Source organism: Bufo gargarizans, chromosome 3 (genome assembly GCF_014858855.1).
Source record: "Bufo gargarizans isolate SCDJY-AF-19 chromosome 3, ASM1485885v1, whole genome shotgun sequence".
Classification (NCBI taxonomy): Eukaryota; Metazoa; Chordata; class Amphibia; order Anura; family Bufonidae; genus Bufo; species Bufo gargarizans.
The window spans coordinates 381,439,024-381,511,112 of record NC_058082.1 but is presented as its reverse complement, the minus strand read 5'-3'; the positions used below and the strand labels follow the sequence as shown (position 1 = coordinate 381,511,112).

General features: G+C 43.8%; 1 protein-coding gene across 1 annotated transcript; it reads left to right on the top strand.

The window, feature by feature from the left end:
* The first annotated feature begins 45,235 nt into the window (after nt 1-45,235).
* On the top strand, nt 45,236-60,137 carry RPL10A (ribosomal protein L10a). Its single transcript, XM_044288168.1, has 6 exons — nt 45,236-45,319; nt 50,657-50,731; nt 51,907-51,987; nt 52,495-52,643; nt 52,866-53,038; nt 59,932-60,137. Exons 1-6 carry the CDS (start codon nt 45,315-45,317, stop codon nt 60,100-60,102), a joined length of 654 nt encoding a protein of 217 aa, XP_044144103.1. The 5' UTR covers nt 45,236-45,314; the 3' UTR covers nt 60,103-60,137.
* The last annotated feature ends 11,952 nt before the right edge of the window (nt 60,138-72,089 follow it).

Sequence of the window (72,089 nt, the reverse complement as noted above, 5' to 3'; positions counted from 1 at the left end):
CGCCCATTATCGCACACCACCAGGCCGGGCTTGAGGCTCACCGGCAGCAACCACTCGTCGGTCTGTTGTTCTATACCCCGCCACAACTCCTGTGCGGTGTGGGGCCTGTCCCCCAAACATATGAGTTTCAGAATGGCCTGCTGACGTTTACCCCGGGCTGTGCTGAAGTTGGTGGTGAAGGTGTGTGGCTGACTGGATGAGCAGGTGGAAGAAGAGGAGGAGGAAGCCGAGAAGGAGGAGGTGGCAACAGGAGGCAAAGAATGTTGCCCTGCGATCCTTGGCGGCGGAAGGACGTGCGCCAAACAGCTCTCCGCCTGGGGCCCAGCTGCCACTACATTTACCCAGTGTGCAGTTAGGGAGATATAGCGTCCCTGGCCGTGCTTACTGGTCCACGTATCTGTGGTTAGGTGGACCTTGCCACAGATGGCGTTGCGCAGTGCACACTTGATTTTATCGGATACTTGGTTGTGCAGGGAAGGCACGGCTCTCTTGGAGAAGTAGTGGCGGCTGGGAACAACATACTGTGGGACAGCAAGCGACATGAGCTGTTTGAAGCTGTCTGTGTCCACCAGCCTAAATGACAGCATTTCATAGGCCAGTAGTTTAGAAATGCTGGCATTCAGGGCCAGGGATCGAGGGTGGCTAGGTGGGAATTTACGCTTTCTCTCAAATGTTTGTGAGATGGAGAGCTGAACGCTGCCGTGTGACATGGTTGAGACGCTTGGTGAAGGAGGTGGTGGTGGTGGTGTTGGTGGTACATCCCCTGTTTGCTGGGCGGCAGGTGCCAACGTTCCTCCAGAGGCGGAGGAAGAGGCCGAGGCGGCAGCAGCAGAAGAGGCCGAGGCGGCAGCAGCAGAAGAGGTAGCAGGGGGAGCCTGAGTGACTTCCTTGGTTTCAAGGTGTTTACTCCACTGCAGTTCATGCTTTGCATGCAGGTGCCTGGTCATGCAGGTTGTGCTCAGGTTCAGAACGTTAATGCCTCGCTTAAGGCTCTGATGGCACAGCGTGCAAACCACTCGGGTCTTGTCGTCAGCACATTGTTTGAAGAAGTGCCATGCCAGGGAACTCCTTGAAGCTGCCTTTGGGGTGCTCGGTCCCAGATGGCGGCGGGCAGTAGCAGGCGGAGTCTCTTGGCGACGGGTGTTCTGCTTTTGCCCACTGCTCCCTCTTTTGCTACGCTGTTGGCTCGGTCTCACCACTGCCTCTTCCTCCGAACTGTGAAAGTCAGTGGCACGACCTTCATTCCATGTGGGGTCTAGGACCTCATCATCCCCTGCATCGTCTTCCACCCAGTCTTGATCCCTGACCTCCTGTTCAGTCTGCACACTGCAGAAAGACGCAGCAGTTGGCACCTGTGTTTCGTCATCATCAGAGACATGCTGAGGTGGTATTCCCATGTCCTCATCATCAGGAAACATAAGTGGTTGTGCGTCAGTGCATTCTATATCTTTCACCGCTGGGGAAGGGCTAGGTGGATGCCCTTGGGAAACCCTGCCAGCGGAGTCTTCAAACAGCATAAGAGACTGCTGCATAACTTGAGGCTGAGACAGTTTCCCTGGTATGCATGAGGGTGATGTGACAGACTGATGGGGTTGGTTTTCAGGCGCCATCTGTGCGCTTTCTGCAGAAGACTGGGTGGGAGATAATGTGAACGTGCTGGATCCACTGTCGGCCACCCAATTGACTAATGCCTGTACCTGCTCAGGCCTTACCATCCTTAGAACGGCATTGGGCCCCACCATATATCGCTGTAAATTCTGGCGGCTACTGGGACCTGAGGTAGTTGGTACACTAGGACGTGTGGATGTGGCAGAACGGCCACGTCCTCTCCCAGCACCAGAGGGTCCACTAACACCACCACGACCATGTCCACGTCCGCGTCCCTTACTAGATGTTTTTCTCATTGTTATGGTTCACCACAGCAACAAAAATATTATTTGGCCCAATGTATTGTATTCAAATTCAGCGGGATATAAATTTGAGGCCTAGTATTTAGGCGCTGGGTGACCGGTATGGATTTACTAACAGAATTAGACTTGGAAATGCACAGTAGCGTGTGTGTGAAGTTATTCTGAATGACCCTATGTGCACCTTGAATATTATATACCCTTTTAGGGATAGATTTCAAATAGCTCTGATATAGCAGAAACCACTAAATTATGAAATTGCTAAATTGGGAATTGTATTTCAACCCAGAACAAAAAATGTGCTTTGACGGACACTAAATAACTTTCCCAGCCACAACAGGACAGCGGTAACGAGAGATTTAGCGGGATATAAATTTGAGGCCTAGTATTTAGGCGCTGGGTGACCGGTATGGATTTAGCGACAGAATTAGACTTGGAAATGCACAGTAGCGTGTGTGTGAAGTTATTCTGAATGACCCTATGTGCACCTTGAATATTATATACCCTTTTAGGGATAGATTTCAAATAGCTCTGATATAGCAGGAACCACTAAATTATGAAATTGCTAAATTGGGAATTGTACTTCAACCCAGAACAAAAAATGTGCTTTGACGGACACTAAATAACTTTCCCAGCCACAACAGGACAGCGGTAACGAGAGATTTAGCGGGATATAAATTTGAGGCCTAGTATTTAGGCGCTGGGTGACCGGTATGGATTTAGTGACAGAATTAGACTGGGATATGGCCAAAAAATAACCACACTATTGCTGGTTAAATGCACTTGGTGACGGGCGCAGCTTGCCGCCGATGTAGTATATGGCCAAAAAATGAACAGACTATTGCTGGTTAAATGCACTTGGTGTGATAGCTTGACCAACCACACTACTGAGGGTTAAATGCACTTGGTGACGGGCGCAGCTTGCCCCTGATGTAGTATATGGCCAAAAAATGAACAGACTATTGCTGGTTAAATGCACTTGGTGTCACAGCTTGACGAACCACACTACTGAGGGTTAAATGCACTTGGTGACGGGCGCAGCTTGCCCCTGATGTAGTATATGGCCAAAAAATAAACAGACTATTGCTGGTTAAATGCACTTGGTGTGACAGCTTCACCCTGATGTAGGCTTTAGCCAAAAAACAACCACACAATTAAGGGTTAAATGCACTTGGTGACAGGCGCAGCTTGCCCCTGATGTAGTATATGGCCAAAAAATAAACAGACTATTGCTGGTTAAATGCACTTGGTGTGACAGCTTCACCCTGATGTAGGCTTTAGCCAAAAAACAACCACACCATTGAGGGTTAAATGCACTTGGTGACGGGCGCAGCTTGCCCCTGATTTAGTATATGGCCAAAAAATGAACAGACTATTGCTGGTTAAATGCACTTGGTGTGACAGCTTCACCCTGATGTAGGCTTTAGCCAAAAAACAACCACACCATTGAGGGTTAAATGCACTTGGTCGCAGCTTGGATGCACTTGGTCGCAGCACCGCACAAGACACAAAATGGCCGCCGATCACCCCAGAAAAAAGTGACTGACAAACGGTCTGGGCAGCCTAAAAACAGTGAGTGAGCATTTGAATTTCAGCAGCTCAATGATGCACAGCTGCAGATCGATCGATTAATCAAGTGAAGTCCTTTGGAGGAGTTAATCTGCCTAATCTCGCCCTACTGTCGCAGCCGCAACCTCTCCCTACGCTAATCAGAGCAGAGTGACGGGCGGCGCTATGTGACTCCAGCTTAAATAGAGGCTGGGTCACATGGTGCTCTGGCCAATCACAGCCATGCCATAGTAGGCATGGCTGTGACGGCCTCTTGGGGCAAGTAGTATGACGCTTGTTGATTGGCTGCTTTGCAGCCTTTCAAAAAGCGCCAAGAAAGCGTCACAAAAGCGCCAAGAAAGCGACGAACCCGAACCCGGACTTTTACGAAAATGTCCGGGTTCGGGTCCGTGTCACGGACACCCCAAAATTCGGTACGAACCCGAACTATACAGTTCGAGTTCGCTCATCCCTACTCTATTGTCAAACCCCTTATTGACATGACAAAAAAGGGGACAGATTTTTCCTCTTGGTCGGAGGAGGCGCTTGCAGCCTTTTCTAAGATTAAAGAGAGTTTTGCGTCTGCTCCCATCTTGGTGCATCCCGATGTTTCCTTACCTTTTATTGTTGAGGTGGATGCTTCCGAGGTGGGTGTGGGTGCAGTTTTGTCCCAGGGCCCCTCTCCTGCCAAATGGCGACCTTGTGCCTTTTTCTCTAGAAAACTCTCCCCGCCAGAGAGAAACTATGATGTGGGAGATAGGGAGTTGTTGGCCATCAAGTTGGCTTTTGAGGAATGGCGCCATTGGTTGGAGGGGGCCAGGCACCCTATCACCGTTTTTACCGACCATAAGAATCTGGCGTACTTGGAGTCAGCCAGGCGTATGAATCCGAGACAGGCCAGATGGTCTCTGTTCTTCTCCAGATTCAATTTTGTTGTTACTTTCCGCCCTGGGATCAAGAATGTGAAGGCTGATGTTCTCTCTCGCTGTTTTCCGGGAGGAGGAAACTCCGAGGACCCGGGTCCCATTTTGGCGGAGGGGGTAGTTGTTTCTGCTCTATATTCCGATTTGGAGGCCGAGGTCCAGGCTGCCCAGTCTGAGGCACCTGCCCGTTGTCCCTCCGGGAAGTTGTTCGTGCCTCCTGAGCTACGTCACAAACTCTTTAAGGAACATCATGATACGGTTCTTGCTGAACACCCCGGGAGTAGAGCCACGGTAGATCTCATTGCTCGGAGATTTTGGTGGCCGGCTCTTCGTAAGTCTGTGGAGGGTTTTGTGGCGGCTTGTGAGACGTGCACTCGCGCTAAGGTCCCTCGTTCACGACCTTCAGGTTCCCTTCTCCCGTTACCCATACCTTCCTGTCCTTGGACACACCTGTCCATGGACTTTATCACGGATCTTCCTCGGGGAAGTCGGTGATCCTGGTGGTCGTGGACCGTTTTAGCAAGATGGCTCATTTCGTCCCTTTCCCTGGTTTACCCAATGCTAAAACGTTGGCGCAAGCTTTTGTCGATCATATTGTTAAATTGCACGGCATTCCCTCTGAGATTGTTTCCGATAGAGGCACGCAGTTTGTGTCCAGGTTCTGGAAGGCTTTCTGTTCTCGCCTGGGGGTTCGGCTGTCCTTCTCTTCTGCTTTTCACCCGCAGTCGAATGGTCAGACTGAGCGCCTCAATCAGAATCTGGAGACATATTTGCGCTGTTTTGTGGCAGAGAACCAGGAGGATTGGTGTTCATTTCTCCCTCTTGCTGAGTTTGCTTTGAACAACCGTCGTCAGGAATCTTCTGATAAGTCACCATTTTTTGGTGCATATGGGTTCCATCCGCAGTTTGGGACATTCTCGGGAGGGGCTCTTTCTGGTTTACCTGAGGAGGAGAGATTTTCCTCGTCTTTGTCTACCATTTGGCAAAAGATTCAGAGTAATTTCAGAAAGATGAGTGAGAAGTATAAGCGTGTGGCTGATAAGAGACGTGTGCCTGGTCCGGACCTGAATGTGGGTGATCTGGTGTGGTTGTCTACAAGAAATATTAAACTGAAGGTTCCCTCCTGGAAATTGGGTCCCAAGTTTATTGGGCCTTATAAAATTTTGTCAGTCATCAATCCTGTTGCCTTCCGCCTTGATCTTCCACGGGTTTGGAAGATACACAATGTATTTCACAGATCTCTCTTAAAACCATATGTCCAGCCCACGGTACCCTCCTCTTTGCCTCCTCCTCCGATTTTGGTTGATGGCAATCTGGAGTTTGAGGTTTCCAGAATTGTGGACTCTCGCATGGTCCGCGGTTCTCTTCAGTACCTCGTTCATTGGAAGGGTTATGGTCCTGAGGAGAGGATGTGGGTTCCGATGTCGGACATTAAAGCCACTCGCCTTATCAGGGCATTTCATAGGGCTCATCCTGGGAAGGTGGGTCCTGGGTGTCCGGAGTCCACCCGTAGAGGGGGGGGGGGGGGGTACTGTCACTACCAGAGCTTTGAGACGTTCTCACAGCTCTGTCTCTCCACCCCTGTGATGATGTCACTTAGAGTTTGGAGGTGTTCTCACTGTTCTGTCTCTCCGCCCCTGTGATGAGGTCTTTACTCTCAGCTGTTCCTCCTGCATTTGATTACCCTGCCTTTAAATCACCCCTCCTCCTATTGCAGGGCGTGGATTATACTTCTCTTTTCAGTTGTAGCTCTGCCTTGAGCATTGTCACTTCTTAAGCTACTAGTTCTCTGGACCTGTGTTCTGCTGCTGCAAGCACTCCGGATATTGCCAGCGGCCCTTGGATCCGTCTTCTCTGCGGCTACAGCTCCATCAGCTAAGTGTGCAGACTTTGTTGTGTACCTGGTGATTTCCTGACTGGATCTGAGGTGGCCACGGTTCCCTCCATATTCTGAGCAGGGTATCGGTGGCCGTGCCCCTTCCACTAATGTAGGGGTTACAGGGCTCATCAGTCTAAGGTACGCGGGCATGCCTCGTTCCACCATTTGGATCCGGGCATGTGCTTTAGCAGCATAGGGAGAGTGTTGAGGGTCTGACAGGGGTCACCCTTCCCTAGTTTGGGTCCGGTCAGTAGCTCTTCTTACTGTGTATGCTCTGGTTACCCTTAAACAGCCGTGACAGTGTCCCAACTTTTTTGGAATCCGGTTTGTATTTTTAAAATATATTTTTGCCACATAATATGACATTGAACATTTTTATTTTGCACTTATTCCTTTTTATAGTTTTCTTTTACTTGTATTTTATTTATTTTACAAATTTTCTTTTCTTTTTTTAAAATATATTTTTGCAGCACTGTTAGAGGTCTTTAACCACTTCAGCCCCGCTAGGTGAAACCCCCTTCATGACCAGAGCACTTTTTACACTTCGGCACTACACTCCTTTAACCGTTAATCGCTCGGTCATGCAACTTACCACCCAAATGAATTTTACCTCCTTTTCTTCTCACTAATAAAGCTTTCATTTGGTGGTATTTTATTGCTGCTGACATTTTTACTTTTTTTGTTATTAATCAAAATGTAACGATTTTTTTGCAAAAAAATGACATTTTTCACTTTCAGCTGTAAAATTTTGCAAAAAAAACGACATCCATATATAAATTTTTCACCAAATTTATTGTTCTACATGTCTTTGATAAAAAAAAAAATGTTTGGGCAAAAAAAAAAAAATGGTTTGGGTAAAAGTTATAGCATTTACAAACTATGGTACAAAAATGTGAATTTCCGCTTTTTGAAACAGCTCTGACTTTCTGAGCACCTGTCATGATTCCTGAGGTTCTACAATGCCCAAACAGTAGAAAACCCCCACAAATGACCCCATTTTGGAAAGTAGACACCCTAAGGTATTCGCTGATGGGCATAGTGAGTTCATAGAACTTTTTATTTTTTGTCACAAGTTAGCGGAAAATGATGATGATTTTATATTTTTTATTTTTTCTTACAAAGTCTCATATTCCACTAACTTGCGACAAAAAATTAAAAATTCTAAAAACTTGCCATGCCCCTCACGGAATACCTTGGGGTGTTTTCTTTCCAAAATGGGGTCACTTGTGGGGTAGTTATACTGCCCTGGCAATTTAGGGGCCCAAATGTGTGAGAAGAACTTTGCAATCAAAATGTGTAAAAAATGTGCCCCTTTGCCCACCTTGGCAGCAAAAAAGTGTGACACATCTGGTATCGCCGTACTCAGGAGAAGTTGGGGAATGTGTTTTGGGGTGTCATTTTACATATACCCATGCTGGGTGAGAAAAATATCTTGGTCAAATGCCAACTTTGTATAAAAAAATGGGAAAAGTTGTCTTTTGCCAAGATATTTCTCTCACCCAGCATGGGTATATGTAAAATGACACCCCAAAACACATTCGTTAACTTCTCCTGAGTACGGCAATACCAGAAGTGTCACACTTTTTTGCTGCCAAGGTGGGCAAAGGGGCACATATTCCAAAGTGCACCTTTCAGATTTTGCAGGCCATTTTTTACACATTTTGATTGCAAGGTACTTCTCACACATTTGGGCCCCTAAATTGCCAGGGCAGTATAACTACGCCACAAGTGACCCCATTTTGGAAAGAAGACACCCCAAGGTATTCCGTGAGGGGCATGGCGAGTTCCTAGAATTTTTTATTTTTTGTCACAAGTTAGCGGAAAATTATGATTTTTTTTTTTCTCTTTTTTCCTTACAAAGTCTCATATTCCACTAACTTGCGACAAAAAATAAAAAATTCTAGGAACTCGCCATGCCCCTCACGGAATATCTTGGGGTGTCTTCTTTCCAAAATGGGGTCACTTGTGGCGTAGTTATACTGCCCTGGCAATTTAGGGGCCCAAATGTGTGAGAAGTACTTTGCAATCAAAATCTGTAAAAAATGACCGGTGAAATCCGGAAGGTGCACTTTGGAATATGTGCCCCTTTGCCCACCTTGGCTGCAAAAAAGTGTCACACATCTGGTATCGCCGTACTCAGGAGAAGTTGGGCAATGTGTTTTGGGGGTCATTTTACATATACCCATGCTGGGTGAGAGAAATATCTTGGCAAAACACAACTTTTCCCATTTTTTTTTATACAAAGTTGGCATTTGACCAAGATATTTTTCTCACCCAGCATGGGTATATGTAAAATGACACCCCAAAACACATTCCCAAACTTCTCCTGAGTACGGCGATACCACATGTGTGACACTTTTTTGCAGCCTAGATGCGCAAAGGGGACCAAATTCCTTTTAGGAGGGCATTTTTAGACATTTGGATCCCAGACTTCTTCTCACACTTTTGGGCCCCTAAAAAGCCAGGGCAGTATAAATACCCCACATGTGACCCCACTTTGGAAAGAAGACACCCCAAGGTATTCAATGAGGGGCATGGCGAGTTCCTAGAATTTTATTTTTTTTGCATAAGTTAACGGATATTGATTTTTTTTTTTTCACAAAGTCTCACTTTCAGCTAACTTAGGACAAAAATTTCAATCTTTCATGGACTCAATATGCCCCTCACGGAATACCTTGGGGTGTCTTCTTTCCGAAATGGGGTCACATGTGGGGTATTTATACTGCCCTGGCTTTTTAGGGGCCCTAAAGCGTGAGAAGAAGTCTGGAATATAAATGTCTAAAAATGTTTACGCATTTGGATTCCGTGAGGGGTATGGTGCGTCCATGTGAGATTTTATTTTTTGACACAAGTTAGTAGAATATGAGACTTTGTAAGAAAAAACAAAAACAAAAACAAACAAAATATTTCCGCTAACTTGTGCCAAAAAAAATGTCTGAATGGAGCCTTACCAGTGGAGAGGGGTGATCAATGACAGGGGGGGTGATCAATGACAGGGGGGGTGATCAATGACAGGGGGGGTGATCAATGACAGGGGGGTGATCAATGACAGGGGGGTGATCACCCATATAGACTCCCTGATCACCCCCCTGTCATTGATCACCCCCCCTGTAAGGCTCCATTCAGACATCCGCATGATTTTTTACGGATCCATAGATACATGGATCGGATCCACAAAACACATGCGGACGTCTGAATGGAGCCTTACAGGGGGGTTATCAATGACAGGGGGTGATCAGGGTGATCAGGGTGATCACCCCCCTGTCACTGATCACCCCCCCTGTAAGGCTCCATTCAGACATCCGCATGATTTTTTACGGATCCGATACATGGATCGGATCCACAAAACGCATGCGGACGTCTGAATGGAGCCTTACAGGGGGGTTATCAATGACAGCGAGGTGATCAGGGAGTGTATATGGGTGATCACCCGCCTGTCATTGATCACCCCCTGTAAGGCTCCATTCAGACGTCCGCATGTGTTTTGCGGATCCGATCCATGTATCCATGGATCCGTAAAAATCATGCGGACGTCTGAATGGAGCCTTACAGGGGGGGTGATCAGTGACAGGGGGGTGATCAGGGAGTGTATATTGGTGATCACCCGCCTGTCATTGATCACCCCCCTGTAAGGCTCCATTCAGACGTCCGTATGCTTTTTGCGGATCAAATCAATGTATCCGTGGATCCGTAAAAATCATACGGACGTCTGAACGGAGCCTGACAGGGCGGTGATCAATGACAGGGGGGTGATCAGGGAGTTTATATGGGGTGATCAGGGGTTTATAAGGGGTTAATAAGTGACGGGGGGGTGTAGTGTAGTGTAGTGTAGTGTGGTGTTTGGTGCGACTGTACTGACCTACCTGAGTCCTCTGGTGGTCGATCCTAACAAAAGGGACCACCAGAGGACCAGGTAGGAGGTATATTAGACGCTGTTATGAAAACAGCGTCTAATATACCTGTTAGGGGTTAAAAAATTCGGATCTCCAGCCTGCCAGCGAGCGATCGCCGCTGGCAGGCTGGAGATCCACTTGCTTACCTTCCGTTCCTGTGAGCGCGCGCGCCTGTGTGCGCGCGTTCACAGGAAATCCCGGCCCTCGCGAGATGACGCGTATATGCGTCATCGTGCGCAGGGCTGCCACCTCCGGACCGCACATCTGCGTTAGGCGGTCCGGAGGTGGTTAAAAGACCTCTTGGGGATACCGACTTTTTTTTATGCACTCTTTTTTTTTCTTTGTATTTGTGTTTTCATTTTTTTTTCAATTTTAATATATATATATATATATACATACAGTACAGACCAAAAGTTTGGACACACCTTCTCATTCAAAGAGTTTTCTTTCTTTTCATGACTATGAAAATTGTAGATTCACACTGAAGGCATCAAAACTATGAATTAACACGTCAAATTATATACATAACAAAAAAGTGTGAAACAACTGAAAATATGTCATATTCTAGGTTCTTCAAAGTAGCCAACTTTTGCTTTGATTACTGCTTTGCACACTGTTGGCATTCTCTTGATGAGCTTCAAGAGGTAGTCACCTGAAATGGTCTTCCAACAGTCTTGAAGGAGTTCCCAGAGATGCTTAGCACTTGTTGGCTCTTTTGCCTTCACTCTGCGGTCCAGCACACCCCAAACCATCTCGATTGGGTTCAGGTCCGGTGACTGTGGAGGCCAGGTCATCTGGCGCAGCACCCCATCACTCTCCTTCATGGTCAAATAGCCCTTACACAGCCTGGAGGTATGTTTGGGGTCATTGTCCTGTTGAAAAATAAATGATGGTCCAACTAAACACAAACCGGATGGAATAGCATGCCGCTGCAAGATGCTGTGGTAGCCATGCTGGTTCAGTATGCCTTCAATTTTGAATAAATCCCCAACAGTGTCACCAGCAAATCACCTCCACACAATCACACCTCCTCCTCCATGCTTCACGGTGGGAACCAGGCATGTAGAGTCCATCCGTTCACCTTTTCTGCGTCGCACAAAGACACGGTGGTTGGAACCAAAGATCTCAAATTTGGACTCATCAGACCAAAGCACAGATTTCCACTGGTCTAATGTCCATTTCTTGTGTTCTTTAGCCCAAACAAGTCTCTTCTGCTTGTTGCCTGTCCTTAGCAGTGGTTTCCTAGCAGATATTCTAGCATGAAGGCCTGATTCACACAGTCTCCTCTTAACCGTTGTTCTAGAGATGTGTCTGCTGCTAGAACTCTGTGTGGCATTGACCTGGTCTCTAATCTGAGCTGCTGTTAACCTGCGATTTCTGAGGCTGGTGACTCGGATGAACTTATTCTACGCAGCAGAGGTGACTCTTGGTCTTCCTTTCTTGGGGAGGTCTGCATGTGAGCCAGTTTCTTTGTAGCGCTTGATGGTTTTTGTGACTGCATTTTGGGACACTTTCAAAGTTTTCCCAATTTTTCTGACTGACTGACCTTCATTTCTTAAAGTAATGATGGCCACTCGTTTTTATTTACTTAGCTACTTTTTTCTTGCCATACCCCATTTATAAGGCAAGAAATCCCACTTATTAAACCTGACAGGGCACACCTGTGAAATGAAAACCATTTCAGGTGACTACCTCTTGAAGCTCATCAAGAGAATGCCAAGAGTGTGCAAAGCAGTAATCAAAGCAAAAGGTGGTTACTTTGAAGAATCTAGAATATGACATATTTTCCGTTGTTTCACACTTTTTTGTTATGTATATAATTCCACATGTGTTAATTCATCGTTTTGATGCCTTCAGTGTGAATCTACAATTTTCATAGTCATGAAAATAAAGAAAACTCTTTGAATGAGAAGGTGTGTCCAAACTTTTGGTCTGTACAAATATATATATATATATATATATATATTTGCCACATAATTTGCCCCCAAAAGGTCCATAAAAGACCTTTGGGGACACAGACTTTATTCTTTTTGCACTTTTTCCACTGTAACTGAAGCATCCAAAGGAGCCCCAGTTACATGGAAAACCAGCCTCCTGGCGAGACTTTGTACAGGGCAGAGCTGGTGACTCCGGGTCTACACAGGGCAGAGCTGGTGATCGCCGGGTATACACTGCACAGCGCGCTGCTCAACTGTGTGATGAGAAGGCAGAAGCGCTGATACACTGCTTCTGCCTTCTCCTCTCTTCTCGGCTCACCTGCTGTCTCTGACCCATCCTGCTCCTGCTACAGTGCAGGAGCTGTAATCCTGCAATTGTGCGGCGCTCCGGGCAGAAACACAGCTGATGGATGGCAAGCTACGCCGCATGTTGTGCACCCCTAGTCTATGGGCATTCCATTGTGTCATTCCCCTTCTCATATCATTGAAACCAATGATAATCCCATTTAATCTCAATTTTAAATTATGCCACTGAACTTGAAGAGTAAGCCTGCTACAGATTTTTTTTAAAATAATCTTTATTTTTATTTTTACAAATAGATCTTACAAAATCTTGAACAATCTTTAGTCTTAGTTTACATTATAATCAATGTACATACATGGATATCATCTACATTCCCCTTCCCTCCCTCCACCCACTACATGTTTTCCCTCTGTGTGAGAAAAAAAAGGGGAAAATCCCCCTCCTCCTCTCTCCCCACCCACCCAGGGCCTACAGAACCAGTGCCCCCACAAGTAACGGTAACCATTCCTGCCACAGTTGAGCAAATGTTGATTTTTTTTCTTAGTTACCAGGTGAAATTTCTCTCTAGCAAGCAAAATTCGGGTAAGATTTTCTCACTCCTTAACCGTAGGCGCCACACTATCTCCCCAATGCTAAACAATGCATTTCCTGGCCTGAAATAGGACTTTAGATGCTATAGCTCGATGATCATGTATCTTTATTTTATCCATTACCCCCAAAATACATATTTCAAGGCACCCAGGGATTCTGAATGAGTGATACTCCTCTATTCAATTACCTTCTCCCAGAATTCCTGAGCCCCAGTATATGAACATCGTCTACACCTACTCTCCCGCTCCTCTGACAACTAAATTCTTTAGATTTATAACATTTATTCAGAATCTTGGGAAAATAGTATAGACAATATAATATATTAAATTGAGTAATTCTATGTGAGCAGTTCTTTGATACTCCACTCTTTGCTTGTATAGCCAATCTCCAGAATTCCTCCGATTGGGTACTAAGAACATCTTGCCATTTATACATTAAAGTAGTTACTGCTTTTCCCTTAGTTTTTTTTTTTTATATAAAAGGCTTCCATATATTTTAGAAACAAATTTCCTCCCTGGCGTTAATTAAAAAATGTTATCCAAAGATTGTGGGAGGACAGCAATTTGTGTTCCTTTTCTAAACGTCATTCTTAATGCTTGTTTCAATTGTTACTCCCTAATTCATATTCATTTTTTAGGTCTTGGTATGCTCTTATATCTCCCTCTTTCCATACCTGGTCCAATTTAAAAATTCCATATTTCCACCAGATTTTCTGTTCTATAGTTTTTAATTCTATAAGATGCACATTGTTCCACAATAGGGTATCTGAATAGATTTCATTTGGAAACCAAATTGTTTTTGTTTCCTTCCAGACCTTCAGCTCATATATCGGTATTTTGCTCACTTGCTGTTGTGCCAGAATACCAGCTTCGACTACTTGGAAAATGTTGCATTTATCCAGCTTTTTATTGATCCCTATTAACATAGTTTTGTATCTTTGCGAATTACTCCATATTATCATATTTTTAATATGTCCAGAGAAAAAATTATAGTTCAAAATCCTAAACTAATAATCCACCCTCCGTCTCATAAATCTGTAATATTTGTGGTCTTATCCTTGATACTTAACGGGTTCATTTCTCATGTTTATTTCAAGTAGCCCCGGTATTAAATCCCTCAGAGGATCAATCGGAATGCAGACCGATTTAGACCAATTTATATTAAGTCCGGCATATTTGCTATAGTAATCAAAGATCTGAAAGATTCTAGTAAGTGATCCATGGGATCCCACAAACAGCATAATATCATCTGCATAGAGAGAAATTTTTTCCTCATGATCACCAAACCTGAAACCCACAATTTCTGCATCTTGCCTAATCATATCCACTAACGGTTCCATAGCAATGGCGAATAACAAAGGAGAGAGGGGACATCCCTGTCTGACCCCTCTACCCATATGTATATACCCGGAATATTCTCCATTCACTATCACCCTTGCTGATATTTCATTGTATAATAACTTAAAGGGCTGTCACCCCATTAAACCAGTTTTTTTTTTTGCTTACTTACAGACGTGGACAAAATTGTTGGTACCCTTTGGTCAATGAAAGAAAAAGTCACAATGGTCACAGAAATAACTTTAATCTGACAAAAGTAATAATAAATTAAAATTCTATAAATGTTAACCAATGAAAGTCAGACATTGTTTTTCAACCATGCTTCAACAGAATTATGTAAAAAAATAAACTCATGAAACAGGCATGGACAAAAATGATGGTACCCCTAACTTAATATTTTGTTGCGCAACCTTTTGAGGCAATCACTGCAATCAAACGCTTCCTGTAACTGTCAATGAGACATCTGCACCTCTCAGCAGGTATTTTGGCCCACTCCTCATGAGCAAACTGCTCCAGTTGTGTCCGGTTTGAAGGGTGCCTTTTCCAGACTGCATGTTTCAGCTCCTTCCAAAGATGCTCAATAGGATTGAGGTCAGGGCTCATAGAAGGCCACTTTAGAATAGTCCAATTTTTTCCTCTTAGCCATTCTTGGGTGTTTTTAGCGGTGTGTTTTGGGTCATTGTCCTGTTGCAAGACCCATGACCTGCGACTGAGACCAAGCTTTCTGACACTGGCTAGTACATTTCTCTCTAGAATTCCTTGATAGTCTTGAGATTTCATTGTACCCTGCACAGATTCAAGACACCCTGTGCCAGACGCAGCAAAGCAGCCCCAGAACATAACAGAGCCTCCTCCATGTTTCACAGTAGGGACAGTGTTCTTTTCTTGATATGCTTCATTTTTTCGTCTGTGAACATACAGCTGATGTGCCTTGGCAAAAACTTCGATTTTTGTCTCATCTGTCCACAGGACATTCTCCCAGAAGCTTTGTGGCTTGTCAACATGTAGTTTGGCATATTCCAGTCTTGCTTTTTTATGATTTGTTTTCAACAATGGTGTCCTCCTTGGTCGTCTCCCATGTAGTCCACTTTGGCTCAAACAACGACGGATGGTGCGATCTGACACTGATGTTCCTTGAGCATGAAGTTCACCTTGAATCTCTTTAGAAGTCTTTCTAGGCTCTTTTGTTACCATTCGGATTATCCGTCTCTTAGATTTGTCATCAATTTTCCTCCTGCGGCCACGTCCAGGGAGGTTGGCTACAGTCCCATGGATCTTAAACTTATGAATAATATGTGCAACTGTACTCACAGGAACATCTAGTTGCTTGGAGATGGTCTTATAGCCTTTACCTTTAACATGCTTGTCTATAATTTTCTTTCTGATCTCTTGAGACAGCTCTTTCCTTTGCTTCCTCTGGTCCATGTCGAGTGTGGTACACACCATATCACCAAACAACACAGTGATTACCTGGAGCCATATACAGACGTGGACAAAATTGTTGGTACCCTTTGGTCAATGAAAGAAAAAGTCACAATGGTCACAGAAATAACTTTAATCTGACAAAAGTAATAATAAATTAAAATTCTATAAATGTTAACCAATGAAAGTCAGACATTGTTTTTCAACCATGCTTCAACAGAATTATGTAAAAAAATAAACTCATGAAACAGGCATGGACAAAAATGATGGTACCCCTAGAAAACACAGAACATAATGTGACCAAAGGGACATGTTAATTCAAGGTGTGTCCACTAATTAGCATCACAGGTGTCTACAACCTTGTAATCAGCCATTGGGCCTATATATATGGCTCCAGGTAATCACTGTGTTGTTTGGTGATATGGTGTGTACCACACTCGACATGGACCAGAGGAAGCAAAGGAAAGAGCTGTCTCAAGAGATCAGAAAGAAAATTATAGACAAGCATGTTAAAGGTAAAGGCTATAAGACCATCTCCAAGCAACTAGATGTTCCTGTGAGTACAGTTGCACATATTATTCATAAGTTTAAGATCCATGGGACTGTAGCCAACCTCCCTGGACGTGGCCGCAGGAGGAAAATTGATGACAAATCTAAGAGACGGATAATCCGAATGGTAACAAAAGAGCCTAGAAAGACTTCTAAAGAGATTCAAGGTGAACTTCATGCTCAAGGAACATCAGTGTCAGATCGCACCATCCGTCGTTGTTTGAGCCAAAGTGGACTACATGGGAGACGACCAAGGAGGACACCATTGTTGAAAACGAATCATAAAAAAGCAAGACTGGAATATGCCAAACTACATGTTGACAAGCCACAAAGCTTCTGGGAGAATGTCCTGTGGACAGATGAGACAAAAATCGAAGTTTTTGCCAAGGCACATCAGCTGTATGTTCACAGACGAAAAAATGAAGCATATCAAGAAAAGAACACTGTCCCTACTGTGAAACATGGAGGAGGCTCTGTTATGTTCTGGGGCTGCTTTGCTGCGTCTGGCACAGGGTGTCTTGAATCTGTGCAGGGTACAATGAAATCTCAAGACTATCAAGGAATTCTAGAGAGAAATGTACTAGCCAGTGTCAGAAAGCTTGGTCTCAGTCGCAGGTCATGGGTCTTGCAACAGGACAATGACCCAAAACACACCGCTAAAAACACCCAAGAATGGCTAAGAGGAAAAAATTGGACTATTCTAAAGTGGCCTTCTATGAGCCCTGACCTCAATCCTATTGAGCATCTTTGGAAGGAGCTGAAACATGCAGTCTGGAAAAGGCACCCTTCAAACCGGACACAACTGGAGCAGTTTGCTCATGAGGAGTGGGCCAAAATACCTGCTGAGAGGTGCAGATGTCTCATTGACAGTTACAGGAAGCGTTTGATTGCAGTGATTGCCTCAAAAGGTTGCGCAACAAAATATTAAGTTAGGGGTACCATCATTTTTGTCCATGCCTGTTTCATGAGTTTATTTTTTTACATAATTCTGTTGAAGCATGGTTGAAAAACAATGTCTGACTTTCATTGGTTAACATTTATAGAATTTTAATTTATTATTACTTTTGTCAGATTAAAGTTATTTCTGTGACCATTGTGACTTTTTCTTTCATTGACCAAAGGGTACCAACAATTTTGTCCACGTCTGTATATAGGCCCAATGGCTGATTACAAGGTTGTAGACACCTGTGATGCTAATTAGTGGACACACCTTGAATTAACATGTCCCTTTGGTCACATTATGTTCTGTGTTTTCTAGGGGTACCATCATTTTTGTCCATGCCTGTTTCATGAGTTTATTTTTTTACATAATTCTGTTGAAGCATGGTTGAAAAACAATGTCTGACTTTCATTGGTTAACATTTATAGAATTTTAATTTATTATTACTTTTGTCAGATTAAAGTTATTTCTGTGACCATTGTGACTTTTTCTTTCATTGACCAAAGGGTACCAACAATTTTGTCCACGTCTGTATAATCCCTACACTGCGATTTATGGCTACATGATCAAATTAATCATTTTGGTCCTGTAGATTTAGTTTAAAACAAGCTTTTAAATATTAGCTAGTAAATTAAAGCTAGTAAATTTGCTAATTACCTTGCTACCAGCAAGTAGGGTGGCTATTTGCTGGTAGCAGCCGCATCCTCCGATCGTAAAGACGCCCCCTCCACATTGTGATTGACAGAGCCAGGGAACGGGATCGTTCTCTGCTGGCCCTGCCTGTTTGTTTTTCAAATCTTGCGCCTGCGCCGCGGCCGTACCTGTCTTCAATTGGCGCAGGCGCACTGAGAAGGCGACCCCTCCATCCTCAATGCGCCTGCACCGGGTGTAGATGTGACGTCATTGGCGCAGGCGCATTGAGGATAGAGCAGCTGAGCGAGCGGCCGCCTCTCAGTGCGCCTGCGCCAATTGAAGACAGGTACGGCCGCGTTAACCCTTTAGGTGTTCCACAAGAATTAATAGAAAATATGGAAAATAGAGATACATGTTCAAAATTTCACTTTTTTGGCAGATTTTCCATTTTAATAATTTTTTTCCAGTTACAAAGCAAGGGTTAACAGCCAAACCAAACTCAATATTTATGGCCCTGATTCTGTAGTTTACAGAAACACCCCATATGTGGTCGTAAACCACTGTACGGGCACATGGCAGGGCGCAGAAGGAAAGGAATGCCATACGGTTTTTGGAAGGCAGGTTTTGCTGGACTGTTTTTTTTTTTTTACACCATGTCCCATTTGAAGCACCCCTGATGCACCCCTAGAGTAGAAACTCCATAAAAGTGACCCCATTTTAGAAACTACGGGATAGGGTGGCAGTTTTGTTGGTACTAGTTTAGGGTACATATGATTTTTGGTTGCTCTATATCACACTTTTTGTGAGGCAAGGTAACAAGAAATAGCTGTTTGGCACAACATTCATCCGACAGGTTAGATCATGTGATATTTTTATAGACCAGGTTGTCACGGATGTGGTGATACCTAAAATGTATAATTTTTTTATTTATTATTACGTTTTACACAATGGTTTAATTTTGAAAGCAAAAAAAATCATGTTTTAGTGTTTCCATAGTCTGAGAGCCATAACTTTTCAGTTTTTGGGCGATTACTTTCGGTAGGGTATGATTTTTGCGGGATGAGATGATGGTTTTAGTGGCACTATTTTGGGGTGCATATGACTTTTTGATCGCTTGCTATTACACTTTTTGTGATGTAAGGGGACAAAAAATGGTTTATTTAGCACAGTTTTTATTTTTTATTTTTTACTGTGTTTATCTGAGGGGTTAGGTCATGTGATATTTTTATAGAGCCGGTCGATACAGACGTGGCGATACCTAATATGTATGCTTTTTTTTATTTATGTAAGTTTTACACAATAATATCATTTTTTAAATAAAAAAAATGATGTTTTAGTGTCTCCATATTCTGAGCCATAGTTTATTTATTTTTTGGGTTGTCTCAGGTAGGGGCTCATTTTTTGTGGGATGATGTGGTACTATTGTGGTGGGAAAACGCCTTTTTGATCGCTTGCTGTTGTACTTTTTGTGATGTAAGGTGACCAAAAAATATTTTTTTATTTTTTACAGTGTTCATCTAAGGGCTTAGGTCATGTGATATGTTTATAGAACCGGTCGATACGGACGTGGCGATACCTAATATGTATACTTTTCTTTTCTCCCTATTTTTTTGACAATTCTTTTTAACTTTATTTGGGGAAAATGACGTTTTTGTTTATTTTTACTTGAAACTTTTATTTTCTGGGGGGGAAACTTTATTTTTTCAACTTTTTGTATTTTATTTTTTGTCCCACTTTGGGACTTCAACTTTTGGGGGTCTAATCCCTTTTACAATGCATTCCAATACTTCTGTATTGGAATGCATTAGCTGTATGAGTAAGGCCTCATGCACATGACTTTCTCGGTCTGCAAAATGGGGTTCCGTTGTTCCGTGATCCGTGTCTGTTTTTTCTTCTGTTGTGTTTCCGTGTGTCCGTTTTTTTTTTTTGCGGCCCGTCAGAAAACAAGGAATGGTGAAAAAAATGTAATTTTAATAACTCCACCCAGGATACTGGTATATATGCAGGTCACCTGAGTTTGGCTTTGTGGCCATTTTCTGTAGTCTTTACAGTGTACAGAGGTTCTTTTGGTTGCTTGTCTTTGCTGTTTCCCCATGGCGGATGACTCTGAGGAAGAGGTCTTACTGCATTGGCTTATTTCTCGGCGATGGGGACAGCGCACTCGTTTGTTGGATGAGGAACCTAGTAGAAGGCGGCGATTTTGGGCTCCATCCGATTGTTTCTCAACGCTACCGGAAAGGACACTTTCATACCCTCTACAAAGATCTGCGCCTGCATCCTGAAGTTTTTTTCCTTCTGTCGGATGTCAGTGACTACATTTGATCTCTTGCTGTCGTCTCTACGTACTGTCCTTACCTTCATGGACACCAATATGAGGCGCAGCATTTCTCTAGAGGAAAGGCTCATCGTCACGTTGAGGTAAGCAATATTTTACGTTTCTAGTTTCAACAGTAATGTGCAGTGCTTCCGTCAGGAGGAACATGTGCTAGAAAATGTCTGCTGTTAGACATGTGCTACTGTTTGCTGAAGTAACCTTTCTTTGCCCATAATGTTTTGCGAACATTGTTTATTTTATTTATTTTTTAACTTGAATCCCTGACACATAACATGGCAATATTAAAGGGACACTGACAGGCCCAATTAGCATATTGAGTTATATATATCACAGTACAGGTCATATAAAGTGTATTAGAATCATGTAAGTAGCCCCCCTGCCCACCTTATAAATATACGGAAATATAAAGTTTTATAACCTGCTTGTCTCCTCTCCAATCTGCCCAAGGGGCGGCGTTTCATCTGAAAATGCGCCCAGCCAGCCGCTCCCAACTGCTGTTCTGAAGCCCCGCACAGCTCATCAATATTCACGTGGCTGGGCGGCGGCTACAACTCTCCAGGTCACGATCCTGCGCATGGGCAATCGAATCCTCCTGGCATCGTTCGTGTGTAATCTTCTGCGCCTGCGCCCCGCCGTGGTTAGATCGCGCCTGCGTACACACCCTGCCTGCGTCCCCGAGCCTCTGCCTCATGCGCATGCACCTGAAGCGCTGCTGCTATGAACAGTGTCTGGCGCATGCGCTTTTTAAAATTATGTTTAGTCCACAATGGACATAGACAGTTTGAAATCATGTCTTGTATAAAACATTATAGGCAAATAAAGTATCTGATTGTGGCAAAACCAACCTCGCCACTGGGTTTTGGAGAGGCCTGGCTACCAGCCTCTTGCCCCAGGATTATGGGCCCTCTCATCAGCCAGGCTTCCTTTGTTCACAAAGGACTTGTACTAACTTGAACCCCTGGTCTAATTTGTGCCATTTTGGGATGTTAAATGACTATGTGTATTGAAAAAGATGGGACATTGTATACGTTGAGTAGTGATGTCTGTTCCATTGTCTCTCTGTGTGTATTGGCGATGTCCTTTGTCCTGAGAGAAAATTGAATTACGTCTCGGTTGTCTCCAGGACAGACGACATTGTGTATTCGCCTGCCTGTGATGATTGCATCAACCCAGAGTGAGGTAATTGTATCGCGGGCAGAGGGGAGGATTTTGTGTGGGAGTGTCTGAGTGTATTGTACATGGTTATTGGCTGTTTTTACAAAACCCTGTGGGTGGTAACCTTGTTGGAAAATATGTATAAAGCAATGCTTGTGTGCTCAAATAAAGAGTTCCTGTTTTACCCTTTACCAAGTTGAGGCTGGTGTTTGGGTAACTGATCGACACTGGGGGATTGCTGTACGCTGAAGATTTGCTATACTCCTCTGGCATAACTACTAGCTCTTGTAAGAGCTGTTCCTGCTCTCTGGTTGTAGGAGAGGTTCACCCACTGGAGCCTTGTCATATATCCAGGGTGGGTAGGAGACGGTGAGACCTCAACCAAGCTTCGGCGGTTCGTGGGGTCTGCAGTGCGTACGGTGTCAAGTGGAGTGCTTGGAGTCCTCGGAAAGCACTAGGAGCATCTATCGACGGAGGTACCCGGTCGGGGTGCCAGGAGATCCTTTACACTGATGTTCCCTTTGATTTGCTGCTTACTGATTTTTTTTTTTTTTTTTTCCTACAGATTCCTGGCAACTGGGAACTCTTTTGCATCCTTGCATTTTGAGTTTCTTTTAGGAACCTCTGCGATCTCTCGGATTGTAAGTCACACTTGCCATGTCATCTGGCAGCAACTCCGGTGATGCCGCAGCCCAAGACAGACGATTGGATACGCATCGCTGAGGGCTTCAATATTTCTGCGGTTTCCAAACTGCATTGGCAAGCACATCCGTGTGAAGAAGCCTCCTCACTCAGGGTCCCGATTCTTCAATTATAAACATTATTTTTCAGTAGTGCTGATGGCTGTTGCTGACAGTAACTACCGGTTTATAATGGTTGATATCGGGGCCTATGGAAGCACTGCCGATGCTCGCATCTTTAGTGCTTCTAGAATGGGTGAGCGGCTTCGTGCCAACCAGCTTGCCCTGCCCGAGTCCAGAAGGTCCGCTGGCTCCATTTGTCATTGTGGCGGATGAAGGGTTTGCATTGACTCCCCACGTTATGCGGCCCTTCCCAAAGCGTGGTTTGGATGTCAGGAGGCGTATTTTCAACTACCAGTTGACTCGTGCCCGTCGGTATGTTGAGTGTGCTTTCGGGATACTCTCTAGCAAGTGGAGGGTATTTTTGTCATCCATACAAATGGATCCGGAGAATGCTACCCTGGTGATTCAAGCTTGTGTTGTTCTACACAACTTCACCAGGATTCACGAGGCTTCCTCTTCTGTTGACATGGAAGATCTTCCTACATCATCAGAATTGGGTTTGGAAAGGACCCTGCATAGACGACCTGGGACTGCAGGCATTGCAGTTCGGGAACTCTATGCAGACTACTTTTACAGCCCAGAGTGGTCCTTGCCATGGCAGAGGGACGCTATTCGTGGCAGTTTTTGAAATCTTCTGGGCTCTTTAGTTTATTATTTTGTAGATAGATTATTAAAATGTATTGTGGTAGTTGAGTGTAGGGACTCGCAGGAGACTGAGGACCCTTGACGTGGGCTTGCGGGCTGAGGTTTTTTGGTCAGCACATTTTTAAATTTAAATATCAATACTAATGATGTTTTCCATAAAATGTCACCAACGTTAACATCTTTAGTATTTCATGTAATGGGCCAAAAAATCTTCTAATACCTCATGTTCACATTATATCAAAATACAGATTATGCCCCTCCCAATTAAAAATTATGTACATTGTGAACTGGTGTGCGTCTATATGTGTTTATGAAATGTGTTTAAGAACTGTAAATATTTGTTTTCTTAATATAAATCACACAAGGAAATTTTAATTTTCTGTTCAAAAAACTATTTTTTTTAAAAGATCATAAATTAAAGAACATACAAACAAGAATAAAGACAATAAATAAAACTGTACACAACATATTAACCCCTTAGTGACCAAGCCTGTTTGGGCCTTTATGACCAAGCGTTTTTCTTCCTTTTTTCATGGTCTCGTTCCAAGAGCTATAACTTTTTTATTTTTTCGTCTATATAGCTTTATGAGGGCTTGTTTTTTACGGGACAAGTTGTCGTTTTTAATGGCACCATTTTGGGGTACACATAACTTTCTGATTAACTTTTATTAACTCTTTCTGGGAGGGAGATGGGGGAAAATAGCAATACTGCCACTGCGTTTTTACATTATCAATTTTACAGCGTTCATTTTTCGGTACAAATAACATAATATCTTTATTCTCTGGGTCAGTACGATTACAGTGATACTAAATACTTATAATTTTCTTTACGTTTTACTACTTTTTTTCCCAATAAAACCCCTTTTATTAACCAAAAAAATGATTTTGCATTGCCACTTCACAAGACCCATAACTTTTTTTTTTCTTTTTCTATGGAGTTGTGTGAGGGTTTGATTTTTGAGGGACAACTTGTATTTTTTATTGGTATCATTTTGGAGTAAATGGCGCTTTTTGATCGCTTGTTATTACGTTTTTTTCGGTGGAAACTAAGAATAAATTAGAAATTCTGTCTTTTTTTATTTTTATTTTTTACGGCGTTCACCATAGGGGATAATTTATGTAATATTTATGTAGTCCGGGTCGTTACGGACGCGGCAATACCAAACATATGGGGGATATTTTCTTTTTGCAATTTTTTTCATTGAAAAGCGTATTTTTAATGGAAAAAAAAGCATATTTTTCATTTTATGGAATTTTTTTTATTTAATAAATGTGTATTTAAAAAAAAAAAAAATTTACTACTTAAAAGTCCCACAAGGGGACTATAATATACAGTATTTTGATTGCTTTTAAAATGTAATGCATTATCTCTATAAGGCATTACATTTCAATAGCAATGCTATTCAAACCTTTACCAGCAGGTGGCGCCAGAGAGGCACAGCCTGCTGGAGATTACGGAAGACAGTCTCGGGGCCCTGATCGGAAGCAAGGTAAGCTTCTGAACACATCAGCACCCCCCGCAATCTTATTTTCGGGGTGCTGATGGGAGACAGAGGGAGTCCGCTCCCTCTGTCACCACTTTACATGCAGCGGGCGCCATTGCGCCCGGCATGTAAAGGGTTAAACAGCCCGGCTCGGCACTTCTGCCGGTCCGGGCTGATAGAGCAGGGTCCCGGCTCTCATGTAAGAGCCGGGTCCGTGCTCCCCGCTGCACGGGGGAGCTGTGCAGCGCTTAGACCGGGCCGCCGTAAAAACGCGGCGGCCCAGCTTAAGGCCCCTTAGTGACCGCCGTAAAAACACGTATGGGTGGTCACTAAGGGGTTAAATTAAATGTCAAAAAGGTCTTGTGTAAACGAGACAGGCTCAAAAGATGTTTGTGGCCCGAGTTGACATCCTTTGGGGGTAGGTTGTTGGTATGGGGTCTTGGGACCTTTGGTAAGTTGGATGGGGGGGGGGGGGGGGAATGGCCCTTGAGGTGGGGCTTGAGGCTTGTACTAGCCGTGGACATGTTGATGTGGGGGTATATTCAAGATCTGCCTGTGCAGATCATTAATTTGAGAGTGTATATCTGGTAAAGGGAGGCATACATTTGAATCACAAGGGCTATTGAAGCAACACATTTGGGATGTTTTCCAATGGGCACTTGTTTTAACAAACTTGCAAGCCCCCTCAACATTGACTCCTCAATGCCATCACTCCTCCTCTGGGCAAGGAAATCTATAACTCGGGCATCTATAGCCTCCCGAGTCGGTTGCCCAGAGGAAGATTGAGGGACATTGCTGCGACGCCTGGGCTGCAGCTGATGGACTGGTGAAGGGCTCCATGGAGATCGGGTTGCCTCAGCCTGGGATGGCTGATCCGGCTCCTCAGCGGGCGTTGGGGCAGGACTAGCTGTAGGCGAGAAAACTGCTTATGTGTCGCTTAATGCGGCCTCAGAGTCTTCTGGCTCATCAAGACTGTCCACAGTACTGTACAGGAAAATGACATGAAAACATATATTAGATCATTTGTCTACAACATTTGAAAAGTAGTAAATGTTTTTTAAATAAACACAACTGTGTGTGAACTACATATACGTTGAGCATGCATACATCACAGATTTTTACAAAATTGAGAATTTTGTCCTTTAATGCGAAATTAAAAAATTTGAATAAATAACTTTTTTCAGGTCAATTAGCTCATAACGTCAAATATAAAACTACTTTGAAAAATATGATTGGCTTTTGAATCAGTGAAGCACAAAACGAGCTATACACATTCAAGGACCAAAAGCAGTGCTGAAATTCTGTCCGTCTCTTCTATATCTGGACTACTTTGAACTTCCTACCATCCATATGTAATGTAAACCAAAAAGAACATAATTTCCTAAAAAATAACATGGAGCACGCATCACGCCATGTTGGTAGTAGTAGTTACTATTCAGCTGTACGGACACTGTTGGAGCATCATTATACTCTATTTAATAAAGTGGATTTTTTAATAAATAGTTGATTTTTGATGACTATGTTGAGGGTTATATAAAATCATTTTAACTATGTAAATGTCAATTACAGTACAGAAGAGGTACCAAATCCTAAAACCACTTTAATAAAATTAGCGTCTATGTTCCAGCAATATTGAACATAACCAAACTTACAAAAAAGGGTCCGATATTCAGGGCCACAAAAAGGAAACAGGCTTTTCTAAAACGTTTCACATTTATTACCTATCCACAGGATAAGTACACAAGATCATATTGGCCAGGGAACAACAGTCAACCACCATGACGATCAACTGTATGAGGAGACAATGCGCGCAGTGTGCGGGCCATCTCCCTTCTCGAATACTGCTCTAATTGCTGAGATCTATGTTACTTGTTCATGAAAATAGTGCCAGTCATGGAGTAAAACGATACAGGAGGCGGCATGTGCGCTCTGCACATGTCGTGTCATCATACTGCTCATCATTGGTGGTGGCCGGTGTTAATAACCCACAAAAATGATTTGGTTCACCGACACAAAGGATAGGTCAACAATTGTACACGCCACACAACTCGTTTCATTGTTGACCACTATGGCATAATCCAAAATTTGGAACTAATAATTACCATGAAAAAGGATTTTATCACAACAAAATAACTTACGATCTCAAATCCATCACCAGACGCAGAAACTGCAATTGACCAGTGTAGCTGTATGGCCTCTTTTTGGAGCTGCCTTCCCCACTGCGGTCTTGAGAATTCAGCTCCCAGGGAAATTGGTCCCGGCAGCTGTTCCATCTTGTTTTGGTCTGTTTCACTGTAAATAATTGAAAATTTTCATTTATTGTATACAAATGTCAGTCAAAACAATAAAACTATATCAGTAAAAATAGTAAAGGGCAAAATGTATTCAAAATCAAGTTGACAACTCAGATAAATGTATGAATAGAATGAAAACCGACTAAAAGGAGTGGGTCAGATATATTACAAATAACACTAATGGTACCAAGATAGTCCAAAAATAGCATAATTTTATTAGAAAATCACAGAAAGACACATGATTGACACAAGTCACACAAAGACATTTAATACAGGTCACAATACATATTAAAAACCAAGGGGACCGATGGTGAACTGCCGGTATATATAAATAAAGTGCACGTGCAAAAAACTTCCTGATTGGTCATCAGTAGGAAGGTATGTTATACCTACACACTATGGCTCTAAATTTGCATAATTTACCTGAATGCATTGTTTGCACAACTGATACCAAGATGAGAGTAATAATACACACCACAAGTGACTAGCTAAGGCAATAGGGTAAATAAAGTTATAACCAGCACATAGAAAAATACTGACCACACAGTTATAGTATACCGTACAGCAAAACCACCGGTACGCCGTAAGTCCTTAAGAGGTTAAACACATCCAATTTAGCCGCTTGTTCAACCGTTTTATTTCCTGATTTGTCCACTGGATGTAGTTATCTTTTTTTGTCTGAGCTGCCACCAGGGCCGCTAACTTCTTACCGGGTATATGTGCGTTAATGTCCCTCACGTAATTCTCTTTTTGTTGTTCTGCAGATAAATGCAATTCATCTTCCAAGTTAGAGACCCTATTTAGCCATTCACTATAATTTTGCTCTGTTGGATTTTCTGTATTTTTTTTTTTCATTTTTTTCTGCCTATTGTTCTAACTCCAGGATTTTTTCCTTAACCCTTTCTTATAGATTATCGTGTATTTTGTAATAACCCCTCTAATGTAGGCCTTTGCAGCTTCCCATACCATTTTAACTTCTGCTGATCCATCATTTATCTCAAAATATTCACTTATCTCTTTCATTATCTTATCGTGTATACCCATCATGTTTATCCATCCTAAACTAACATTCATCCCTCTAATTTTTTTTGTGTGTATATTTTTGTGTTTATTATAATTGGGTTATAATCCGAAATTCCGCGTTGACCATATCTAGCCCCTTTAATATCAAGTAAACCTCTATTATTTGTGAAAGCTACACTCACCTAAAGAATTATTAGGAACACCTGTTCTATTTCTCATTAATGCAATTATCTAGTCAACCAATCACATGGCAGTTGCTTCAATGCATGTAGGGTAGTGGTCCTGGTCAAGACAATCTCCTGAACTCCAAACTGAATGTCAGAATGGGAAAGAAATGTGATTTAAGCAATTTTGAGCGTGGCATGGTTGTTGGTGCCAGACGGGCCGGTCTGAGCATTTCACAATCTGCTCAGTTACTGGGATTTTCACGCACAACCATTTCTAGGGTTTACAAAGAATGGTGTGAAAAGGGAAAAACATCCAGTATGCGGCAGTTCTGTGGGCGAAAATGCCTTGTTGATGCTAGAGGTCAGAGGAGAATGGGCCGACTGATTCAAGCTGATAGAAGAGCAACGTTGACTGAAATAACCACTCGTTACAACCGAGGTATGCAGCAAAGCATTTGTGAAGCCACAACACGTACAACCTTGAGGCGGATGGGCTACAACAGCAGAAGACCCCACCGGGTACCACTCATCTCCACTACAAATAGGAAAAAGAGGCTACAATTTGCACAAGCTCACCAAAATTGGACTGTTGAAGACTGGAAAAATTGTTTCTTGAACATGACAATGAGTTCACTGTACTAAAATGGCCCCCACAGTCACCAGATCTCAACCCAATAGAGAATCTGTGGGATGTGGTGGAACAGGAGCTTCGTGCCCTGGATGTGCATCCCTCAAATCTCCATCAACTGCAAGATGCTATCCTATCAATATGGGCCAACATTTCTAAAGAATGCTATCAGCACCTTGTTGAATCAATGCCACGTAGAATTAAGGCAGTTCTGAAGGCAAAAGGGGGTCCAACACCGTATTAGTATAGTGTTCCTAATAATTCTTTAGGTGAGTGTATATCAATTCGTGACTAACTCCTGTGTGTTTTAGAAAAGCATGAGTATTTTTTAGCCTTTGGGTGCATTACCCTCCAAATATTAATCCAACCCAGTTCTTCTGTGATGTTCTTTAACCGCTACAGGACCACCGTACGCAGGATTGCGTCCTGCCGGCGGCCCTGCTCTTCTGGGTGGACGCATATACGCGCCCTCCCGCGAGAGCCGAGATTTCCTGTGAACGCACGCAGGCGTGCGCGCTCACAGGAACGGAAGGTAAGAGAGTGGATCTCCAGCCTGCCAGCGGCGATCGCTCGCTGGCAGGCTGGAGATGTGATTTTTTTAACCCCAAACACGGTATATTAGACGCTGTTTTGATAACGGCGTCTAATATACCTGCTACCTGATCCTCTGGTGGTCCCTTTTGTTAGGATCGACCACCAGAGGACACAGGCAGCTCACTAAAGTAGCACCAAACACCACTACACTACACTACACTACACCCCCCCTGTCACTTATTAACCCTTTATGAACCACTGATCACCCCATATAGACTCCCTGATCACCCCCCTGTCATTGATCACCCCCCTGACATTGATCACCCCCCCTGTAAGGCTCTATTCCGACGTCCGCATGATTTTTACGGATCCATGGATACATGGATCGGATCCGCAAAACACATGCGGACGTCTGAATGGAGCCATACAGGGGGGTGATCAATGACAGAGGGGTGATCACCCATATACACTCCCTGATCACCCCCTGTCATTGATCACCCCCCTGTAAGGCTCCATTCAGACGTCCGCATGATTTTTACGGATCCATGGATACATGGATCGGATCCGCAAAACACATGCGGACGTCTGAATGGAGCCTTACAGAGGGGTGATCACCCATATACACTCCCTGATCACCCCCCTGTAAGGCTCCATTCAGACGTCCGCATGATTTTTACGGATCCATGGATACATGGATCGGATCCGCAAAACACATGCGGACGTCTGAATGGAGCCTTACAGGGGGGTGATCAATGACAGAGGGGTGATCACCCATATACACTCCCTGATCACCCCCTGTCATTGATCACCCCCCCTGTCATTGATCACCCCCCTGTAAGGCTCCATTCAGACGTCCGCATGTGTTTTGCGGATCCGATCCGTGGATCCGTAAAAATCATACGGACGTCTGAATGGAGCCTTACCAGGGGGGTGATCAATGACAGGGGGGTGATCAGGGAGTCTATATGGGTGATCACCCCCCAGTCATTGATCACCCCCCAGTCATTGATCACCCCCCTGTAAGGCTCCATTCAGACATTTTTTTGGCACAAAAAAGAGCACCTTTCGGATTTCACAGGCCATTTTTTACACATTTTGATTGCAAGGTACTTCTCACACATTTGGGCCCCTAAATTGCCAGGGCAGTATAACTACGCCACAAGTGACCCCATTTTGGAAAGAAGACACCCCAAGGTATTCTGTGAGGGGCATGGCGAGTTCCTAGATTTTTTTATTTTTTGTCAAAAGTTAGCGGAAAATGATGATTTTTTATTTTTTTTATTTTTTCCTTACAAAGTCTCATATTCCACTAACTTGCGACAAAAAATAAAAAATTCTAGGAACTCGCCATGCCCCTCACGGAATACCTTGGGGTGTCTTCTTTCCAAAATGGGGTCACTTGTGGCGCTAATCAGCATTTGTACATTTATAGTATCTGTAAGTGATCAGAACTGATCACAGTCAGATCTATAATAGCATTAGTGTCACCTTAGCTCGCCTTCCACCCAAAACGCAGTGTTTGCCCGATCAGGCCTGATTGGTCGCCCACACGTGTGTTCACCCACGCCCGCCGCAGTGACAATTTTTTAAATTTTTTTTTTTTATCAATCGCAGTGGCTTCTGGTACTTCGCTAGCCTCCCATTTGTAAGACAGGCTTGCTTTTTTTCTTGGGTAGTCTCAGGGAATACCCCCTAAATTTAGTTGTCCAAATGTCAAACAAGGGGTATTCTTCTGAAGAGGCCTACAGGCTTCTGACCCAGTCGGATGAGGAATGGGAACCCTCATCTGATGAATCTAGTGGGTCAGAATATGAACCTGTAGAAAGCAGTGGCAGTCTGACCCAAAGTTTGGACGAGGAGGTTGAGGTCCCTGATCGCACCAGGCGTACCCTGCCCCATTTCACTAGACCACAGGTTGCGCAGGATCCGCTTCAAGAGGGCAGAGTGGGGCTGGCGCTGTCGGATTACGTGGTGAGCAGCCCATCCTGGACCTAGTACCAGCACTGGCGTACAACATGGTGAAATGGCAAGCACCAGAAGGGCAGTTGAAGCTGGTACAGTGGCACGTGCAATAGTTACCCCGTCGCAGCCACCGCACAGACAGGCCCGTGTTCTCTGCTGCCATGTCCAGGACACGATTTGAGACCATCCTGCGTTTCCTGCACTTTAGCTATAACAGCACCTCTCCTCCCAAAGGCAACCGAGCTTTTGAACGGCTCCATAAAATTCGGCCCATCATAGACCACTTTAACACCAAATTTGCAGATTTGTATACCCCTGAGCAAAACATCTGCGTAGACGAGTCCCTTATACATTTTACTGGGCGCCTTGGCTTCAAACAATACATCCCAAGCAAGCGCACCCAGTATGGGGAGAAAATTGTATAAGCTCTGTGTCTAGGAGGGTAAAGATCAGACCCTGGAGCCGGTCGGTTGCCCTAAATACCTGGGGAGCAGTGGGAAGACAGTCTGGGACTTGGTGTCACCCTTATTTGGCAAGGGGTACCATCTTTATGTGGACAATTTCTACACAAGTGTGGCCCTCTTCAGGCATTTGTTCCTAGAACAGATTGGCTGCTGTGGCTTCGCGTGACCTAGTCGCCGGGGTTTCCCCCAACGGTTTGTTACCACCCGTCTTGCAAGGGGGGAGAGGGCTGCTTTGTGTAATGAAGAACTGCTCGCGGTGAAATGGAGAGACAAGCGTGACGTTTACATGCTCTCCTCCATTCACGCAGACACGACAATCCAAATTGAACGGGCAACTAGTGTCATAGAAAAGCCCCTTTCGGTCCACGACTATAATTTGCTCATGGGTCTCTCAGGATACTAGGTTTTGAGAGACCCTAACACACAGGGGTGCTAGTGTGCTATTTCAGCTATGTGAAACGGTAGAAACCTCTCCTTTCACTTGGGATAAAGTGCATAATGTACTTTGCACCATCCCTGTGTGCTTTACACTTTACACATTGTCACATCGGAAAGGGGAGGTTTCTGCTAGGAAAATAGAGTGAAAAGTAACAAAACAAAAAAAAATTAAACAGGTAGCAAGAAAAAGAAATCTTTAGTTAGTTTAGGTTTTAAAAGTTTTAGGATCAGGTTTTATAAAGTTCGTAACGTTCAAATTTATGAGCCTGCTGCTCGTTTTGTCTTCTTTTTTTTTTTTGTATTTTTTTTTTTACTAACCACCCTATTTTCCAGCTGGACCAACCGACGAAAACACTGCATCACTGATGTGGATTCTGAGAGAAGCATTGCGCTGCTGTCAGTTTACACGTGAAGTCGGTTCATACAGCGCTGCAAGACGAGATTTCTCCTCTGCAGTACAGGTACGTTTGCCCAGGCATATGAGCTGAGGAGAGGTGTTGGAGTTCATATGCTTTGGCAAACACTTTGTATAAAAAAATCTGGCAAAGATGTCTTTCCCACAACGATCGATTGATCGATGTGAATGGAGAAATCATGTTTGCCAGGACATAGGAGCTGAGTGGGTATGGATGTTTGGGCGGAGCCCCTATGTCCTGGCACTCGCCAGGCCCCTCTTCTTTTTTATTTTCTTGCATATTTTTTGGCAGATATTTTTTTATCCACCTTGATCGATGCGATTGAAGAAATCTGTGCCGTTCATTTTTTTTTTTCAGCCCAGCGGCTGAACGGAAAAAAAAATATCTCATTACCCGTATGCTCAATATAAGGAGAATAGCAGAAACTCCTAATGCTGGCCATACATGTAATGATTGCGGAGACCCTCAAATGTCAGGGCAGTACAAACACCCCACAAATGACCCCATTTTGGAAAGAAGACACCCCAAGGTATTCTCTGAGGGGCATATTGAGTCTATGAAAGATTGAACTTTTTGTCACAAGTTAGCGGAAAGGGAGACTTTGCGAGAAAAAACAAAAAAAAATAAAAAATCAAATTCCGCTAACTTGTGCCCAAAAAAATTAATCTTCTATGAACTCGCCATGCCCCTCACGGAATACCTTGGCGTGTCTTCTTTCTAAAATGGGGTCACTTGTGGGGTATTTCTACTGCCCTGGAATTTTAGGGGCCCTAAAGCGTGAGAAGAGAAATGCATAAAAATGCCCTCCTAAAAGGTCCTCGTTGGAATTAGGTCCCCTTTGTGCATCTTGGCTGCAAAAAAGTGTCACATGTGGTATCGCCGTACTCAGGAGAAGTAGGGAAATGTGTTTTGGGGTGTATTTCTACATATACCCATGCTGGGTGAGAGAAATATCTCTGTAAATTGACAACTTTGTATAAAAAACATGGGAAAAGTTGTCATTTACAGAGATATTTTTCACACACAGTATGGGTATATGTAAAAATACACCCCAAAACACATTGCCCTACTTCTCCTGAGTACGGCGATACCACATGTGACACTTTTTTGCAGCCTAGGTGCGCAAAGGGGCCCAAATTCCAATGAGTACTTTTAGGATTTCACAGGGCATTTTTACGCATTTGGATTCCAAACTACTTGTTATGCTTTAGGGCCCCTAAAATGCCAGGGCAGTATAACTACCCCACAAGTGACCCCATTTTGGAAAGACACCCAAGGTATTCTGTGAGGGGTATGGTGATTTCATATAAAATTTTATTTTGTCAAAAGTTAGTGGAATATAAGACTTTGTAAAAAAGAAAAAAAAAAAAAAAAAAAACACGATTTCCGCTCACTTGTCACAAAAATTAAAAACTTCCATGAGCACCTGAGGAAACATGACAGGTGCTCAGAAAGTCAAAGTGCGGAAATTCACTTTTTTGCACCATAGTTTGTAAAACGTTATAACTTTTACCCAAACCAATAAATTTACACTTATTGCATTTTTTTTTTTATCAAAGACATGTAGAGCAATAAATTTAAAGAAAAATTTTATATAGAAATGTACTGTTATTTGAAAAATGTTACAACAGAAAGTGAAAAATTTCATTTTTGGGAAAAAAAAAATCGGTCATTTTGGATTAATATCAAAAAAAGTAAAAATGTCAGCAACAATGAAATACCACCAAATGAAAGCTCTATTAGTGAGAAGAAAAGGAGGTAAAATTCATTTGGATGGTAAGTTGTATGACGGAGCAATAAACATTGAAAGTAGTGTAGTGCAGAATTGTAAAAAGTGGTCTGGTCATTAAGGGGGTTTAAGCTAGGGGGGCTGAGGGGGCTAAAATGATGAGCAAATGGCCATTCTATAGTAAACTTCCACTTAGCCGATTCATACCAGGCTGCAGACCTGACAGAAACTTATTCTAGAGATTCCAAAGTGTGGACCACCCAAAGAGAGAGATCATTATATTATAAAGATACTGCCTTCCTGATACCATACAGCTTTTCTTTACAGCTGAATGTAATTTGTCCATGTTGTAAACTACAGTGGATTTTCTTTGCCAGTTTCAAGTTATAACAAATTCCTGATTATTCATATGAATTGTCAACTGATTATTTTTGAAGAAACAAAGTATTTTGTAGACAACTTGACATTTTTGTAAATAGTTTTATTAATAAACGCATTTGATAAAGCCGATTTGGTTATCGCTGATAATCTATAATGAAGGTAATTGAAGCAAAAATATGAAATTTAGAGTAAAAAAAACACAAAGAAAACTCAGTTTCTCGCATTGAAACCAGATTAAAGGGCTTTTTTGCCGGTATAATTTTTTACTGAAACCCACCTGATCACAGTGCCCCCCCCCCCCCCAAAACAAATTGCATTTTTTTACATTTTAAAAAATATAAAAAATATATTTTTAAATATGTCTTTGGAAAATATATTAGAATTACATTTTTAGAATGCATTCCCAAATACATTTTTTGGGTTAAAATATCTGAAAAATATATTTTAAAAATATATTTTAAAATATATAACTTTGTAAAATATATTTTCATTTACATATCTTAAAATATATTTCAGTGAGACAATATATTGTACATATATGTCACACAAATAAATTTATTTACTGAATATATTCAAAATATATTTCTCTTCCAGATGGGTTAAACAATGCCCCAATATGCTGCACACCCCACCTGTATTAATCATTGCCCCCCAATATGCTGCACACACCGCCTGGATGTAGAAATGCCCCCCCAATATGCTGCACACAATGCCTGGATGTAGAAATGCTCCCCAATATGCTGCACACACCGCCTGGATGGAGAAATGCTCCCCAATATGCTGCACACACCGCCTGGATGGAGAAATGCCCCCCAATATGCTGCACACACCGCCTGGATGGAGAAATGCTCCCCAATATGCTGCACACACACCGCCTGGATGTAGAAATACCCCCCCAATATGCTGCACACACCTCCTGGATGGAGAAATGCCCCCCAAGATGCGCACCCCAGCCTACTGGGGATGCGTCTGATGTAAGTATGATCCAAGAGGGCTGGATCAGGGACTTGCCGTCCGTGAGGTGGGACCACCACCTTAGAGAGGATCGGACTTTGTAAGGCAGGGAGAGCACGGAATTGAGTCCCACTGGACTGCGATTCCACTTGGCTAATACTTCCGACTGGAGCGGACGTAGATGCCATAATGCCCAAGGTACCGCCTCTGCGGTTGAAGACATTAGTCCCAACTAGAGTTGTTGCGATACCAAAATTTTGATTCGATTTTGATACCATAAAAAAGTATTGTGATACTCGATACCATTCGATACCACGCGAAAATAAAATAAAAACACAAAAAAGCCTTTTGATTATTTAAACGTAAAACGTTTATTGCATTAAATAGAAAAACCTGCACCAGATCTCAGATTGTCAGAGTTCGATATTGAATTTGACAATGTAACAATGCTAATGAGGAGCCTTCACCATTCCTGCCAGACTCCTCTTTAGGCAAATAATTCTGGAGCATTTATTCTATACAAACTCAACTTTGTGCTATTATTCCAGTTATTAATTATACCTTCCGCACTAAATGGAGCGTGCAGAGGTATAAGGTCACTCAAGTCAGAACCCAAACAAAATGTCAGAAAATCATGTAAACTGGGTATCTTAAAACATAACTTTTACTATGTATTTTTAAAATGGGTATAGAATAAACCACATAGTTGTGAGACAAAATGCAAATAAAAAAAGAACGCCACTTGCTAGTTCTACAGGGTTAATGGAAAAGAAAAAAAGGTGGATCTTACCACATCCAGTAGAGATTGGATCTACACCTAGTGGCGTAATGGTCCTTTTGTTGAATGGTAGAAGGACACTTGTGACCGGCACTCTTGTGGTTAATGGCAATTGTTGGTTCTCCTATTGTGCCCTGAAAATAAAGCCCTACCTATGAGGAGGGTCAGGGGCTAAACAGGTTATCTGCCTAACAGACACAAAGCACCTACCCCGTCCCCAAATCCCTGATAGGGGAGACCCCGTACGGAACCTGTCCCTGACTGTATTGGACCTAATCCCTAATTGTACCCTATAGAGTTAGACAGAGCCCTACATGCCACGTTTCCTCCCGAATTGCCGGAACTCATCAAGGGACTTCAATGAACTTTAAGGGAATACTGAGAAAGAGAAAAAGAGGGAAACACAGAATGTTGGTCACTAACAATCCTAGGTGACGGACTACACACAGAACTCTGTGTAGTAAAAGTTATGTTTTAAGATGCCCAGTTCACATGATTTTCTGACACTGACACTATTATTCCAGCTAGAAGTTTGTATTGGAGCTGGTATGAGTTGAGCACCATGTCCCTCCAAAGACTCCCACTCTGACTGGCACAGTCTATAACCCTTAAACCCTATGCTGCTGCCAGTGTCAGACTGTACAAGTAGGATGAGACTGGTAGCACCCGCCACCCAATGTATTTTTTGTACCTTTATTCATAAACTTCTACCAGGAATAAGGCCTCCTGCACACGACCGTAGGTGTCCCGTTGCCGTATTGTGGACTGCATATGTGGATCCACAATACACGGGCATCGTTCCTTCCGTTTGCATTCCGCATCACGGATGCGGGCCCATTGACTTGAATGGGTCCGCAAATCCGGAGATTTAAAATGGTGCGGAATGGAAGCACGGGATGCACACGTTTGTGTGCAGGTCAGGCCTTATAGACAAGATATGAAAAGATGGTCTTCCTGAATTGCATTAAAATGCACACTGTGCAGCCAGAGAATAAGTATTTTACTAAAAACAGAAATTACTAAAACTGAGAACTGTCATACTACAGCAGGGATCAGCAACCTCCGGCACTCCAGCTGTTCAGAAACTACAACTCCCAGAATGCTTCATTCACTTCTGTGGGAGTTAAAAGAACAGTCGAGCATGTTTGCATGCTGGGAGTTGTAGTTTCACTCATGGCAGCTAGCGTGCTGAAGATGGCTGATCCCTGTACTAGAGGTAGGTCCTCATTACAGATACAGTGTAGATTCCCTCGCGGGCTGGGTAATATCACCCTTTTTGTACATAACAAGTAGTTTAAATTAAAGGGGTTGTCAAGGTTTGTGATATTGATGGCCCATCCTCAGGGCAGCAGTAGCTGATTGGCCAGGTTCTGATGCCTGGCAGGCCCCCTGTTGATCAGCTGTTTGAAGAGTCGATGGAGCTCTGGTGAGTCTGTGCCTGCCTGGTAAATTATGCGGCTGCAGCGTTCACCAGAGTACCATAGCCTCTTCACAGCTGATCAAGAGTAAGTGGTGGTGCCAGGAGTCAGACCCCCACCAATCAGATACTGATGACCTATCTCGCCTGGCATAGGCCAGCAATATCAAAATCCCAGACAAACCCTTCCCTGGCACCCTACTATCATAAAACTACAAAAAATAAATAACACAAACTAAAACATGGCCAGTTCTGAAATGACAGACTAAGGGTCCATTCACACGTCATTGTGTTTTGTAGATCCACGGATCCGCAAAATACGGCATCGGCCATGTGCGTTCTGCATTTTGTGGACCACACATCGCAGGCACTTAACAGAAAATGCCTGTTCTTGTCCGCAATTGCGGACAAGAATAGGACATGTTCTATATTTTCGGGGTCTAAATTGCGGACCCGGAAGTTCGGATCCGCAATTCCGGATCCGGGCAGAACATCATGCTGCCCAATAGAAATGAGTGGGTCCGCAATTCCGTTCCGCAAAATGCGAAACGAAATTGCGGACCCATTCATTTCTTTGAGGCAGCACGATGTGCTGCCCGGACACGGAATTGCGGACCCGCACTTCCGTTCCCGAAAAAAATAGAACATATCCTATTCTTGTCCGCAATTGCGGACAAATACAGGCATATTTTATTAGTACCGGCAATGTGCGGTCTGCAAAATGTGGAACACACATTGCTGCTTTCCGTGTTTTGCGGCTCCGTGGAACCGCAAAACACGTTGCGGATGTGTGAATGGAGCCTAAGCTGCGGTTGGGAATTTCTTTGCCTGTTTGAGGTTCTTAGCCAGGAGGTCTTCATTCAACCTCATTCTTCTTGGACTGCAGATTAGGCCCGAAGTACTGAATACTCGTTCTGATGCACAACTAGAGGCGGGAATGCATAGATACGATTTTGCAAAATGGGCAAGAACTGGCAGACTTGGGGCATTTCTCCTCCACCAGGCTAGTGGGTCTTCTTCTGGACTAATTTCTTTCATCTGTTTGTACAAGAAGAAGTCATTGCAAAGCATTGCTGTAGGGCTTTTGTCAGATGATGTATCTTCGGTACACACAGAACCACCTGCTGAAGCTGACCCCCTTTTTTCCGTCACAATGTTGGCCAACAAGCTTTTGAGATCTGTTTTTTTTTTTCTTAGTGACTTGTGCCACTGCATGTTCTTCTTCATCTTTCTGTTCTGCTCCGCCACTTGCTGGTAGCTGAAGAATGGATGCTCTTTGTAGAAGCTCTTCTTTTACTTCATCTTGAATAGACACAAATGAGTCCTTAAATCTTGGATCTAGATATGTGGCAGTGTTGAGAATGAGTTGCAACTTCTTGCTTTGGTACCTCTTTTTCATGTCATCTATGACCCTTTGTTTCATTTCTCTGGCAAGGATGCTGTCAGATTCCTCCTCCGATGCACATGCATATATTTTCCATGTCAAAGGAAGAACAGAAGACAGGGTTGGATCTTTCTCTCCACTTAACGCATCAGTAAAATCACTCATTGGTGCGAGCACATCTCTGACGGTCTCCAGAATGGTGACATCATTGTCCTTTGGCATAAGATACCATTTTTTCCGGTTCTCTGCCAGCTTGTTGCTGTTCACAGAACCTCTCCACCATATCATAAATGGAATTCCACCGGGTCGGTTCATCGTGAATAAGCTTGTGTTCGGGTATATGAAGTGCCTTTTGTTTTTCTTTCAGTGATCGGCTCATTTTATTTGATCGGCAGAACGCAGAGATGGTCTTGCGTAACCTTGAGAGACACGCCGCCACTCTGTCAATATCCAGGGCTTTGTTTACTGCCAGGTGCAAATTGTGACCAAAACATGGGACCCAGCTGTATTCTTCGAACGCTCTTATGTTGTTAGAGGCATTATCTGTTGTTAATCCAGACATTTTGGATATGTCCAGTTTTCAGTCTTCAGTTAAGGATTCCTCAAATGCTTCATGCAAACTGTCAGCAGTATGATCTGTGTACAGAGCCGTACAGCCTAAACACCAAGACTGCATCTCCCATTCTTCCGTTATAAAGTGAATGGTGAGGGCCATGAATGCATCTGTAGCTCTGCTTGTCCAGAGGTCTGTAGTGCAAAGAATGAAACCTCAACCAGTTGTGCCTCAACCACTCTTCTGATCTCCGTGTAGAGTGTTGGTATTTCTGTATACATAAAGTAGTATCTCCCAGGCATCTCATACTTTCTGTCTAACTGCTGTACCAGGTTTCTGAATCCAGTTTTGTATATACAGGCACTTGGTCCATGCAGATGTACTCGGCAACAGCTTTGTTTAGTCTCTGTGCTTCCTTGGAGTCTTTGCCATATTTCCGCTGTCTTTCAAGCACAGATATAATGGTAGTAGCCTGGGTGGGTTTATTTTTGGATGATGTAGAATGGATTTGCTTCTTCTTCTATGTAAGGAAAATAGAAGTCAATCATTCATCACTTAAAAAAAGGTTGTTTCACTTCAGATAATAGCATTTATCCTGTAGATAAAGTGAATACAAAACAAGACTCTTCCTATGTGCTGCGATTCTCCATATTGCCCTCGTTTCTGGCTTCATTCAATTTTTCCATTACCCTATACAATGCTCATTTCCAGGGGTTACACTTACAGCCACCCTGCAATGCAAGCACGACCACTGCTGCTAGATTGCAGGGTGGTCGTGATTTGTAACCATGGAAAAAAGCAGTGTATAATGAGATGGAAAAATGAATGCAGCCCGGAAAGGAGGCAATATGGACAATCATCACAATACATTAGTAAGTGCCTTCAAGGTATTCCTCTTTTTCTACATGATAAGCCATTTGCTTAAGTGAGACAACCTATTTAAGAAGAGAGCATGGGTAGGTAGGGTAGACTTAAAATTGCCTAACCTGTCGAGTTTTCAGCTAATTGTAGAGGTCAGGGTGATTGTCTGCCAAATGCTTAGCCAAGTTGCTGGTATTTCCTGCTTTGCAATGGAGAGATTTGTAACACCTTTTGCAGACAGGTTTTTCTGTGTCTGTTGGCTGCCCGTCTTCACCGGCGATGTAGGCAAAATATGCCCACACTTCACTCCGCGTCCTTGCTGAGGCCTTCTTTTCTATAAGTGGCGGATGTGACAGGCACACAAGTTCTGCATCTTTCATTGACGGTGATGGTGTATCCATATCCATGGCTTCTTTGTTTTCATTGCGCCTAGAACAAGTGGAACCATTAGGGCTCTTTCACATGAGCGGATGCTGTGCGTGCGGGTAATCCACTGCGTGTGAAAGAGAGCCAAACCCTGTTCCGGATACGGACAGCAGAGCAGTAACATAATTGATAAAGCTCCATGCCACTCTGTCATCTTTTTACTCCAAAATCACAGGGAGATAAAGTTGTCACCGTGATTATATAGTAAAAAGATCACAGAGCGGCACGGAGCATTATCAATTATGTTACTGCTCTCAGTGTCTCTGCTGTCTGGAGCGGGGCTTGGCTGTTCAAAGAGCCCTTACAGCATGTAGAGGTGCAGTAATAGTAACAACTCATATTGCTGCATTGTTCAGTGTCTCTCAACTTCATAGTGATTTGCTTGTGGCACAATGGCAACATGATTTTAGGTCGGTCAGTGTGGTTCTAGTTGTGAAAAAAAATTAGGCATATTTTTCAATGGCTTACAGGGATTCTGCACTTTTATTTAACTATCCTCTGGATAGATCATCAGCTTGTGATTGGTGGGGGTCGGACACCCGCCGATCAGCTGTTTGAGAAGGCAGCGGCACTCCAGCAGCGCCACGGCCTTATCACTGTTTGACTGTTTACCGCCGGCCCACTGACGTCACCTCACGACTAGTATCAACTAGCGTGGGCGGGGCTAAGCTCCATTCAAGTGAAGAGCTTAGCCCCGCCCACGCTAGTTGTGATGTCACTGGGCCGGCAGTAAACAGTGATAAAGCCGTGGCGCTGCTGGAGCGCCGCTGCCTTCTCAAACAGCTGATCGGCGGGGGTCCCGGGTGTCGGACCCCCGCTGATCAGAAGCTGATGATCTATCCAGAGGATAGATCATCAGTTAAATGAAAGTGCAGAACCCCTTTAAACCACACCTCATTCACTAGGTGGGGTGGTGGTGGTTGGGGAGGGGGAATGGGCTTCACAAAAATTGACACAGATTGGGGTTGTAAGAGGCTGTGAGGTCAGCTGCTACATGATATACATTGTGGTGCTGGGGCCACGTTACATCATAGGGTAATTGTGATGCACAATTGCACAGGTCCAACCGTTCCTGGTGACAAACCCCCCCCCCCATGTGCCTCATAATAACAAAATAACCCTATCATCAAGTAAATTCATATTCTTGCATAATGGTCAACATGGGGTTAATGTATGAGCTACAACAGTCACTTGCTATTTGGCAGCACAGTCTTATGAATTCAATCTATGTGCCTCATATTAACAATGACCTGTATTCTGCAACTCACATTAACCCTATGTTGCCTATTATGTTAGATGGTACTTTGGGGGTCACTTACTATTAATGTGAGGCACATGGGGTCCATTCCAAAGACTCCAAAAGCATGTGCCCAGCCCGACATTAAAAATAAGTGACCCCCCATCATGTTTAAAACATGGGTGGTGGCAAAATTGGGGTTAATGAGTCACATTAACCCCAAATCTTGCTGGCTGTCTTCCTTATAGATATGGTTTTTGCCTGCCTTTATTTTGAGGCAGGCTAATCATCACTCTTGCACTGGGTCTGGCTGTGGGCTAGGCTAGGTACCTGCTATGCTGGGCTGGCTGCTTTTCAGTGCTCAGTCTCACTGACTCTGGGGCTCGGGCTGACGCTGGAAGGACTCAGAGGAGTACACAAGACAAGCGTGATTTACTCAGTTAGGAGTCAGGACGGAGGAGGAGGCTGCTCTGCTGCCGTTCGCTGAGCTCAGCGCTCACTCGTCTCAGAGTCAGGCGGCGCAGCAGTTTATTACCTCCCCCGTCCCTCCTCCTCCTTTAATTAAACGCACACAGTCACTGGTGGGCTCAGCGGCGGCAGCGTCATAGGAGGGAGGGAATCCCTCCCTCCTTCTCTCTCTCCCGCCTTCTCCACCGCCTTTCTGGCGGAGCGCCATGTTGTGTCATAGGAGATAATGGGCTGCGCAGCCCAGTATCGAAAAAGTGCAAATCACAGTACCGAATCGATACTTGTAAAAAGTATCGATTGGGTATCGATTTTTCGATACCCGCAACAACCCTAGTCCCAACATCCTCATCCACGTTCGAGTCGTTACCTGTTTTGGTACAGAGAGAGAACGGGCTGTCTGTTGCACGGATTGCCTTCTTTCGGGAGTGAGATCAATAGTCATCCTGACTGAATCCACCATGAACCTTACCGAAGTGGCTGGTTGAAGTTGGGATTTGTCCTAATTGATTATCCATCCTAACTGATGTAGGAATGTAACAGCCTGTTGGATGTGTTGGGACAGGATCGCTTGGGAAGAAGCTCTGAGGAGCCAGTCGTCCAGGTATGGAACTATACTCATGGAACTATAAAGAGCCTTAGCGCGGCCACCACAGAGACCACCACTTTGGTGAAAGTGTGTGGGGCTGAAGAAATCCCAAACGGGGAGGGCCACAAACTGAAAATGTTTTAGGACCCCCCCGATGTTTACCGCGATCTTTAAGAATCTTCTGGACCCAGGATGGATGGGAATATGGAGATAAGCATCCTTGAGGTCTAAGGTTGCCAAGAAATCTCCCGGCATAAGAAGATTGGTCACTGACTGGATAGTTTCCATACGGAACTTCTTTTGTTTTATGAAACGGTTGAAGAACCTCAGATCTATAATCATCCTCCAACCTCCGGTATTCTTGGGTACCAGGAAAAGTGGGGAGTAGATACCTGTTCCCCTCTCTTGGAGAGGAACCTCTTCTAAGGCCCCCTTCTGGAAGTATTCTAGCATGTAATCTGGTTGAATCTAGTTTTCAAAAAGTTCGCCACTTCAGACGAAGATATTGCAACCGAGGCGGAGGCCGAGGAATAAGCGCCCTAAGGGCGCAGTCCGCCTTCCGGTCCATTAGGTCTTGCAAACTTTACCTGTCGTCTGATGGGATCAGGGTCCTTCTAGAAAGCTTTGCAATTTCCATGTCCACCTTGGGGACAGGCCCCCAGGAAGATACTTGATCCTCTTTGACCGGAAACACAGCCTTGAATCTCTTGGTCAACATTGGACCCTTCTCCGGCTTTCTCCATTCCGTCTTTGTGAGGGACAGGAGAGAATCATCTGCTTTAAAGACCCTAGGCCCCCTAGAGGCAGAGGATGAGGCTTCCCCCGGATCAACGTCCTGAATACCCGTCCTCCTCATCCGAGGAGGAAGAGGCTGAACCATCTCTCGCCTCCTGACACCCTGATACCTCCATCGCCCGCTGGGTGGGGGGGGGGGGGGAGGAGGGCAGATGGCGTTTGGAAACCAGGGTATTCTTGAGCTCTTGTATGGAGGCGTTTATCTGGTTCATGTTGGTCTCTATATAGCCCTTAACCCAATCGACCACGTCGAGGACCGCTGGGGCTCCAGCTGGGGGAGAGTCTTGACCCTACAGGGTGGGCACCGGGAAAAATCGTAGGAGTCCTCCAACACGATCTGGCAGTCATGACACTGCAGGTGACGTCCTCCAGCTGGGGGAGAGTCTTGGCCCTACAGGGTGGGCACTGGGAAAAATCGTAGGAGTCCTCCAACACGATCTGGCAGTCATGACACTGCAGGTGACGTCTCTTGCCCGTGGACTTCCTGCCGGGCTCTCGCTCACCGTCCCCGGTAGAAGACATGGCTGAAAAATAGAAGAGGTATGAATTTAAGCATAATTCAAGAACAAAGACCTTTAACCGCAGGCTTCAGGATCTTTACCCAGAAGATCTTAGCAAGCTCTATTGAAAGGGAAAAAAGGTTTTCAGCAACACAGAGGTTTGCACGCAAACAACTCTAGCACCAACCACACAACTCAAGGTTAACAGATAACTGCGCTCCAGGAGACTGAACCTGGAGCTTCACCAAGTTTAAATAGGGTGTTTGGGCGCCACACGGAAGCTCCGCCCACAAAAGGGGCGTGGTAAACCTCTAAAGCTTATTTTTTTAACACTAAGTAAAAAAAAAAAAAACTCCTCTGGAACCCAGAGAGGGACCCTGAATCTTCTAAAGGCCCCCAGCAGCCCTAAATAGTGAAAAAACTCCCCGGCCGACGCAGCCGCGATCGGCCAGAGAAAAACACGGAAGTGACATCACCTGACGTCACTTCCGCAAGATGGCGGTGCCCAGCCGAACATGCGGGACGCCGCTCCCGCCGCTTCAGACCTCGAAATGAGGTAAGGGTGAACTAGCTAAGGAGTCACAGCTCCCAGGCGGCAAGGAGGAGCAGACCCCGCTCCCAGAGGGAAAGATAAAGAAACAGTCTCTCCACCGAGGGATGGAGGAGTGACCACCCGTCCCGTCCAAGGACAGAAAAAAACACGGTTCTGAGGGTCACACCCCTCTTTATTGGGGGGCAGGGAGGGCGTGTATATGTCAGTTTTTTATTAGTTCATTAAAACTTCCACCTGTCCTAACCAGTCCACAGGGGCAGAATATCCCCATCTGTGCCACTGGTTAGGACATAAGGGAATATCATTTTGACTTAACTGTGGATCTGCGCTTGCGCAGCGTCGCACCAACCCCCCTTCCTCGGAAGTGACGCGGGTATATCATTGCTGCACACAAACACCGCGAGATTACGTGGTTCTTAAGCGCACGCGCGGGTGTGTTCGTTCTTTTTTTTTTAATCCCTGAGCCTTGGTTGAGTCCAAAATGAGGTAGGTGGGAAAGGTGGTTCAATCCTTTGCAATCCGTGGTCTAGCGTGATGGCTGTACTCTGCAAGTGGTGTTAATGCAATAAGGACGGGGCTACGTATCGGGGTAGCTTACCGATGGGATGGGATCAGCGGTTTGTGTGTCTTTTGGAAGTGGTGGTTGCTAGGCCTGTGATTGAAGCTCTATAGGCACACGGTGTTCGTCGTGCGGGAATCTAATTGGGGTTTTAGCTTTAGTACATCCTGCTGAGAATGGTATCGCCTCTTTTGCCGAGGTCTGCTCCGTGGAGCCTGGGGTTGTGTGCAGCCCAGACGTACTGGTAGTGGACGTTAACGAGCAGAAGAACGTAGTCTCCTTAACGTGGCCGTCAGACCACCTGTGGGTGCCGGAACCCTTGATTGTTTTCTTTCTAGGCGAACATGCCATATCCTCTGTACTTATTCTGTACACTTGAGGGGATATTGCACTACCTTCAATTATTGATGAGCAGACCTGATGGTAAAGGGAAAAATCTGGTAGCCCCCCTATTTATAACAATTCCCTTAATGCTCGTCTCTCAAAACACCGACAAGATTAATAACTTGGAAGAAAGAAGCAAATTGCAGAACTGTCTCCAGAACTGATAATCCACAGTGCCTGTCCTCACTTTCACAAGTTGGCCAGTCTAATCGCAGATGAGCAGGAAAATGTTGTAGACGGCTTCCAGCATAAGATGGTTTCTTAGCCTCACACTTAAAGAGTTCCGTACCACCAGAAATACGATGCGCTAATGTAAGCGTTGCACTATGTAACAGTGTTTTTACATTTCTCCCTGCAGCCGTTCTCCTAAAATACTCCTATGATATGCTAATGAGCCTCTGGGTGCTATGTGGGCGTAGATTCAGCACCTAGAGGCTCCGTCTACCCGACCCGCTCCTCTTGATTGATGTCACTGTTCGCGGCATCGCTTACGAAATCCTACACCCATTTCTGTATTCGGCGCAGTGAGTGAATAGTGCACTCCTGGAGCTGGATTCCTCCCTGCGCCGACTACGCCACAGTGAGGAAGCCGGCACCAGGAGAGCGGCCTTCACTCACTGCGCCGAATACAGAAGTGAATGGCGCGGGATTTAGTCAGTGAAGCTGTAAACTGTGACATCAATCAAGAGGGGCAGGCAGAATGGAGGACCTGGGCAGGATAAAGGGTGAGTAGACGGAGTCTCTAGGTTAGTGATGGTGAACCTTTTAGAGACAGAGTGCCCAAACTGCAACCCAAAACTCACTTATTTATCGCAAAGTGTCAACATAGCCATTTACCCTGAATACTAATATAACATATCTTCCATGTACTTTATCATGTATCTATAATAGCCTGCCTACATTCAGTGAGCTGTCTGCCATTCATAGCATGCCCTGCGCTGATGAATAGCAGAAAAAGTCTAAGGCATAGTGTTACACCTTGGACTTCTTCCAGGCTGCGGGTGCCCACAGAGAGGTTCACCATCACTGCTCTAGGTACTGAATCTGCGCCCACATGGCACCTAGAGGCTTATTAGCATATTATATGTGTGTATTTTATCAGAACGTCTGCAAGGAGAAATTAGCACATCGCTAATGTCAGTCAGCTACATAACAGTATTTCTGGTGGTAAAAACCATTTAATCCATTCCTGACATGATCTTTTTTTTTTTTTTTTTTTATACTGAGAAAAAATGCGAATTTTTATTTTTTGCTCATTTCTTATCCTGGCCTGCCATCTAGTGGCCAAAAAAGGAATTGCAGTTTGGGTACTTTTTTTGCCTACTTAGTAACCATTCTGCCAACTTGCCTAGATTAGACACATGGGCATAGGTAGGAAGCCTGGAAGAGCGAGCTTCCGGGTTTTTGCGCAAAGGTTCCGTGATTGAGTGAGATCACGGCATCTAAAGCATTTAATTACCGCAATCTGCATTATTGCCGGGCACGGTAATTAGACGCAGGTCTCTGCCAGACGTGACAACCACTGCACGTGTCATGTACGGCGCTGATGTGATGTGTAAACATCTATGGCGCTGGTAGCCTAAGGGTTTAGAAAAATAATGAATTATTAAAGCTATAGAAAGAGGCATAATCAGTTCTCTGTTTCAGACATTGAATAAACACATTCTACATGTCCAGGTGTATACTAAATTCCTTGTGCTTTCTACAGGGAGAATGGACAGGATTTATGTACAACTTATTTTGGAATCGACAAACTGTATATTTTAGGGTTGTTTCAATGCCAAAATTTTGATTTGGTTTCAGTACCATAAAGTATTGCGATACTCAAAATAAAACGCCCCAAAACATTTAATTATTTAAACATAAAACTTTGAATTAAACAGTAACTTTCAGGCTGATAATTGATACCGATATTCTGTGCGTTTTCATTTTTGAAAAAATTATTAAATTCCTACACATCTGACAATGAACATGTTTCTTGTTAACGTGTACTTTTTTTTGTAAATCTTTCTTTCTTTCATTTACAGTATCTTTTGCCCTTTAAGCCCCCCCCCCAAAAAAAAGTGGAGGGAAAATGCCTATGCGGCAAATGCTTCCATTTTACATCGCAGCCTGCGATGTATGAGCAGGGAGAGAGGAGGGGCTGGAGTCATGAACTAGGGCGGAGCCTGGTGCAGCAGTTAGTGTACTCTTAAGGTCCATTCACACGTCCGTTTTTTTTCTTTCCTGATCTGTTCCGTTTTTTCAGGAACAGATCAGGACCAGATCTGGACCCATTCATTTTCAAATATAAAACATGTCCTATTCTTGTCCTGAAAAATCGGATCCTGGTACAATACAAAGTCAATGGATCCGCAAAAAACGGATGACATTCGGATGTCATTCCGTATGTCATCCGTTTTTTGCGGATTCCGTTCCTGGAAACGCATAACAAATTTTTTTATTTTATTTTTTCAATGAAATCCAAACAACTTTATTTGATTATTGAAATGTATACATGTTTTTGCGGATCCGCAAAAAACGGATGACATACGGAAACATTTTCAGGAACAACGGATCCGCAAAAAACGGACCGTTTTTCAGGATGAAAAAAAACAGGACGTGTGAATGGACCCTTACACTGGGCTCACTGCAGTATTTCTAAACATTAATCCTTAACCTGTTAAGTTTAACTAAAGCTGCGCTCTCCCATGTATCAGTACAGCACTTAACAAGCTTCCATAGCAGGCAGAGCGGACGGCAGCAGTAACGTCACGCGCCTGCTTCATTCATAAAGTGGGAGGAGCAGGCGCGAGACAGTGAGTGACGTTACTGCTGCCGTCTGCTCTGGAAGCTTGTTAAGTGCTGTACTGATACAGGGGGAGCACAGCTTTTAGTTTAACTTATTAACAGGTTAAGGATTAATATTTATAAATACTGTGGTGAGTGGAGGGCCGCTGTATTGAGGGACCCTTCTGGTTAAATGTTTTATTTTTCTCCTCAAACCTAGGTGTCTTGTAGGCCTGTGCGTCTTATAGGGCGAAAAATACGTGTTTTTTTACCAACTTTTCGCCCTCTTAGGAGCTAGAACCCTTGTCCTATTCACCCTGATAGATCTCTATTAGGGTGAATATGACTTCACTCTCCCTGCTGCCCTGTGCAGCGGACTATGGCATCCGGGGCTTCAGTAGCATCCTCGCTGTCATGGTAACTGATTGGAGCCCCATGTTTACACTGCTGGGGCTCCGATCAGAAGCTGCCACTGCACCACCAATTAATACTGGAGAGCTTGGGTGGGGGCATGCACTGCGCCACCAATGAAGATAACTCTCCCATTCATTTATATACAGGAGGCAGGTGCTGGCTGCAGAATCGTATAGCGGTAGCTGCGATCCGTGGAAGTTAACCCCTGCCGCACCTGAGAGTTTAACTTCCGCGGATGGCAGCTACTTGTCATAGAGGTCGGCTGCGACTATGTGTTTCTGCAGCCAGCTCACACCTCCTTTTGAATTTGAGTGAGTTAATATCTTTGGCAGCAGTGACACAAGGGGAGGGAGACACTGCTTCCTTCTCCCCTGTGCTGCTGAGGGAACACGGATCGCGCTGACAGCGCGATCCTTGTTCCCGATTCATTATCGGCAAAATGGATTCCAATTCGGATAACTTTGAAAATCAGTTGATCCCCATCGCATATAGACACTAGACACACACTGTCGCATACACGCTATGCAGTCACTGCCCCACTGTCACATAAACACACTTGTGACAAATACCACCTCGTGCCCGCTTGATGTAAACTACGTCAAGGTCACAAGACGCGGTGTGGTCCCTGGTTACCAATTTGTGATGTTTACACACACCTCCTGTCCACGCGGGGAAAGAGGCAACAAACTGACAGGTTTGCATTGAGGACATGTGACGGTGTCTGGAGACGCCATGGTGAACTTTCTGCTATCTACAACATCCTCCAGCATGACCGGTTTGGCAGTGGGTCAGTAACTCTGAGTAAGCATTTCTTTGGAGGCCTGCATAGCCCTCTGTGCTAGCCAGAGGTACCCTGACTGCCATTATGTACCAGGATGATTTCCTCTCATTGTGAGACCATATGCATGCGCAGTGGGCCCTGGGTTCCTTCAAATGCATGGTAATGCTAGGCCTCGTGTGGCTAAAGGCATTGATGCTATGGCCCGGTCCCCTGACCTGAATCCAAATAAGCATATATGGGACATGTCTCGTTCCATCCACCAACGCCATGTTGCACCACAGACTGTCCAAGAGTTGATGGATGCTTTTAGTCCAGGTCTGGCAGGAGATTCCTCGGAAGAACATCCACCACCTCACCAGGAGCATGATACAGGCATGTGGAGGCCACGCATACTTCTGAGCCTTATGTCCTTGTCTTGAGGCATTTCCATTGTAGTTGGATCAGCCTGAAATTTGATTTGGAGTATCATTCCAAATCCAGACCTCCATGGGATATTCATTCTGACTTGCATTGATCATTTTTATGTTTTTATTGTTCTAAATACATTCCACTATGTAATGATTAAAGATTTCAACTGGAGTACTTCATTCATTGGGATCTAGGATGTGGTAACTTGTGTTCCCTTTTTATAATTATTTTTTTTGTCTATATAATATACACCCACACACTGCTCAACAAATAGTGTGTCTGTGTGGGTTTCAGAGCTGCTGGGATGAGTTTGATGTCCTACAGGTCACACAGACTCCTGGGATGCTGACATTGCGGTTTACACAGGAGAGTAAGCTCTGAATTGGTAGTCAGACATGAGGTCACATGACCAGATTCCTGTAATGAAAAGGTTCAAAACGTATGAATGGAATATTGGTGCATTCTAACCATAGGGAATTTTGACCTTTTTCTCTTTTTATTTTTTTAGTAGTAAAGTTTCTCGCGATACCCTGTATGAGGGAGTGAGGGAAGTACTAGTTGGAGCAAAACGGAAGAAGAGAAAGTAAGTTGTCATTATAGTGAATGGGGCTGGAGCGGACTTCCGGCATCGCTGTGCGGTAGCACAGATCCGGCAGGCTGTTCTCCGGCCGGAGAAGGCTAATGCTAGTGTGCAAGTAGTCTTACACTTGCAACAGCTGAAGTACTATACATCAAATAATTCATATGCTCTGATCGTTACACTGCAAGTCTACACTGACCATAGCTAACACTGCTGAGGCCCAATTCACTATAATCAGGTTTTGGGCATGAATGCTGGAATTCATTCTGGAAACCTCATAAATCTTGTTATGGTGAATAGGATCTGGCGGTGTCCTGCCAGAAATGGAAATTGCAGCAATCCTTTATTTAATGCACTTGTATAGCGCTGCTATATTCTGTGCTGCTTTAGACATTGGCATCACACTAGCCTCAATGGGGCTTACAAACTAACTTCCCTATTTGTATATTTTTGGAGTGTGGGAGAAAACGGGAGTACCTGGAAGAAACCCACGCAACTCTATGCAGACGTTGTCCTTGGTCGGACCAGCCACTAACCAGGGCAGACCACCATTCCCATGTTTACAAGTAGCTCCCAGACGTGTGCTTCTGACGTTGGCTCATTGATTAGAAGCACATTTAGAAAGGGCAGTTGTCGGGAAGGAATTCTCATCCCAGATAACTGACACTTGCGTTCATGCTGTCTTGTGTTTTGGACAGGAATGGTAAATCTAACCCATTGTGCAGAGCCCTTTTTTGGCTACTTACACACTGGCGGTAGCCTTCTCTGACAGTCTGTTTCGGTGGGAGAACAGCCTGGTGAATCCGTGCTGCCTGAATTCCGCTCCGGCTGCAGCACGGCAAATATGCCAGGAGGAGGCCAGAATAAAACTAAAACATGTTGTGGTTTTTCTTCCGACCACCTCTTGGCATGTTTGCCGTGCTGCAGTCAGACCTCCAGCCTGCCACCATTATAGTGAATGGGGCTGGAGCGGACTTCCGGCATCGCTGTGCGGTAGCACAGATCCGGCAGGCTGTTCTCCGGCCGGAGAAGGCTAATGCTAGTGTGCAAGTAGTCTTACACTTGCAACAGCTGAAGTACTATACATCAAATAATTCATATGCTCTGATCGTTACACTGCAAGTCTACACTGACCATTTTAATCACTGCATTGATTATGGTTTTTACTTTCTATTTAGGTTTCTGCAAACTGTGGAGCTCCAGATCAGCCTAAAAAACTATGACCCTCAAAAGGACAAACGTTTCTCTGGAACAGTCAGGTTTGGACACTCCTCCTTCTTTCACCCAGCATTTGCCTCACTTTCCCTTGTACTTTTTCGTTGTGAGGGGAATCACACTGGCAAATGATATGGGTAGTTCAGTTACCTTTTAACTGTAAGGCTAGCTGGACGGACCCCCACCCTGGGTCTTAAAATATGAGGGGAGGTGTGGTTTGGTCTTCAGTCCAACACCTGCCGAATAATACGAAGGTATTATGCAAGGTTTGTTCCTTGATGCCATGTCTTGCATCACAGTTGCTGCTATTACCACCACTTTTTAAAACTTTTGATTGAAATGCTTCAACATTTGGAGACTTTCTACATCAGAACTCTACATTTCTGAAACAAAAGGAGACTGTGTCCTATTCAGACAATGCACCATTACAGGGGCCTGAAAAATGGCCACTTCTGTATTTTTCTTATGCATCAAAAGTTTAAAAAAAGTGAAGGTACACTTCAAACCCATTATTTTTTATTTTTTTCTAACTGTTCACTTTGTACCTTCAGACTAAAGTCTACACCAAGACCCAAATTTTCAGTTTGTGTCTTGGGAGATCAGCAACATTGTGATGAGGCAAAAGCGGTTGACTTGCCTCACATGGACATAGAAGCCCTTAAGAAGTTAAACAAAAACAAGAAGCTAGTGAAAAAGCTGGGTATGTACAGCTAGGTTTTTATATTTTTTTTTAATGCTGTTTTTGAGAAATATCTTCTCTTAAATTAGGAAGCTTATGAAGCAAGGAATCCTTCAGTTCTGTTGTCAGAAATGTATTCTCTTATGTTTAAAGTATTAGCAGTACTTAACCTGTAGATCCCCCTAATTGCTTCTATCACTAGACTGTTCTAGATTTGACTAACATTTTTTTTTTTTTTCACAGCTAAGAAGTATGATGCGTTTTTGGCCTCTGAATCACTGATCAAGCAAATTCCTCGTATTTTGGGACCTGGTTTGAACAAGGCTGGCAAATTTCCTTCCTTGCTAACACATAATGAAAACATGGTTGCTAAAGTTGATGAAGTGAAGTCCACCATTAAGTTCCAGATGAAAAAGGTGACTGGCTTGTAGGCAATGTAATGGTTATTAAAGGGGTTGTCCAGTTTTTAGAGACCCTCCCCACTGTGGTGCCACTGCCACCAATGAAGAGATGGCAGTCAGGAGGGGAGGAACTGTGGCCACTGTGCCACCAATGAAAGTAATAAAACCATTAATACAAATGTAAGCAGCGGGTGCCTGCCGTATCTCATACCTGTCGCCCATCCTTTTGAGAGGGCGTTGTGATCACCAAACTGCGGCAATTAACCCCTCAGGTGTCATACCTGAGGAATTAGACTCATTTTGGCTGATCGCAGCTCCCTCTCATGGAGCAAGTTTGAGAGAGAAAAAAGTTTGTGCTAGAGGTTTCCCTAAGTAGCTTTGATGGTGGTCGGGGGAGGATTAGCACTGGGGCGCCAGGGGAGAGTGGTAGAATTACGAAAATTTTGTATAAAATCTTATTTACAACCACACCCAAAATTTTTTTTAGTTAAAATCGGTAGTGAATGGTATTAAAACTGGAAAATAGTGTAATATTTGAATTTTACTTGCTTTTGAGAAAGGGGATATATACCCCGATACGCATTGAGCTATTAACCATTAAAGAACTCTCCACTTGGAACCCTGGTGTCATTCTTCTGGGACGTGGAGGCGAGTCCATACGATCATAACAAGCGATCTCAGCGGGGGAGGGGCAGGTATAGGTGTCATATCCTATACCTCCCTCCCTAGTGAAGTAAGTTCTCCCATCTCTGCCTTATATCCATGCAAATATTTATTACACAAATTTCCAGTGTTTTAATAATACACTGTTTTAATACCATTCACTACCGATTTTAAATATTTACAACCACATACTCCTGGCGCCCCAGTGCTAATCCTCCCCCGAGCACCATCAAAGCTACTTAGGGGAACCTCTAGCACAAGCACACTTTTTATTCTCTCAAACTTGCTCCATGAGAGGGAGCTGCGATCAGCCAAAATGTGTGTGTGTGTGTGTGTGTGTGTATATGTATGTATGTATATATATATATATATATATATATATATATATATATATATATATATATATATATATATATATATATATATATTAATTTTTTTATTTTTTTTGCTGTGCACTGTATATGTAAGGGAACGGTCATTCGCCTTCCTCTTTTTTCCACCACCTAGTAGTCTCCGTGGCGCTTTTGAAACCTTTTCCGCTACCCTTACTCTTTGGTTTCTTTTTTCCTCACTTATATATACCCTCTCATAGAGGCAGATTACTGAATTAACCCCTTAAGGACTCAGCCCTATTTCACCTTAAAGGGGACCTGTCACCGGGATTTTGTGTATAGAGCTGAGGACATAGGTTGCTAGATGGCCACTAGCACATCCGCAATACCCAGTCCCCATAGCTCTGTGTGCTTTTATTGATACATATGCAAATTAACCTGAGATGAGTCCTGTATGTGAGATGAGTCAGGGACAGGACTCATCTCGGGTTAATTTGCATATGTATCAAATCGCTATTTTCCCCACAATAAAAGCACACAGAGCTATGGGGACTGGGTATTGTGGATGTGCTAGCGGCCATCTAGCAACCCATGTCCTCAGCCATTTTTTGCAAATCTGAGCTGTCACTAAGTGCTCATAACTTTAAAACGCTTTGACTTATCCAGGCCATTCTGAGATTTTTTTCGTCACATATTGTACTTCATGACACTGGTAAAATTAAGTCCCCCCCAAAAAATTTTTGCATTAAAAAAATACCAAATTTACCAAAAATTTGGATAAATTTGCAAATTTCAAAGTTTCAATTTCTCTACTTCTGTAATACATAGTAATAACCCCACAAATTGTGATTACTTTACATTCCCCATATGTCTACTTCATGTTTGTAGCATTTTGGGAATTATATTTTTTTTGGGGGGATGTTACAAGGCTTAGAAGTTTAGAAGCAAATTTTGAAATTTTTCTGAAATCTTCGAAATCCCACTTTTTATGGACCAGTTCAGGTTTGAAGTCATATTGTGAGGCTTAGATAATAGAAACCTCCCAAAAATGACCCCATTCTAGAAACTACACCCCTCAAGGTATTCAAAACTGATTTTACAAACTTTGGTAACCCTTTAGGTGTTGCACAAGAGTTATTGGCAAATGGGGATGAAATTTGAGAATTTCATTTTTTTTGCCTAATTTTCCATTTTAACCCATTTTTTCCACTAACAAAGCAAGGGTTAACAGCCAAACAAGACTGTATATTTATTGCCCTGACTCTGCCGTTTACAGAAACACCCCATATGTGGCCGTAAACTACTGTACGGCCACACAGCGGGGCGTAGAGTGAAAGGTGCGCCGTTTGGTTTTTGGAAGCCAGATTTTGCTGGACTGGTTTTTTGACACAATGTCCCATTTGAAGCCCCTTGATGCACCCCTAGAGTAGAAACTCCCTAAAAGTGACCCTATCTAAGAAACTACACCCTTCAAGGTATTCAAAACTGATTTTACAAACTTTGTTAACCCTTTAGGTGTTGCACAAGCTTTAGTGGAAAATTTGAATATATTTTTTCAAGTAACAAAGCAAGGGTTAACAGCCAAACAAAACTCATTCTTTATGGCCCTGATTCTGTAGTTTACAGAAACACCCCATATGTGGTCGTAAACAGCTGTACGGGCACACGGCAGGGCGCAGAAGGAAAGGAATGCCATAATGTTTTTGGAAGGCAGATTTTGCTGGACTTTTTTTTTTTTTTTTTTTTTTACACCATGTCCCATTTGAAGCCCCCCTGATGCACCCCCCGTACGGACCGCTGTATGGAAAGGGTTAAACGGCTGACATCCATTCACAGATGTCAGCCGTTTATACCAGGGTGTCAGCAATTGCTGACACCCTGGTATACCCACTAGAAGCCAACGATTAGGCGGGAGGCAGGCTGGGGATTGCGATCCCGCCTGCCGCACCGCCCGTAAACCCCCCCTGCACCTCCCACCATCCTAAAATCATGCAGGGGGGGGGGGGGTGTGTGATAACTATATATTTTAGCCACACTAAAGTTTCTGATCGCCGCGGTCACAACGCCTGGGGGGGGGGGGGGGGTCATATGACCCCCCCCAGGCGTTGTGACAGGATGCCGGCTGAATGATTTCAGCCGGCATCCTGTGCGTATTAACCCCTGGGTCGCCAACATCTCAATTTAAACTCATGACGTACCGGTACGTCATGGGTCCTTAAGGACTCGGGATCCATGCCGTACTGGTACATCATGGGTCCCTAAGGGGTTAATAGACTGTTTTTTCTTTTTATAAAAACACATCAGACCCCCTGCCATCAGTCCCCGACACCCTTCGTTCCCCTCTGTGCGATCAGCCCAAGTGCATCAGTCCCACCCCAGTGCCATCAAGATTATTTATTATTAAAGCGTCATTCATTCCATGGCACTGTACATATAAAAAGGGGTATACATACATAATACAGACAATAGCATAAATCCTAAACAAGATGAGTTACAAACTGGTACAGAAGGAGAGATGGCTGTAACGTGTCATTACTCTATCAGGTGGCTGGGGACAAGGTAACATACTATATGAGGAGGATTATACTGCATGGGCTGGGCCAAATAGGGACAATATACCGCAAGGGGCAACAATACAATATCCAGTGTCTGCATAGCATAAATAGCCACTACACTTCCTGGCTGCACTAAGCCCCACCCCCAGTCCATTTATAGCCAATCAGCATTTGTCTTACCACTAACCAATCAGCTGGCCTGTTATGGCTGCTCTCACATGAAGTGTATGAGACAAGCACTGTGACTGGCTGGGAGCAGCTGCCTGAGGCACTGTCATACTGGTATGGAGAGTGCCAACTCCTGCAATCGCTTCACTCCCACTCCATGGTCACGGGACACAAATGGATACTTGATGCAAAAAAATTGGGGTTGTCACAAAAAATGCGGATCGGATGCAGAGAAAAAATTGTGTGAATGGGGCCTAAGGTTGAGTTCACACTTCAGGTATTTGGTCAGTTATTTTGATAAGTTGTTGTGAGCTATAACCAGGTGCTGTTAAAAAAATAAAATAAAAAATTCAGGTGTTGATGTAAAGATTTGCACCTATTTTGAGAGTAGACTTCACTACTGTTATTGGCTCACAATAAGTGACCAAAAAACTGGTGAACTTGGGACTGACACGGGGAAAGCGGTCCATCCTATGTCGATAATCTGGTTATGGTTTCTCCTAGGATACTGGTCAGGATTTGCTCCCTGTTCAAATTGTGCTCCAAATCATACATGCCTGTTTATCACAGAGCTCCACATCTATCACTGTCATATTCTCCCCTCTGATAGGGAAGCACGCATGACCTGATTGCCTTGGTTAATTCTGACCGTAAGCTCATGGGATTTCTACAAACCCCATTTAGATGAATAAAACAAATTTCAGAGACACATTTTAGAAATATAAAGTGAAGGTTTAGTCTTATCAGTAATACCGATCGCAGTAATTAAAGGCTTTAGATTGCGCTTCCGGGCTTCCTACTGACACCCCCCTGCGGCCAATGGGCATGTCGGTAGTTGCTTTGAATGCAGTGAGTCTCACCGACGAGACCCACAGTATTCATGCTGCCATGCTTATTTGGCCACCAGATGGCAGGCCAACATAACAAATGAGCAATTGACAGTAATACACATTTAACAAAAAAAAATCTCTAGGCTCATGAGCTACAAAATATAAAAAAAGTTATATTAAAAAAATATATACAAAATATTAAATCTCCCCCCCCCCCCCCCCCCCCCTTTCCATATAATCAAAAAGCTATCAAACTCCCATGCTGCTCGAATATAAAAAGAAATCCAATACGGTGAATGGCGTTAACGGACAAAGGGTCAAAATGGCCAATTAAAAAAAATAATAATAATTTCATGGCTTCTCTTACCCCAAAAAAGAAGTGTGATCAAAGTTACAAACTCTCCAAAATGGTATGAATAAAACATACAGATTGTCCTGCAAGAAATAAGCCCCTATACAGCTCAGTAGACATAACTTGGTTATGGGATCAGAATATGGTGATATAAAAAGAAAAAAAAATTCCAATGTTTATTTTTACACTATTTGGACTTAAAAAAAACCCTGTACATATGGGAAATAGTTGTAATCGTACTGACCCAGCGGATGAAGGCCATGGGTCACTTTTGCTGCAAATGAAATGCAGTGGGAACAAAACCTGTGAAGCGGTGAATACATTTATTTTATTTTTTTATCTTCCACCTCACTTGGATTTTATTTTTATTTATTTTTTTTACCACTTCTCATTACGTTGTATGCCATAATTTAATTTATTGTGGCATTAGAAAGTACATCTTGTCCTGCAAAAAATAAGCCCTCATACAGCTATGTGCGGAAATATAAAAAAAAGTTATGGCTCAAGGAAGATGGGCAAGAAAAATAAAATCGCAAAAATGCGAACCTGGTGAAAAGGTTAAACAATAGGTCATTTTCTGATGACACATTCCCTTTAAAGGTGTTATAATGCAAAGACAATATAATGCAGTTTTAAAATGAAACAATGGGTTGGAGAAGAGCATTTATTGCCAGGGGGAGTTTGACTACAGACTTTCAGCTACAGTTTCCTCCTTCAGGTAATGTCCAAGTGATACAGGCTACCTGAGTGCATGTTCTGCGTTACGTGAAAAATGCACAAAGATGAGCATGCTGCGATTTTCATGCAACGCAGAAGTGATGCTTGAAAATCACCGCTCATGTGCTCAGCCCCATAGAAATGAATGGGTCTGGATTCAGTGTCGGTGCAATGCATTCATTTATAAGGCAAGAAATCCCACTTATTAAACCTGACAGGGCACACCTGTGAAGTGAAAACCATTTCAGGTGACTACCTCTTGAAGCTCATCAAGAGAATGCCAAGAGTGTGCAAAGCAGTAATCAAAGCAAAATGTGGCTACTTTGAAGAACCTCGAATATGACATATTTTCAGTTTCACACATTTTTTAAAAATATAATGCCACATGTGTTAATTCATAGCTTTGATGCCTTTAGTGTGAATCTACAATTTTCATAGTCATGAAAATAAAGAAAACCCTTTGAGGTGTGTCCAAACTTTTGGTCTATAAATATTATAGATGGAGAGATAGATAGATATATATCTATCTCCCCAAGGCAGCACACAGATATCCGTGAAAAAAGGATATTTTATTCCCATGTGTAGACCACAACGTTTCAGCTCGCTCTATGGAGCCTTTGTCAAAGGCTCCATAGAGCGAGCTGAAACATTGTGGTCTTCACATGGGTGGATAAAATACCCTTTTTTCACGGATATCTGTGTGCTGCCTTGGATTCTTTTTGCATATACTCGGCTGGATCAGTCGATGGTCAGTTTCAAGGAATTGCACCACCTTTGGATTTGTGTGCTGCTCGTCTATTTTTTACACCTGTATAGCCAAGCACCACCTGCATCCTCTCCGAATCTCCTCGTTGCTCTGAGAATCGCAAAGTTGGAGCGCTGTAATCTCACACCTTACTTCCCTTGCCTCACTTACATATATCTTTGTTTTTTGGACACAATAAAAGCGCTGAGAGCTATGGGGACTGTATATTGCACACGTGCTAGTGGTGATCTAGCAAGGCATGTACGCAGCTCTAGGCAAAATCCAAGTGACAGAATCCCTTTTTAAATGTATCTTTTACTTTTTCTAATACCCATCAGTACAGGGAGGAGGTGTCATCAGTGACAGCTATCTCTGTATACACAAATAACCCCCTCCAGCAGATGTGTGTAAATTACTATTTTAGCTAGTAACTGGCCAGTTAGCTATTGAATTAAAGAAGCAGCCTATTGATTACCCCATCCCTTTATTGACTATCATGGTACCACTCAAACACTAGGGGAGTCTCTAACTCTGTGTTCTCTTCAGGTCCTATGTCTGGCTGTGGCTGTTGGTCATGTAAAAATGACCGAGGAAGAGCTTGTCTACAACATCCATCTGGCAATTAACTTCTTGGTATCTCTATTGAAAAAGAATTGGCAGAACGTGAGGGCACTTTATATCAAGAGCACCATGGGCAAGCCACAGCGCCTGTACTAATTTGTGATGACAATAAAGTTTTTCATTGCAATGCCTTTTGTGTACAGTATTTATTTATGAATTAAATGTTTCAGGCTGTGGAGGCTTTCTGTGAGGGGAGGGGGGAGAAAGTGTGAATACAGCCTGACTATGTATGACTTGTAGAGTTGTCATTTTGTAGCCCGAATATTTGAGATTTCGTACCTGTTCAGTGTAGCTGCAGTACAGTTTTTAACACTTAAGCTTCGCGCCCCCTTGTTGATGAATGTTTGTAATAAACCGGTTTCGTTATGAATTTCACAAACTGGTTCCCTCTTCCTTAGATCTCAGCATAAATTTGTTATGGAAAAAATTATCTAGTGTATAGGTTTTTCTCCATAGGAGTTTACCACTCCTGGAGCCTCGCTGAAGAAAGCAAGTTTACATTGTGGGGCCAGGTTGTTTACTTTTCAGTTCTCAATGTATACCCCAATGCTACTTCCAAGTTTTATCATTGTTTTGCAGCCATATCGGTATAGGAGAGGGAAGAGATTAGGGACAATGATGACGGTAGAGTAGAGATGAGCGAATTTTTCAAAAATTCAATTTGCGAGTTCGCCAATTTTTTATTTGGTTCGATCCGAATATATTTGCACCAAATTTCATAAACCTGCTATTTCCTGGCTGCAGAGAGCCTTTATAATGGTGTAGAACACTGTACCATGCAAGAATGCATAGGGAGTCTGCTTTGGTAGTGAAATAATACTGTGACTCTGTATGGCATGCGTCACTCTTAGAATCACTGCACACTTCACTTATTTGGGCATTCATGGGGCCAAAACTGACCACAACTCGAGTATGAACTCAGCCTTACAGGTCGATGTTAGCGCCAAGAAGAAGCGCACTCCTTTTTACACCGTCGGCTGATTCCACATTAATAGAACAGGTTTTGTAGACAGACACTTATACAAGTAGTAAATTTACTCCTCCGAGTAAATTTGTCCTAAATCTGATTCCCACTTTAAAATAGGATTAGATTTTACAAACGTTGCCTTTTCATTTAAGCAGATCATAAACATGCCTAGTACAATGTGTTTTTATTTTTAATTTTTTTATATAATGTAATAAAGGGTTTTGGAAGTCTGTCGGGATTTAAACTCAATGGTACTTTGAGGAAGGTATTGTAAAAATCCCTATGGGGGATGGGGAGGCTGCCTTGTATTCAAAGGAAAGCAGCATACCTCCCCTTCCCCAAAGGTTTAGAAGAGGTGTTATTCCACCATTCTGAGGAACACCTAGACATGTTAGTAGAATCTAGGGAGGGGTCTATAACAGAATTTAAGTCCCCACACAAGATCAATTTACCTTGTTTACAAGAGTGTACTAGTCTCATTACTTTGTGGAGGAAGGAAATTTGGCACATGTTAGGGGCATAAAGGTTAACCAAGGTGTACACAATATTGTTGATTTGAGAAAACCAGAATTACAAACCTTCAATTTTTGTCCGCCTGATGGGATATGAGTGTAAAGGACTGTGTGTATTTTTGATTGCAATGAAAACACTTCTAGCTTTTTTTGGAGTGGTGTGAGTAGATAATGTTAGGAAACGCAGCGTTTGATCCGATGGGCATCGCTACTTAAGAGATGTGATTCCTGGACGCATAGAATGTCAGCTTTTAGAGACAACGCTTCCCTCTATACAAATGCCCTCTTGAGGACAGTTCAGCCCCCTGGCATTCAGGGGCATGATCTTAACTCCCATAATGCAATATTATTCCGCTCTATAGTGATGGGATACTGCCTGGGAGAGTCAACATAATGTGTCTGAAAACCTATTAGAAAGGTTAGCGGGAGGAAATAACATGGCCATTGTATTAGCAAAAACATAGCAACCTGAACGGTATGACCCTTGTAGGGTTAAGTGAGGCAGAAGTTCTTGCAAGTGACCGGGAATGCAGAACAAAGGTGAGTCAAAACGTCCGCAACGCCGGTGAAGAAAACTGCACCTATAATGGAAGCATATTAAAGAAAGAAAGAACCTCTATAGCAATAGACAATAATGCCCACCATGGCCTAAGGACCTTTACAAGTAGGTCTGTATATTTGAGAAACCCTCAGCATGTAGATGTGGATAGCTGATGGGAAACTATTGTTTTGCCTCTAGGAGTTCCTTCATGTTTTTCAGCTTCTACTGCGGTTTACGTGCTTCCATTCCTGTGGGGTCACGGGTATGGTAGTGGGAGATTTGGAATCCGGATGGGATAGCGGGATTCTCCAATTGTGAAGCAGGATCTTGCCCTCTTCTAGGGTGCGAATCACATGCATGCTTCCATTTCTGTGTACCAACAACTTCAAGGGAAAGCCCCAACTGTACAGAATATTGGAATTTGGTAGGGAGACAGTTATAGGCAGGAGATCTTGCCTTTTGTTTTAGGCTCAATGCAGATAAGTCTGCAAAGATTTTCAACGTATTGAAAAGGAGAAGTTAGTGTGCCAGTCTTTCTAGCAGCAGACGACATGGCTTTCACATGGAAAAAGTGGACTCTCGCTAGAGTGTCTCTTGGGATGTCAGGTTTTGGCTTTGGGATGTCATGTTTTGGCTTTGGGACCCTATTAGCTCTATCACTAATGAGGTCTTGCTCTGTCAGCTTTGGCAAGAGCTTACAAAGGAGGTTCATGATATATGCGGCACGCTCTTGGGCGGGACATCTGGGATGCCCCTAAACTTAATATTGTTTCTACGTGAGCGATCCTCAAGTCTGCCATTTTTCTTTTAATTGCTTCAACCTCCTCCACCATGTCATTGTGAGCATCTATCACATTATTTTGAGACGTGGCGAACTCGCCCATTTTAGTTTCCACATGCAGGACTCTGTCTTCCATCTCCTGCAATCTTTCAGTTATCGGATGGGTTACTGCGACAATGTCCTGTTGTATAGCAGATTTTAGTGCTAGTAGCATGTGTTTTGAAGTCGCCTCTGTTGGCGGTTTATCTGATGTAGGTAAGTTAGAGGGTCCGCTTGGTCGTCATACATTGAGGAACTCTCTAAAGCGACACTGACCTGAGGATTTTCCAACCTCTCCTGTCTCAATCTTTGTTGCTTGCGGATTGTTGCTGCTCCGTCTGGTCGTTCTGGGCACCATGCTGCAGGTCCGCGTCTGGTAATGGTGTAAATCGCGCGCCTCCAGGAGTGGGAGGAAGAGAAGTTATAGCTGGCTCTGGGTACACCGGGGAGCTTGGTTCTGATGGTGGAGACAGCGATCTAACAGATTGTGTCGGAGAATCGCTGCGGACAGAGGCGGGAGACTTCCTTGCTCTGCGAGTCGGCGCCCTCTTTGCGTCTCCCCTTCTGGAAATAAAAAGCCAGATTTGCATTGTTTATCTTCGGCAGGATCTTTTTTTCGTCTTCCCCATGTTGTCAGAAAGGGTCATGGGTAGTGGGACCACCGATTCAAGTGTGGTGGCTGAGGTTTTTTCGCTGGATAAACATCGCTCTGGTGCAGGAGCTGCTCACCTATGCGGCCGTTGCTTTCAGCAGCCAAGCCACGCCCCCATCAGTAAGTTTGTTGTAATCACTGTTTTTTTTTTTTTGCCCTTGCTCTGATCCATCAAAACAATAACCCACAAAAAAATGGATCCTGTCTGTAGAGCATCTGCCTTCACTCGGTCAGTATTTGGTCAGTAATCGATCAGTATTTCTAATGCCAAAAAAACCAGGAGTGGATCCAAAACAGATGACACGTGAACGGAATATTTGCATGTCTTCTGTGTTTTGTAGAAGGGTCAATTAAATGATGTCAGCCAAGCCAAAAAGGCTAAATAGTGGCCCAGTCATGAAATGGGGAGAATCGGAACAGCATGAGAAGTCCACAGAGTGGCCTTATGACAAAGTAGTGAGGTGGCAGCAGCATCAGGAGGCCAGAGTGTGGAGGTGGCGGCAACATCAACAGACCACAGAGTAGCAAGGTGACAGTGTGAAGGTGGCAGCATCAGGAGGCGACAGAGTGGAAAGGTGACATAGTGTTGAGGTAGCAGCAGCATGAGGAGACCACAGAGTGTGGAGGTGGATGGCAATAACATTACCCGATGATGGTGGGTGTAAGGAGCACTTGGCATGAGATGTGTGGCATGACAGATGCGGGTTACAGCATCAGAATAGTAGCTGAGGCAGGTAGAGAAGAAACTAGTCTCTTGTCAAGGTTATGGCGAGGCAGCATGGATAATCTAATCTGATGCATCAGGCATATTGATGGGTGGAAATCCTGGCTGATCCACGCCTAATTCATCTTTAAAAAGGTCAGTCTCTCCACATATAGGGTGGACAGGCGAGTTCTCGGTAACTATGGCCTCTGCCGCACTAAACACCCGCTCTGATGCCACATTACTGGCTGGGCAGGACAGCTTTTCCAGGGCAAACTTGGCCAGTTGAGGCCACAATTCCTGTTTGGCTCCCCAGTAGTCCAACGGATCTTCAATGACGGCTGGCAGAGTGCACTCCAAGTATGCCACCACCTGCTGGTTCAGGTTCTGCTCAACATCTAGATGCTGGTGCTTAGTTTCTTCACTATGTGGGTGAAGAAAGCTGCTCATCAGCGACTCTGCTCCTGCCACCCCTCCCCAGCAGCTGGGGCAGTAGAATGTGAGTGCAGATGACCCCCCAATCAGACTACATAGGCTGTCTCTTTAGTAGTTCAGTTTGTTCTCCCTCTCAGTGGGTGTAAAACATGCCCCATTTTGGACTGGTAGCGAGGGTCCAACAAGGTGGAGAGCTAGAAGTCATCCCTCTGTCGAATGTTGACAATTCGGCTGTCACTACGCAAGCAAGTGAGCATGCAGCGGGCCATTTGCACAAGTGACTCGGAGGGACTCCCAGCCTCCATATCCACTGCATACTGCCATGGTGTGTCTTGGTTCTCTGCCTCATCGCCCTGTAGCTCCTCCGGCTGCTCCTCCTCTCCTGTCACCTGTGTAGAAAAACCACCCATTTTGCTACACATTGCTTGTGCTCCAATGTCCTCCTGCAGTTCAGCCCCCACAGGGCTCATGTGGCTGTGAGATCTAGGCGTCATGTCTCCAGTCCCCTGACCAGCCAGATTTGCCAGCATCTGTTCCAGGACATGAAGCAGTAGAATTACATTGTTCATACAGTAGTCCTGGCGACTGCCAAATAACGTTGCCTCCTCAAAGGGCCTAAGCAAACGGCAGGTGTCACGCATGAGGAGGTAGCTTACACTGCTTTTTGGTTTTATATATATTTTTTGTTTAAATTAGGGTACACCCCAAAACATTGGGAAATATAACCTGTGATGACCCCCTCCGGCCGTGCTAAACAAACGTTCAGCCAATGCACTGGCTGCAGGGCAGGCCAGCACCTCCAAGGCGTAAAGGGCAAGCTCAGGCCATATGCCCAATTTGGAGACCCAAAAGTTGAAGGGGGCAGACCCATCAGTCAGTACGTGTAGGCGTGTGCACACATACTGCTCCACCATATAGCACGTCCCCGTGATGTCCACGATCCAATTGGATATCCTCTGTATCAACTTTCAATGTTCTTTTCTGCACCTACCATGTGGATCACGGTTAGCGGCGAATCAGGGTTCCACGCCGGAGAGGGAGGTCAATGGCTGCAATGTGATCAAGCTGAAATGTGGGACAAATTATTGAAGCCGAAGCTTCCAAGTAAAGGAGGGGGGCACATGGCAATTTCCCACTCCTGACTCGGGGAGGTAGTAATGATAAATAACAATACAGGACTCTTAAGTTGCCCTGTTATTGGAATTATTATTACAAAATTATAGGGAATATCACTGGGGTATTTTGGATTTGGAAACGTAAGACAGGAGAGGCCCTGCTGCCGCTTTGTTGACTTTAGATAACTTCTGCCTGATCGCATGTCCGCGTGTTATTTTCTACGCCTACCATGTTGATCATGGTTATTGGCGAATCAGGGTTCCACGCTGGAGAGGGAGCGTGAGAAAGAGATACCACATCCAAGGGAGGTCAATGGCTCCAATGTGATTGAGCGGAAATGTGGGACAAGTTGTTAAAGTTGAAGCATCGAATGAAAGGAGGGGGCGTGCATCAAAGTTGAATTTTTGAAATTTTATTCCCTGTCACCTATACAGAGCAGGGATTTTTGTGATTTTATGTCGCTCACCAATGGAACAGACTATTTTAAAAAATTTCGGTCTCTGTCACCTATGCAGAGCAGGGGTTTATTCATGGCAAAAATTGTAAAATGTCATCCAAGAATGTAACAGACGAATTAGTGAAATGTATTTCCTTGTCCACTAGGTAGAGCAGGGGTATATCACAGCCAAAAATTGGTGAATTTCACCCAACAATGCATCAGACAAATTTGTGAAATTTATTAACCTGTCCACTAGGTAGAGCAGGGGTATTTCACAGCCAAAAATTGGTGAATGTCACCCGAGAATGTAACAGACAAATTATTAAAATTTGTTTACCTGTCTACTATTTAGAGCAGGGGTATATCACAGCCAAAAATTGGTAAATTTCACCCGAAAATGTAACAGACATAAATTACATAAAATAAAATACGTACAAATAAAAAAATCTTGATGTATGAGGTGGAGGTCCATATGAAGTAGGAGGTTGAGGAGGCAGTGGATGTAGCAGTATAGGTGAAAGCGGCATTGGAGGAGGATGAGGTAGCCAACACTGGTTGTTGGTTTTAATTTATATATATTTTTTAAATTGGGGTACACCCCAAAAGAGTGGGAAATATCAAAAATACAACAATGAGCAATTGCACTGTAGTATAAAAATGGCTGGGTAAGGCCGGTATACATGTCTATTCTGCACAAGGTACGGACAAGTCCTGTGGGATCCATGCCTGGTTCATTTTAATGAACGTGAGCGTGTCCACATTGGCTGTGGACTGGCGGCTGCGCTTGTCTGTGATAACGCCCCCTGCCGTGCTAAACACACGTTCAAACAATACACTGGCTGCAGGGCAGGCCAGCACCTCCAAGGCGTAACGGGCAAGCTCAGGCCATGTGCCTAATTTGGAGACCCAGAAGTTGAAGGGGCAGACCCGTCATTCAGTACATGTAGATGTGTGCACACATACTGCTCCACCATGTTGGTGAAATGCTGCCTCCTGCTAAGACGTTCCATATCAGCTGGTGATGCTGGTTGTTGTGTGCTGACAAAGCTTTTCCACATTTCAGCCATGCTAACCTCTCAGATGCGTTGGCGACCTCTTCCTCCTCCTCCTCTGCCTTCGCCTTGTGCTTCCACTGTGCCCCGCTGTCAGGTGGGAATGCCACCAGCAGCGCGTCTACCAGCGTGCGCTTGTACTCGCGCATCTTACGATCACGCTCCAGTGACGGAATTAAGCATGGTACGTTGTCCTTGTAATGGGGATCCAGCAGCGTGGCCACCCAGTAATCAGCACAAGTTAGAATGTGGGCAACTCGGCGGTTGTTGCAGAGACACTACAGAAAAAAATTTCTGAACGAATAGGCTGTTCCCAGAGTGCTGTATCAAGGCACCTCAGTGGGAAGTCTGTGGGAAGATAAAAGTGTGGCAGAAAACGCTGCACAACGAGAAGAGGTGACCGGACCCTGAGGAAGATTGTGGAGAAGGACCGATTCCAGACCTTGGGGGACCTGCGGAAGCAGTGGACTGAGTCTGGAGTAGAAACTTCCAGAGCCACCGTGTACAGGTGTGTGCAGGAAATGGGCTACAGGTGCTGCATTCCCCAGGCCAAGCCACTTTTGAACCAATTTTGCATGTCATTCGGAAATCAAGGTGCCAGAGTCTGGAGGAAGACTGGGGAGAGGGAAATGCCAAAATGTCTGAAGTCCAGTGTCAAGTACCCACAGTCAGTGATGGTCTGGGGTGCCATGTCAGCTGCTGGTGTTGGTCCAATGTGTTTTATCAAGGGCAGGGTCAATGCACCTAGCTATTAGGAGATTTTGGAGCACTTCATGCTTCCATCTGCTGCAAAGCTTTATGGAGATGAAGATTTCATTTTTCAGCACGACCTGGCACCTGCTCACAGTGCCAAAACCACTGGTAAATGGTTTACTGACCATGGTATTACTGTGCTCAATTGGCCTGCCAACTCTCCTGACCTGAACCCCATAGAGAATCTGTGGGATATTGGGAAGAGAAAGTTGAGAGACGCAAGACCCAACACTCTGGATGAGCTTAAGGCCGCTATCGAAGCATCCTGGGCCTCCATAACACCTCAGCAGTGGCACAGGCTGATTGTCTCCATGCCACGCCGCATTGAAGCAGTCATTTCTGCAAAAGGATTGCCGACCAAGTATTGAGTGCTTAACTGAACATAATTATTTGAAGGTTGACTTTTTTTGTATTAAAAACACTTTTATTTTTTGGTCGGATGAAATATGCAAATTGTTTTAGATAGGAATTTTGGGTTTTCATGAGCTGTATGCCAAAATCATCAATATTAAAACAATAAAAGGCTTGAACTACTTCAGTTGTGTGTAATGAATCTAAAATATATGAAAGTCTAATGTTTATCAGTACATTACAGAAAATAATGAACTTTATCACAATGTGCACATTTTTTGAGAAGGACCTGTATATCACACTAACAAATGCAGCATATGCCCCAGATATAGGGTATTACCAAAAATTGGTGTGTTTTTCTACCTAGAAAATTATTGACGTATTGCTAGCTTGTGTTTTACACTGACAAATGCTGCAAGGGCACGAGATGTAGGATATTGCCAAATTTTTTTATTTTTTTTTAACCACCTCAGCCCCCCTAGCTTAAACCCCCTTAATGACCAGACCCCCTTTTTACAATTCTGCACTACACTACTTTCACGGTTTATTGCTCGGTCATACAACTTACCACCCAAATGAATTTTACCTCCTTTTCTTCTCACTAATAGAGCTTTCATTTGGTGGTATTTCATTGCTCCTGACATTTTAACTTTTTTTGTTATTAATCGAAATTGACCGAAATTTTTGCAAAAAAATGAAATTTTTCACTTTCTGTTGTAAATTTTTTCAAATAAAACTACATTTCTATATACATTTTTCTCTAAATTTATTGTTCTACATGTTTTTGATTTAAAAAAATGCAATAGGTGTATATTTATTTGTTTTCGCAAAAGTTATAGCGTTTACAAACTATGGTACAAAAATGTAAATTTCCGCATTTTGAAGCAGCTCTGACTTTCTGAGCACTTGTCATGTTTCCTGAGGTTCTACTATGCCCAGCCAGTAGAAACACCCCACAAATGACCCCATTTTGGAAAGTAGACACCCTAAGGTATTCGTTCATGGGCATAGTGAGTTTATGGAAGTTTTTATTTTTTGTCACAAGTTAGCGGAAAATGATTATTTTTCTTTTTTTTTCTTACAAAGTCTCATATTCCACTAACTTGTGACAAAAAATAAAATTTTACATGAAATCGCCATGCCTCTCACGAAATACCTTGGGGTGTCTTCTTTCCAAAATGGAGTCACTTGTGGGGTATTTATACTGCTTTGGCATCTTAGGGGACCTAAAGCGTGAGAAGTAGTTTGGAATCCAAATGCGCAGAAAATGCCCTGTGAAATCCTAATATACCCATGCTGGGTGAGAGAACTATCTCTCTAAAAGTCAACTTTTCCAATTTTTTTATGCAAGGTTGTCATTTACAGAAATATTTCTCTCAACCAGCATGGGTATATGTAAAAATACACCCTAAAACACATTGCCCTATTTTTCCTGAGTACGGCGATACCACATGTGTGACACTTTTTTGCAGCCTAGGTGTGCAATGGGGCCAAAATTCCAATGAGTACCTTGGATTCCAGACTTCTTCTCACGCTTTAGGGCCCCTAAAATGCCAGGGCAGTATAAATACCCCACATGTGACCCCATTTTGGAAAGTGGAAAGAAGACACCCCAAGGTATTCCGCGAGGGGCATGGCGAGTTCATAGAAGTTTTTTTTTTTTGGCACAAGTTAGCGGAAATTGATTATTTTTTGTTTTTTCTCACAAAGTCTCCCTTTCCGCTAACTTGTGACAAAAAGTTAAATCTTTCATGGACTCAATATGCCCCTCAGCGAATACCTTGGGGTGTCTACCTTCCGAAATGGGGTCATTTGTGGGGTATGTTTACTGTTCTGGCATTTTGGGCGGGGCTAAATTGTGAGCAACCCTGTAAAGTCTAAAGGTACTCGTTGGACTTTCGGCCCCTTTACGCACCTAGGCTACAAAAAAGTGTCACACATGTGGTATCGCCGTACTCATAAGAAGTACGGCAATGTGTTTTGGGGTGTATTTTTACATATACCCATGCTGGGTGAGAGAAATATCTCTGTAAATTGACAACTTTGTATAAAAAAATTAAAAACGTCATTTACAGAGATATTTCTCACACACAGTATGGGTATATGTAAAAATACACCCCAAAACACATTGCCCTACTTCTCCTGAGTACGGCGATACCACATGTGTGACACTTTTGTGCAGCCTAGGTGCGCAAAGGGGCCCAAATTCCAATAAGTACCTTTTAGGAGGGCATTTTTAGGCATTGGATTCCAGACTTCTTCTCATGCTTTAGGGCCCCTAAAATGCCAGGGCAGTATAAATACCCCACATGTGACCCCATTTTGGAAAGAAGACACCCCAAGGTATTCCGTGAGAGGCATGGCGAGTTCCTAGAATATTTTTTTTTTGGGCACAAGTTAGCGGAAAATGATTTTGTAAGAGAAAAAAAAATTCCCGCTAACTTGTGACAAAAAAAATATTCTAGGAGCTCGCCATAAATTAAAGTGATCTTTATAGCGACGCAGCGATTTTACAGTGTTTTTGCAGTGAGCAGAAAAAAAGAATCTGCGGTGGGGTGGACTGAACGTAAGTGTGCGCACAAGATCAGGCCTGATCGGGCGAACACTGCGCTTTTTGTAGAGCCTATAGAACATGTCCTATTCTTGTCCGCAATTGCGGACAAGAAAAGGCATTTTCTATATAGTTCTGGCAATGTGCGGATCCGCAAAATGCGTAAAGCACATGCTGGTGTCCGTGTTTTGCAGATCCGCGGTGTCCGTGATCTGCGGATCCGCAAAACGCATACGGATGTCTGAATGGAGCCTTACAGGGGGGTGATCAATGACAGGGGGGGTGAACAGGGGTTAATAAGGGGTTAATAAGTGACAGGGGGGTGTAGTGTAGTGTGGTGCTTGGTGCTACTTACAGAGCTGCCTGTGTCCTCTGGTGGTCGATCCAAGCAAAAGCAGTGCTGCTCTGCACTTTACTGAAAAGTTCGGGTGCGGGGTCCAAAAATCCTCAAGTTCGGCTTAACCCTAACCGCTACGTAATTCGGTCCATACAGCAAAAGGAGGTGTACAATCACCCATCAATTTTCCCCAAAAAAGCCTATTTCACATAAAAAAAAGTTCACCACTGTGTAATTTGGTCTATACCGCAAAAAGGGCCTTACCACTAGTGATGAGCGAGCATGCTCGGCCGAATACCACGTGTGCTTGTCGCATTGCTCGAATCTCCTTCCCGCGCGTTTGACACCTCTTGAAGCATCCAATTAGCATTTAGGTAAGTAATTCCCTCCAGTGTAATGCCATAGCCACGTTATCTATAAGCCTTACACTGGTTGGCTGGCCGGAACACGTGGTACTAGTTTATATAGTAGCCGACGTCCCGCGCTCGGATCATTCAGCGTCAGGGAAAGCCGACAGTAGGCAGGGACATATATAGCGGTTTGCTGAAATTACAACGATTGAACTCCCAAAAAGCTCTTGAAAGACAAAACAGTCCTCTTCAGGACTTAAGTGTGTGTTTGACAGCAGTGCAGCATTTTATTTTATTTTTTAACAAGGGTTAAATTCAGCAGTATTAGGGACTGGCGTCTGCAGGAAGGGGCAGATAGTGCAGGGCTGGAAAATCGCTGTGATATTACATATCGTTAGATCTACAGTACACCATCAGAAAGCAGTGTCTTTAGAGTGTGCCTACTAGTGAGATACACACCGCTCCATCATAGAAATGTATTTTTCTGGGGAAATTAACCTAATT

Excerpts from the sequence above, each read along its gene's own strand:
- RPL10A (XM_044288168.1), top strand. Across the intron at positions 50,732-51,906 it reads GCAAAACGGAAGAAGAGAAA|GTTTCTGCAAACTGTGGAGC; the intron begins GTAAGTTGTCAT and ends CTTTCTATTTAG. Across the intron at positions 51,988-52,494 it reads CGTTTCTCTGGAACAGTCAG|ACTAAAGTCTACACCAAGAC; the intron begins GTTTGGACACTC and ends TTGTACCTTCAG.